Genomic DNA, 72,089 nt, shown 5'->3' on the forward strand with positions numbered 1-72,089 from the left:
ATGAACTCCCATTTTTACCCCGTATACAGATTGCAGCATCACATCAGTTACACATCCATTGATTTACATATTGCCATACTAGTGTCTGTTGTATTCTGCTGCCTTTCCTATCCTCTACTATCCCCCTCAGATTTTTTGATTATCATTAAAGCATCCACAAAAAAATGCCACCATCAGTTGGCAGGGAAGAAAAGTTCTGAAATTCATAACCTCTAAGTTGAAATAGCTCCAGAACTGTGTTTTAAGCTGGTAGTGAGATGCCCTGCAGATGATTATAGAAGCATTCCAAGTGTGGGGGGGAGTTATGAGACCAGAGATCTGACTTAAAAGCCACTATTGAATCATGAGACAGATGCCTGAGTAGCCTCATGTTTATGAGCTTGTTCCTGGAAACAAGCACAAATGCCACTTCCTACTGGGAAAGTGTTCCCAAGCCTCAGTTTCTTCATCTGCAAAACAAGAATGAAATATATTACCAGGGTTGCTTTAAAGGAATCAATGTAAGTAAAAAAAAAAGTCCTATTATATAATAGGTGCATAATAAACGAATATATTATTATTATTATTATTATTGATAAGCTCTATGAATAAGGAACATAAGATTTGTTTGCTTATCAACTTTTATTCAGCAAACTTTAAGACAGTGTTGGGTGATAGTTTTCTAGATGGTAAAGATTAAGACATTTTAACCCAGGTTCATGTTTCCTCCTCGGTTCCTTCTCACATTTCAGTCCAATTTGCAGTTCCACAACAGAAATAGGATACATGAAATAACCAAGTGAATATGTGATCGTATAGAGTAATGTTTCTTGTGCTTGGTACTATTTGCCTTATTTTATCTTACTTTAATGCATACAACAACATCCATGTGAGACAAGTCTCATATTGCCTCTGTTAAAGATGAGGAAATGAAGGCACATTGTGTTAACAACGGATCTAAGTTAGTGAATGTCAGAGCTGAGGTTTGTTTGGCTATGGAGCATACTGCCTTAGCCGATACAGTCAGGAGAAAATGCCCAAGAGCCCCTAAACAGATGATTTGCCATCCTGACACATGAGAATAATAGAAAGGCTAAACCTTTTGTCATTTCTGTGGTCACCAAAATGATCTGATCTTGCATCCAGCATGAAAACTGAAAGCTAATTCTTACATCAAAGTGCCATTGTATCAATTCCCTAGTTCTCTTCCATGAGTATGCATTCATTAACATTTATGTAACTAGTCCCTCTTATTGCTGGTGTGATCAAAATCAAAGGGTTAATGAACTAAGCCACCCTTGCTAAAAATAATCTCTGCAAAGACCACATGTGGTAATTCTAATGAGCCATTTTACAGCAAATGTACTTATAAAGACCATGAAGGAAACAAAGAATCAGAGTTCTCAAAGTCAAATTAAAAATCAGTATTAAAAAATGCCAATCTGAGTCCTTTTGGAATACATTTGAATCTTCTACTGTTTCTCCCCCCAAAATACCAGTGCAATTTATCAATAGATAGCCACTCTTCCACATCCACAATGCATTTAGATGCAAACTTTAGTAAGGGGGAACTGAGTCATCAAAGGACCAGCAATGTCTCTAATCTTCAGATTGTGATTTTCAATTAATAATAAAAGCTAAAAAGCCTGCTTCTTCACCAATTTTGGAAGGTTTCAAATAAGAGTATTCTTTTTCCTACTTGTTGACATGAAATTATCTAAATAGCTTATATTTTGAAATTCCTCAATATTTCACTTACTATCTTCTCAGAATTATAATTGTTTGTTTTATAGCCTAATGGGAATACACAGCATGCAATGCTCAAGGGTGAAACGAAAAGTAGAAGATTCCAAATGAAACAGGTAATCTTTCAGCTCTGGAAAAAATCTGTATTCAGGCCAGCTACAGCCTGGATCTTAGGGTGAGTCCTTCTATGTGGGAGTCACATTTTTGTGAAAGCTTGGGACATAGCATTAATGCTAACATAGAGAAATGCTTGGTCTAGATACTTCTTTATATATTATGCAGAGAAGCAAATGGCAGAGAAGTGATGGGAGATATCCATCTTCAGAGGATTCCTCAAAGGCTGGTATCAGTGGAGTAGCTAACCTAACACCTCTCACAGCACCCTGGAGTCCAGGTTTGATTGAACAGACAAAGCCATTTGCCCTTCTTTCTTCAGCAACTCAGAAGGAATGCAGGAGGCTAAGGGTGTGACTCAAACAGAGAGAAAGGAGAACAGGAGGGAGGGCTGAGGGAAAGGGGAAGAAGTAAATTGAAGAAGGAGAGAAAACAAAATAAAATATATTATCATAAAAATGTGAAATATCAAAGGAAACCACTTAGGAATAAAAACATGAAACAGCTCTCCTTCATCAGTGACACAGTTGGTAGCATCTCTAATTTCGGGACTCAGCCGGTGGGCATTACTGTGTGGAATTACTTTAGAATTCTCAGTATTGTTTAACATTGACCAATAGCTTCTGGGAAGGCTTAGAATACTTCAGGAATCTTCCAAGGAATCAGTATTTAGGAATATTTTAATCTACCCGAAGGTAAAGAAAACCAACAGAGAATGAGCTGAATTTTGGAGATTAGTAAATATACATTAAAATAATATTAAGCGATAGCAGCATAGCTTCAAAGAACATGCTATTTTGAACTGAGAAAAAAAAATTAACTTGATCAGTGTCTGGAAGGGCATATTATCTACCAACATATTACTGTTGGCTTGAATTTCATTGGCAGGCAGAGAAATTTCCTCCTTCCCCTCTGTGAAGTGTGGTTGTGGAGAAAAGAATTTTCAAGATGGTCTTACTAAGGATCATCAGTGAACAATTTGCCATACCCAATCAGTGGTTTCTAGCAATGATACAAAAGAGGATTGTTTCAGGCCACAGTATATAGTTCACCTAACTGAAAGAAAATTGTAATTCTTTTCTGTAGCAGAGGATAGAAATGCTAGTTCTGGAATTTTCAGAGTAACTTAGAGGACATAATATTTTCAAATAAGTTTAAAGGATTTTTAAAAACATTGTCATATCTTTAAAAAGACAAACTTGTAACATGAGTCTGCATGGGACAAACCTGAGTATGAGTCCAAGAGAAAGAAATTTATGATGACAAATTAAAGTCTCAATTGTTTTTACATTTACTTTTGTGTAGCCATGTGGAATTTGTGGGCCACAATTGTTATTTTCTTCCAAAAATAAAAAAGCTCTAAATATATTATATATAATTGCACTTATATGTTTATATATATGCACATATGTATATTTATAAACACTTAAAATAGTGAACTGATTTTGAAGAATATTGTGCTGGTCAATGTTTCATAAATCTTAATGTGTCACAGATAAATTTAGACAACTATTGCCTACAGAGAATAATATTAAGTTATAATAATACCATTTTGAATAGACCTGCAAAAGTTCTTGTTTTGGTAACAAAGAGTCATTTGATTAACCATGCTTTGATATTAATTGACTTCATGGCTTAAAATATGAATTAATTACATTGAAAGTCTTTATATGCCTACTTGGAGTTAGAAGCCCAATATTCAAGACCTAGAAATATCAATAACTTAGCATACGATTTGGACAAATCTCTTAACAGTACTGAGTCTTCATTTCTGACAAATAATTGGGATACTTTACATAAAAGATTAAAAGAGATAATAAATCTTAAAAGCATTTATATGACAGTAGCAACTAAGAAAATAACTACCATGATTACTAATAGTAAGCAATGATTTATTCAAGAAAAGTAGCCAAAAGAATCTTTCTTCTTCTCACACTATTACAAAATACTTAGAGTTGATGTCAAAAATCTTTATTAAAGAGAAGAAGAGATCTAAAGATAATTTCAAGAATTGGTGCTCACTAAAAAAAACCTTCCTCTTTATGGAGATATTAACTTAAATTGGTTAAAATGGTAAAGTATTTATAAGTTGCTTTCTTTCCCCCAAAATATATTTCATGAAAACATATAAACATCTTTTCCTTTAAAGAATTATAAGCTGTGAATGAGGTAGCCTAATTAAATACATAATTATTTTGAAAAACACGGTACAACTTAAACACATGGTTTTTCAGAATTTTAGAGCAACTCAGGTCAAATTTATTTTTTGACGCTTCCTGTTATATTAGGAGAATGTAAAAGTGCCAAAATGAGCTTACAAATTATATATATATTTATATTTATATAATATATATATATATATATATATATATATATATATATATATATATATTCTAGCTTCCTATATTTAGCAAATCAATATTTTAAGAAATCCACAAAATTATACTATGTGTATATGTGTATGCATCCCTTCAGAGCCCCTGGATGACCATGAGGTCTGCCCCCTTCCAAACCTCTCTCCATCTGCACTAGCCCAGCATTAAGCACATTATTTTTATGATATAGCAGCCAGATTTCAGTATAGAATATATATTGGGCAGCAGTAAATCTTTTCCTCAAAATGAATAACAATGTTACTCCAGATAGTCTTATCCAGCAAGAATTATCTAGGCTCACCAGAAGAATTCAGTATATGTGAGCAGCATCCTAGATGTGCCTCTGTTTTTATCAGCCTCTGCAAGGACAAAGCGATTCCTTTTATTTCAAAGACAGCGAACACTGAATCACTTCCCTTGCATATATGTTAAAGAAAAAATAAGGCCGCCTGTATATTTGCCTTCCACACACTCAAGAAACAACCTCACATGGCCATTTTAATTATGTTGCCACCAAACTAAGATCCTTTGGAAAAGGAATTTTTTGTTCACAGAGTTATTCCCATAAGTTGGCAGAGGTGGGGAGAAAAGAACCCCAAAACACTAATATCCACATCCATTCTAACCAACACCAATGCCAAGAAATGCACTGAATCTTTAAACGGACCTCCCACATTCTCGATAGGATGTTTTCTGTGCATGGTGATCCACAAATATTATCATTCCATGACAATGCAGTTTCATCAAGGTACGTCTCAATCCACGGGATACGAGTCCCACACAACAGACGGAGACTTTGGCGGAGCTCGGCGCACGCTGCGTGTGTTACTTACTGGTTATATTGCAGTGGCCACACTGAGTCCCGTATGGCGCCGTATTAACGGATGGCATGCAAGCACCTTCTGTTGAAACATCTGCGACAGGGAAATTTCAGGCATTTTTCCAGAAAATTTTTGTGCTCTGGACCAAATTTTCATTAGGACTATAAAACCTGGCAAACAGTATTGTTGTGTATGATTTTTTAATAAACTGGGACATGCCTTTGTTAAAGGAGTGAGGAAAAGGGCTCTTCAGAGACTCTTTTCTATTATAAAAAGTTCAGAAAACATATGACAGCTCACAAAATAACATCTCCCAACTTTTTTTTCCCCCACTAAGTGCAAGATTCCAGGATCTCATAGACATACAAATAAAATTCACAGTTTGGGATGCAAATGCAAAAATGTAGATTTTCACATCTTGAAGTAAATGATTCCAACGGTGGCTTCCCTTAGACATGTGTTTGTTAAGAATGCATACAACCAACAGAGATGTTTTTTTATGTGTTTAATTTTTGATGCAGGAGGCCAAAATATCTGTGCAAGAGTTTTTGCTCGCTGTGAGAGACACCATGTCTCAGAATTAAGGGGAAAAAAAAATACCAAGTATGGGGACAAGTCTTATAAACAATGTGAACCTGACAACTAGCATTGTTCATTTTTCTCACTCATTGCAATATGCACTTTCCCATTTTCTTTCTTCACTGCCAATAACCACCCTACTATAGTAATGTAGCATAGAAAAACTCCCTTTTGTAATTCTTTAATTCCCGGTGCCCTGCTACAAACACTAATGCAAAACAAACATGCTTGGCAGTTAATATGTGCATTATCATTATGTAAATAGGCATGTTATCATTATAATTCGATGATGTTGTTCTTTGTAAAGCCTTTTTTTTCCTTTCTAAATATATTATCCAATTTAAGTTATAATGCATATTATACCACTGGGGCTGCATAAACACTCTAGATTATGGAAAATTAGTAGACTATATATAACAAAATGTTTACCACCTATGCACATGGTACTTGATACTAAGACTACCACACAAACAAATTAATGCTGCTTCCCATTGTTCAATTCCACCATAACAGTGCAGAGAAACCTTTGAGATTAATATTCATCTTGCTGTTCAAATTGAGTACCACATTATGACATTTTATATTGACAGCATTATAAGCTGAGATGATACATTTTAAACTTGATGAGATGAATGATCTAGGACTAGCAGAAAATAGGCTGCATATCTGAACCTTATAGGAACTAGGGACAACTCATGTCACAGTCTGTTTGGAAATGTTACAATGTTTGCATAAATCCATTGCTTATGCATAAGCACCAGGGAACTGGAATCCTGAGGCAGGCAGTAATCTGTAAAGTTCCTGCAGTGCTTGATAAGCATGCAAGATGCATCTTGCATTCTCCTTGGTGAATTGCAAATATATATGTCAGAAAGAGCATATAGCTAGCTGGATCTTGTATGAAAAGATCAAGGCAGATTTCATTCACAGTGACTGGAATAGAGCACAGAAGGAATGGATATAAGGAAATGAAGAGCCTAGTACATCATTTAATTTACTTAGGCCCCTAAAGCCAGGAAAAACTTCCTGGAACAAGCAAATATTTGGTCTTATTATTTGTCTTCGAATTCTGTAGTTGTCAGAATTATTGGACATATCACCATTTATTTTATTTTACCTATAAAGAAAGAGTGATGCCAATAATCAAAGGAAGGATGATGGTGTTCCATTACTTCACTTGCTTTTTCTTTTATGGAGCAATAAACTATTAACTCTGAAACAACAGACAATTATAATATTTATTCTTTGTTTATTTGTTTAAATAATGCCGTCAGTTTTTTTCAAAGTCTCCTAAAGGAGAATGCTATTTGATAAATCATTAAACTGGTAAGAGCACAAACAGCATAAAGATTTGATTTCTGTAAATTTAAAACTCATTAGCATTAAAATCTGATTTGCAGGGTTCCAAAATAAATAAATTAGATGATTTTTTAAAATTTGCTCACTTCATACTTTACCAAGTACCTTTTCTGTGAAAAATCTTCTTTCTTTTTAAATATACTATACAATTTTAGTTATTGTACATAGTTTACCAATGACTAGAAACAATCCTACTATGGCTTTGAGATATTTCAAATATTTAACATATACATCAGAACTTCTGTTTTGACCACCCCCGCCAAAAACCAATTTCTCTTCTGCCATCAGATTCATGGCAGGTATGATTTCAGAGTTGTAGCTGATGGACAGATAATGCATGGTCACTCCCATAGTGTGCCTACACTGCGTTTTGTCCTTGAAGAGACCCACACTCCTTCACTCCAGACCTATATGCTCATTGTTACCCACTTTCTCCCAGCCCAATCTCTGCCACTTTATCTGGCTTATTTCTAGTTGTATTAGTTGTCTAGCTGCCATGACAAAATGCCATAGACTGGGTGGCTTTAATAACAGAAATGCATGTTCTCACAGTTTTGGAGGATGAAAATCCAAGATCAAAGTTCCAATTGGATGGTTTCTAGTGAGGCCTCTCTTTCTAGCTTATAGATCATGCCTTCCTGTGTCCTTACACGACTCTTCTGTGGGGAAGAGGGTAGGGGTCATTTCCAGTGTTTCTTCCTCTTATAAAACATTAATGCCATCATATCAGAACCATACCTTAGGACCTCATTTAGCCTTAATTATCTCCTTAAAGACCCTACCTTTAAATTCAGTCACACAAGGGGATTCAACCTGTGAATCTAAATAGAATGAAATTAATTCCATTAATAGTAATCATTAAGCAGATCACAGCTAAGATCTTCTCTCCTCTGGGGAGTTCTCCCTAACTTTTATGTCTGGTTATGTGACAGTTTGAAATTATGTCAGAGGTCCGGTACAATTTTGCAAGCTCCTCGTAGTAGTAGGCCTGGTATTCTTTCTGTTCTGAAAATGTGGTATAGTCATGAAATGTAATATTGTTTTGGAGAAGATGCTAGATGAATTAGATGTGTGTCACACAAGGCCCCAACCCAGAGCATGAAAAACTAATGTGAAAACCCCTTTTGGAAAGTGAACCTCATTTTTGCACTTGTGAAAATACCAGATGAGGACAGAAAGACTTGTAATTGGAGAGTTGGAATCCACAGAAAGTGAGGTTAAGAAAGTTGACCGAAAAAAGTAAGCATGGCATCTGGGTATATTACTGGTTGGGTTGAGGGAAAAGAGATTTAGAAGTCTTCTGGGTTAATGTGCCTCAGACCTGGGAGAAGATTGAGAGCACCACTAGAAGTTTCCAGTCACTCATCCATACTCTTTCAAGATCTATGTGGTCTGATGCAGACCTATGTCCTCTTCTCCTTCTGAGCCACGTGTTATTTTAACTCTTCCTTGGAAAAATAAGTGGGAGCCTGGATCCTCTAATGGGTTCATAAACTTGAATCTGTAATGATATAGTCACAGCCATTGGTTTCACTTTCAAAAATCCTACGTGGCTTTTGACAAGTCCTTGGAGAGAAGGATGGTTACTCACACATTGGGACTTCTCAGAGCTCCTCTGAGGATCCATTGCATCTTCTCCCCACTTCTTTTTTTTTAAAGAGAGAGAGAGAGAGAGAGAGAGAGAGAGAGAGAGAGAGAGAGAGAATTTTAATATTTATTTTTTAGTTTTCGGCAGACACAACATCTTTATATGTGGTGCTGAGGATCGAACCGCTTGAGCCACATCCCCAGCCCCCCACTTCTTGGGATTTACTGTGATTTGATGATAACACTGTCAAACAAGCCTTCCTGACCTTAGGGCTTTATGTGTATCAGTTAAGTTACACAGGTAACAGAGAAAAATATCTGTATAGTACTACTCTGTTTTAGAGAAGCAATATCTAGAGAATTTTGGGGTTGACAATACCTGGGGGAGGGTGACAGTAGGATCTGACAAGTGGAAATTTGGGATATTTTTAAACACCTTACAATAGGTACAACAACTTCTATTACAAAGGATTATTCAGTCTCAAATGCCAATAGGACCAAGTATAGAAATCATGGAATAGAAGGTAACAAAATGGGTCTTGGATTAAAACAGATGCCTACATAATTTCCCAAGCCTATCACTTATCTATAAAGCGAAGACAAAAATATACATTTCTTAGCACTAAGGATTATTGAGATAAACAAAATATTTATTCTTTGTTTAGCATAAATCTGATATTATATGAAATTGTATGAAGTGCTTTATGCACTGATATATACTCAATCTGAGCAACTATTTCAATGCATTTCAGAAAACAATAAAACTCATGAACTTAAAGCGTTCAGACTACATTATGGATTCATGGGGAAGGGGTGCGCATTGAGGGTGTGTGTTAGACTGGGAAATTATGTGATTGCCCTATTGTTATGAAAAATGAAACTCTCCTATGATTCATGGAAGAAGGGAATGCAAATCACCAGCCAGGAAATTCCTAGTCTCATCTCTTCAAAGATCAGCAGACTCTGAGAACAAGCGAGACACGTGGAGAGAATCCAAGGGCTCAAGAGTCAAAGAAGATAAGTAGAGGCTGAGGAAATGGAAGGAACTATGTAGGAAGGAGCAGCACCTGAGAAACCCAAGCAAAAGTGAGAGGCCCAAGAAGCCTGGCTGGAAAAAATGAAATGTATGGGTCAGGGACTGGGCTGGAATTCTCAGACCAATTTTTTCTCATGGTTACAATTTTGCTGTCATAAGGATCCTTCTCCAACTAAAAGAGAACTTACTTTCCTTTTATAAAAACACAGAGCTTGGGTTTTTTTTGTTGTTTTTTGTTTTGTTTTGTTTTGTTTTGGTACTGGGGATTGAACTCAGGGGCACTGAAGCACTGAGCCACATCCCCAACCTATTTTGTAACCTATTTTGTATTCCATTTAGAGACGGAGTCTCACTGAGTTACTTTGCACCTTGCTGTTGTTGAAGTTGGCTTTGAACTCGTGATCCTCCTGTCTCAGACTCCTGAGCCACTGGGATTACAGGCATGCACTACTGTGCTTGACTCATGTAGGTTTTTAATCAAAGCTCTACTATAGTTGTTACTTAAGTGAAACTGTTGAAGTGTTTTTCCCTCAGTTTACCAACTGCACTCCACCCTTCTACCTTTTAGCCTGCCCCTGAAGGAGCAGCCTTTGGGCTGTGTGGGAAAGGAAATGATGGTTCCTAGCAGAGTACTGGCTGAATGCCAGCTTGTCCGGGCTGGGACATGGTGTATGTGTGTGTGTGTGTGTGTGTGTGAGCGCAGGCTGGTGTAATTCCATATATATTCAACACCAATTGGATCCTAGAGGGAATTTTAATTGTTTTTAAAATACCAACATCAGAACATGTGAATTTCCTGAAAAAAAATCACTGGGTAACTGAACCTAGTTTTGGGATGATCGAAAAACTGGAAAGATTTTGATGTTAGTTTTCTCATCAGTACAATCATAAAATGACTAGCTTTTTTTTTAAAGAGCCATATTGTACCCATTTATAATATATCCATTTACAAAACTTGAAGTAAGAAAGAAATTATCTTCTCAGAGTGTGTGTGTGGTTGTTTTCTTTTTTTGAACTAAAATTTATTTCTTTAACTGACGAGCTCTCCCAGAAATGGAGATCTTGAAAGGAAACAGAGCTCACTTCCAAACCCACAATGGTCACAGGGCGCTTGTATTTCCCCTAACTCCTTTAAAGTTTGAACACACTTTTCAGGAAAGGGGGAAAAAAATATACATGCTGGAGAAGCCTTTTATAAACAAGCCATTTAAACTTCAGAGACAATTAGCCCCCTGCCCGGTTTTAACTTCTGGGGTTCAAAGCCTCAGCTTTCTTGATAATTTACTTTTGAAATTCTCCATCTTGCTAGGCTGGCCTGGGTTCGTTCTGCCCTCACATGTGTGGCTGCGTGGAGCCATGGAGCTGCCATGGTCAGCTTGACGAAGTATACATAAAGCTTTGGCACAGCATATCTGCAATATCGTGGACGGTCAAGGAGGCGCCTGTTATAAAAATACACAGAGCAACACGACTAAAGGACTGCTCTTTCTCAAAGACGAACGTAATGCATTCCTTCTGTTTAGGCTCATTTTCCAGCCTCTCACATTCTTTGTGAACAAGAGTTATAAAACAACCCTGATGCAGGCCAATTATTTTTACTTTGAAGGCCATTAATCAAGATTGACTAAGAAAATGAAGACAGCTAAGCAAAATTTCATATGTGACTAGAGTGAGATTAAAATAAAACCAGATGGGATGGACAGAGACACTAAGCATTTTTTTTTTAAATTTTGGACTCATGTAATAAATGTCTTTTACAAATTACAGCACTCTTATTTTCTTACAGTAAATCAAATCAGGCCATAATGTACAAGTGGTCTCATTGCTGAAATGTCAAAAATAGAACCTGCCTTGTTCTTGTAGAGTAATTCTTCAAATCTAAAGCAGCAGGACGGGCTAACAGTCTATAAACCATCTACCTGTGCGCAATCAGAACTGTACCTGATGGATGTGTTTCTCATGGCCCAGAGCAAACCACACAGTGAATTCACAGAAATCGCACCATGAAATGATTAAGGTTTTGAAAGGGAGTGTCAAGTAGTGCAGCACCCTATACCTTAAGAGAAGGTGGGTTCAAGACCTGTTAAATATTCCAGATCCTCGATCATGAAAATGACTAAAGGGCCCCCAAAATTCTACCCATGTGGAGACTTTAAAATCCCTCAGATTTTCAGAACCTGATATAGTCCTAGTATAGTCGTTATTTTTGTCATTTAAATACACATGATCAAATGCACATTTATGAACAGAATAGTAAAATATGTGTGTCTGAAATATAAAATAGAATTTTCTTCTTGAATTTTCTGGCACTTTTTTCTTCTAGTTTTATATGGAGAGCCAGGTTCTATCTCCCTTGCCTCATGCAGCAGCAGTATCTTCCCACAGTGAGAAAATGACTGAAAATAACCAGCTGTTTCAGGATCTCTATCAAAACATACACCATAATCCCAAAGAATTCTTCCCCATTTAGCAATGTCAGGTTAAAAAGTCTGCTTAGGAAATGAGACTAAACTTTCTTTTCATAACACTCAATGAACCATTTCCACCATGCATTTAGAGAGGACAGACACATTTCTTAGAGCAGATTCAAAATAATCTGTAAAAAAAATGAAGTAAATTTTCAACAGTGGTAAATTTTCTTAACCCTTCTGGGGCTTCTTTCATCAGAAGAAGGCAATTTTTAGTTTAAAAAGGACTTTTTTTTTCTTTATTATTTTCCTGAAAAAGATAAGTCAACTCATGAGAATGAAAGAGGACATCCACTGTTGTTCCTCTGAACAAAGCAGGAAATGTTTGTCCAAAATTCCTCAGAAAACAATACAACACTCTAGACAGAGTTATACCTTATTTTAATGCAATAGATTGTGATCCTCAAGAGTCTCATTAACATTGTGTTTTCATCAGTGAGCTCATCATTTAATTTTCTTCCTATTTAATGCCTCCTGGTGAATCCTTTGTAAATAAAGTCTCCTGTTGATATATGGGGGCTAACATCAAATACTGCTGAATTAAATTGACATAAATGACATAAGTGCCTAAAAGCTGTCTGTTTTTGAAAGTTCGGGATTATATATAGATCTCATGACCAATGGCTCTAATAGTGAGATTGACTTTCTACAATATTCTTCTTTGTAAATCCAGGAATAAAGAACTTTACATACCAACATGTTTCTAACTCATGAAGAATAATATTATGAACATCTTCTGCCTTCATCTCAAACATATCAACTCCAAACTCAATTATCTTTTTTTTTTTTTTTGGTCAAAACTAGCCACATTTCTTAATGTCTAAATTTCTGTCCATTGAAACTTCATTCTATAACCCTAAGCCTTTAAAAATTCCCAAAGTTAAATATCTTAGTGTTCCTTAAAAGTCTCAAATACCTATACCACTTTCCCTCTCTAGTCCCCCGGCCACCAAATGCTATCTGTCAAGGTCAGATAACACAGTCCAGATTTTGGAAGAGTCCAAAATAGATGAACTGCTTGTTGGGGGGGATTATGCAAGAGGATGGTATATTATAAGTTATCAGCCTTCTGAGCAAATCAGGGAAATTCAGTCTAAAATCCAGGACACTATGGAGCAGAATGGATGAATTTAATACAGACCAAAGAGGATTGTAAAGTCCCCCCACCTTACTCTTGTTATTTGCTATCATCTACTTCCATCATTCATGTTCAAACTAAAGAATCTAGACATTATTCTAGATTCCTTTTTTTTAGTTACCCACATCTAATCTATTAGTAAATGTTACCAGATCTTCCTTTAAAACATATCCCAATTCCCAACACTTCTCTACTATCTACTATTAAAATTCTAGTCAAGTCTCCTGTATGAATGATCTCTTACCTGATCACAGTAAGACTGGCCCCAATAATCAATTCTCAATAGAACAGACTGATTGAAGTTTTATAAAATGGAATTAGATCTTATCTTACATTCCTCTTGAAAACTTTTAATGGTTTCACTTCGTATGGAAGAACACCCTGACTTGTTATAGTGGCCAGTACCATCTTTCCTCAGGGCCTCTGCCTATCTTTCTATAGGCATTTTCCTCCTTCCATTCCTACTATGGCTTACCATATTCCAGCTCTGCCAGCCTTTTGTGTTCATTTCTGTCTTAAGACCACTGTGATAGCTGTGTCCTACATCTGGAGTCTTCTTCCCCCAATAGTTTCTATGGTTATCTGCTTCTTGTCATTCAAATTTCTGCTGAAATGTCAGAGGGGTCACTCTGACACTGCCTAGATTTCCATCAGTCACTCTGTCACATTACCTTATTTTCATTTATTGCTCTTTTCCTCGTGGATATATCCATTACTTTGGTTGCTGTCTAACAACCTTGGAAGGTAAACCTCAGCAGTACAGAGGTCTCTCTTGTCAACTGCAGTATTTTCAGTGTTGGATCTGTGCTTGTCTTTTAACAGGATGAAAAAAAGCCATATATGGCTTATATGCTGCATATATGAAGAAATGAGAAATAGAAAGAAAAAAGAGCAATTAAATCAGAACACATTAAATCAGGGGAAATGAAGACGAAATGCATAGAGATGAGGCATGCTAAGTCGATGCTTTCCTGTAGATTTTGAGTCTATAACCTGTGAGGCTCCTTGGGGGCTTCTCCTCATTATGGGAAGAGCTTGTTTTTACAGGGACAAAAACACCCTTCATATAATCAATTATTCCTTGGGAAGTTCTTTTTTAAACCTTTCTCTTCTCAACATAGCTGTCTCTGTCCACATTACCTTTTCTCCAGGTGCTTTCCTGCCTGGACCACCTTGATCTGAGCTTGTGCTCTGGTGCCAAATTAATCTTACTAAAAGCAGTTTGCATGATGTTACCTTCCAGCTCAAAACTCTTCAAGTGGTTCTCATTATCTAAGGGTAAAGGTCAAACATTTTAGTTAAGCACACAAGACCATGGCATTGCACCCAGACAATTTTCCAGCCTTATCTCCCACAGTTTCTAAATGGGATTCCTCAGCCCATGGAACTCAAGTTTCCTTCCATTTTGTTCATATAATGCCTCCTGATTAAAAATTTTATCCTCTTCCACTCAACTTTTAACCAGTGATTATGGTCCAAATGGAATCCTAAAGGACATTTCTTAAATCGACTGTATCTTTGCCCATTATCACACATTATTTAGAGAGATCATTTACAGGAGCCCTACCATCCCTGAAGTTTAAAAAAATACTTACATTTTTCCTGCATTCAGCTTCAAACTTTGTGAACATGTTATAGGAAATCTTGTAGAGACTGCATTATCTCATCAGGAAGATGGGAACAGTAATTGTATATTTGTAGACTTGCTAGAAGAATTAAATGAGATAATACATTTGTTAAGTTTATAAAGTGTTATTATATTTGTCCATTGCAAAGATGCAGGTTAAGAATCTCATTAACTGATCAAATGATTTTTAGGAATCACAAAAAGTACAACTAGTTATGACATGGATTTATTTATACTGCAAGTACGTGTCACAAAAAAACACACATGTAGTAAACATTTATAAATTAATCTTTTTAAAGAAGTTATAATTTTTGTTTTCTAGTACTACTATCATATTTTGTGATTCTTAGCCTATGTCAAAACTGAAACTCTCAAATAGAAAATCTGATTGAAACTCTCAACACTCTCACCAGAAAAAATATGCATACTTATAAAATTTGGTATATAATTTAGATTATCATTGCCCCTTCTAACCCACACGTTAATTTCTGGAGATCAGTTAGAATTTTATCAGACTATGAGATTCAGTGTCATGAATTCCACTGTCAATATTCTGGTCACTCTCTTTAGACTGTGCTGGTCCACTCTCTTTGATAATGCCCATTGATCACCACATCCCAATCTACAGCAGAATGCATGAATTCATCTTTTTTAATTTAAGGAAAAATTTAATGAAGTAAAATAAAACCCAAACAATGAAGGAATATATTTCTCTGAACACCTTTTGCAACAAGCACACTTTGATGTCTTCACATTATTTCAAAAAATGAACCATGCACTGTAGGCTATTTCTTTTCTACACAGGAGACAGAAGCTAAGACGGAAAGGAGAACCAAGGTTCACATTTAGTCTTGAGATTTTAGTTTTCATGAATGGATTCTTCCTTCCTCCCTTGTTTGTTTTTTCTTTCTTCCTTCCTTTCTTCTTCAAACTTATTGAATACCATCGAACAATTGGAAAGACATCATAAAGCAACACAGTTTCTAGGCTAGCAGATAAACTCTTAAAAATACCTTATTAAATATTTATATGAATGAGTACATGCTCTCAATAGAATATGTGTCAAGAACAACTACTGGATACTATAAGAGTATATAACTGGGGAGATAATCTAGAGATGAGAGATAGTATCTTAGAGAAAGACACATCTTTACTTAGACTTTAAGTCTGAATATGAATCAAGTAGATGATGTGTAGGAGAGTAAACAATCTAAAGAAGAACATTCTAGAAACTCATAGAACACCAGTGATGCTGAAATATTGGAGAATTCCAGAAGCCATTGCAAAACATGTATTTGTGTTAAGAATGCTTCTGATTCCAAATCATAGAAGAACAGGAAGAGTGATTTTAAAATGTGTGTTTAGGCTTTCTTACGTAAAAGGACCTTTAAAGATATATAAGTACTTGCACTGGTTCAATTATCCATTGATAGCACTAAAGATGAGGTTTATTCTGTTTTTTTCTTTCTTCAATAATAATTACATTGTCTTTCATCCTCATACTTGCCATCTTATGGTCCTAAAGAGGCTCCTGAAGCCCCAGATGTCATAGCCATACTAAAGGTAAAAAGAAGTGAAGAAAAAGTGGCAGCACCAGTTACATCTGACTATTTCCTACAAAACCTCAAAAATTTTTTTAGTCCCTAGTGGATTTCCGATTATACCTCATTGACCAGAAATCTACTGTATTCTCCCTTCTATTGCAAGTGGAGGGACAGCTAGGGAGGTGAATATTTACATTTCCAGCCTCTCTGGAGGAGGTAGGTGAGGGAAAAAAAAAAGAGGGGAGCTGCTATAGAGCTAGGCTGACAATAATGCCTGCCTTTCATAAAAGGGGTTTTGTTCTTTGTCTTAAAAAATGAAAAAAATGAATGACACCATGAAGTACTCCAACTTGAGAAGTAACATTATCATTTAAAAACACATTTCCATCAGGCTGTCATATAAAAAACTGATGGCAGGATAAGAGACAAAATGAGGTGATAGTCTGAAAGGTATTGACCAGGTAAGAAGCGGCTGAAACTTGCACTGGGTGGTGGGAGGGAGGGCAGAGCAGTTTAGGAGATGGTCCAGAAGCTGGGGTTGGCTCCAATTTCTGCTAGGGTGGCTGTGTGTAGCCAATGCAATCATGTGTTTGAATTGTCATGGAAACTACACAGTTTTATACCAAGTTAGTGTGTTTCAAGGCCAGAATTTGACTAACTTGTTATTAACATGCACATTGTCCTTGAACTTAATCTTCTAGTAGTAAACTCCTGAGAGAAAATACAGTGGCTTCATTTGACCAGAAAAATTATGTTCTGATCCTTTTTCCTTACAGAATCCAAACCTGCACTTTTATTTAGTGATGTAAAAAAAAAAGAAGAAGAAGAAAGAAAAAGAAATCTTAGGCCAACTACGTTTGCCTCCTCCCACTGAACAAAATAACTGCTTCTGTGCTCATAACAAGGAAAACCCAAATGCAGCTGATAAAGGACATCCTTAAAGACGTGGGGAACAAGTTCAGGCTCCCTTAGGTCAGGCAATCGTTCTACAAAAAGAAAAAAAAAAAAGAGGGGGAGGGAATAAATTAAACCCACATCCTAACATAAATCTCATATAAAAATATGAGAATTTCTCAGGGTTTTCTATAACCGCTTCTATTAGAATTCATTCCTGGGCTGAGATTTTTTTTTTATTTCAACTTTCACATTAACAGCCCAATAATAAACCCTTGATTAAAGAAAAAGGATTACAGTGAAAGGGTTGAAATAAGCTTAATTGTAGAGGTGTGATTAGTGCCACAGTGATAGATTCCCAGGTAATGATTTTTAAAATTTTATAGGAAATGTTTAACAAGATGATTGCCTGACTATAAAATGTCTCTGTATAAGAAAATAGTCTTTGAAAGCAGCATTGGGCCCTGTTGCACTAATACATCCATGAATGCTAACATTTCTTTTATAGTTTTGATGAATGCTGAAGTAGAAATTTTATTATAATGATTTTGGACTCAGAACTGTGAAAATAGCGGGCAGAATATGAACACTTTACCAGATCAATCAATTTTCATTTAAAATTCTACTTATTGTGTATGGTATCAAACTATGAAAATGTAACATTTCAAACTAGTGATTTCTGTCCTACCAAAATTGCAGTACTTATTTGGGTTTTGAAGTAGATAGGATCAGCATTAGAGACAGCATGGTATATAACCTCCCCCCCCAAAAAAAATTAAATACCTATATTTTGGTCTCTTTTACACAGTCATTTCACCTGGCAAACATGTACATAGGGCCTAATGAAGGCAAGACACTGAAATAGAAACCCCAGATATTTCCAGGTATTCTTTTCGAAAATTCTCAAGCTCCACAGAGAAGGGAGGTGAGGACAGACACATACTTGAAATATCATCAGGAGTGTGAGCTATTTCTCATCTGCAATGAAAACCTATAAGTTTATGACACTTAGAAGAGAGGAACCCATCTCAGGAGGATATGGATATAAGAAGGGGTTGAGGGAAAGCTGTCAGAAAAAGTTGGCATATGAATTAAGGTTTGAAGAACTAATTCAAGAGTGGGAAAGACATTAGGAAGCAGTGCCCCTTTTAAGACACTTAAGCAGCTGGTATCATCAGAATGCAAAATGTGGCAAGAGAGGATACAAGACAACACAGATCAAGGTTGCCTAACTTGAATACAGAAGAAAGTGCTGGGGTTTAGAATGGATTTTATCCTAAAGACAACAAAGAACCCTCTGGGTTATATTTAGATACAAAATAATTCACTTGGGTAACTCTAGGAAGGATGAATTGCTCTTAGGAATCTTGTGGCAATGGGTAGAGACAAAGAAGATGGAGAAAAGAAATATTTGGGAGTAATATCTGTGAAAATATGCAAAAGAGGGATCAAGGGTATGAAAATTAAGATGGATTGAGGTTGGGGCCAGAAATGAGGGAAGCAGAACTGGTGTGGTGGAGAAGGTGACAAGCATGCTGATGGCGAGTCCCAGGGACCTATGCATGTCCGGGTAGATGGTAGCATATGACTGAACATGAGTTAGAAAGCCAGGGGAAGTTCTGGGCTGAGGAGAGTCATTATGAAGCTCTCAGCAGGCAGCATAGCTGCACACGGAGGTCACCAGACATGAACTTAGATAGTTAATCACCCACTCAGGGAGCGTGAGTGACATGGAAGGAGCAGGAGGCCCCATCTGTATTGTGCAATTCCTCAAGAACAAACTAGAAACTCCGTGGGAAAGAGGGCTGTTTTTGTGAAATTCTCATAAAGACCAATTTTTTTCCCTCATCTTTTATCTGGAAGTCTGTGTTATGCTTCATTTCATAATTTCATTATCATGGACAAAAAAGATTCACATTTATGTCCAGGAAATACAGAGGACCACTATGAGATATCGACCCTCACTTCATTATAATGTAGTCCTATCTTCATATACATTTCATGGGTTTGGTTTTCAAATGCCTCTATTGCTGCACGAATGAATGGTCTCACTCAGGCACACAGTAGCCATACAGGACTGACCAGACCTAAAAGTAAATTGATGTTAGTACTCTGAGCAGGAGATAAAACACATTTTGAGTTTCAGAAAGCATTGAGGCATAGCATTCCTATGTTCATATATGGTCCAGTGTTAATGTCATATCATGTACAACTCCCAAAATAGAAATTTAAACTTCATGTATGTATCATATGTCAAAATATATTCTGCTTGTCCTGGATAAATAAAAAGAACAAATAAAATTTTTTTTAAAAAGAAAGCATTGAGGAGAACTACTAGAGATGGCAGGTTTATCAGTGTGTCATCGTTCTACTCCCATAGAAACATGAAGGGAAAATAAAAAGTTTGCTATAAAGTCAACAATCCAATCCCTCCACCTATGGAATGTACCACCTCCATCTAGAAATGAGATTATAATGTGAAAATAATGCCCACAGCTCCCTCCCAACACCATGATGGCCTGTCCTAATCCCTAGAAGCTGTGAATACATTATATTACATGGCAAAGGGGATTAAGGTATTAAAGTTGCAGATGGAATTCAGGTTGCTAATCAGCTGACCTTATAATAGGGAGATTATCCTGGATTCTCTGAGTGGGACCAATTAATCACAAGAATCCTTATAAGTGGAAGAGGGAAACAGGAGACAGTCAGAAAGAGAGAGATGGTGGCAGAAGCATGGTCTGAGAGATGCAGTGTTGACAAATTCGAAGATGGAGAAAGAGGGCCATGAGCCAAGGAATGTGAGCAATCTTCATAAGCTGGGAGAGGAGAGGGAATGAATTGTCTTCCAGAGCCTCCAAAAGGAATGCAAATCTGCTGACATCTTGAGCTTGATGTGGAGATACCTATGTTGGACTGCTTGCCTACGTAAGTATAACACAATATATTTGTGTGATTTTTAAGATGCTAAATTTGTGGTAATTTGGCGTGGCAGCAATAGAGAGTAGCATATAGTGATTATTTCCATGTAAGTTTCTAAACTAAAGATACTGAGTGAAATAACTAAAAATTGGAAATTGAGAAAGCTGTCTAGACCAGATAATTTCTGAAGCCACTTTCCACTTTGAAATTGCAGTTTGCACCTATTAAAATGCATGAAATTACAATGAGCTGGGTGCCCACACCAAGGCTCTAACAGAGGTGCTTAAGAGCTTCTTCTCTTTATTTTCCTTTCAGACAATTTTCCTGTCTCACTTTCTCCATTCATTCAACTTCCTCAAACTTACATACCTAGAGAAGGTATTGTTTGAAGAAAAAAAAGAACTCTCTCTCTCTCTCTCTCTCTCACACACACACACACACACACACACACACACACACACTTACTTCACATTAATATTTTTATTATCAACTTTAACTCTTCAGCAAATACACTTCTTTCTTGGCTACCTAGTCTTGGGTCCATCTGATAGGGGATAAACCCTCAATCAAGATTAATGAGACCATTACTTATAAGACCAGGTAATCAGATATTAAATAAAAATCTGAAAAGCCAACATTATCCTGGGAAGGAAGTTTTCTTTAGGAAACAAGTGCTTGACATGGCTATTCCCACCCACCTTGTTGGTTACATTACTAAAAGAAAAGACCTTAGTTGAAAATCACAGGAAGATGAAGGCCATGGGCAAAAGGCTGACTTCTAGGTTATCAAAACATAATTTGGGTGGAACCTGGGTGGCTGGAAACTTAGGAATGGATTCATCACATTCTCCTCTAAAGTCTTTCACAGAGGTAACTTGTTTTTCATTTGAAAAATTATATGCTAAAAGAGCTTCTTCTATATTAAGTTATTGATTTTTTTCTTACCAAGTTTACTGACTTACCAGCATTCAGCTGGTAAGAATTATTTTTGCTTGAATTAAATGTGGATGGATAACTCAGGCCCATTTCAGGTTCAACAAACATCTTGAACTATTTTTAAAACATTTGGGATTTGGCAAAAAAATATTTTACTCAAGTAATTTTCTGCTTAATTTTTATACCCTCGTGTGCTTCAAGGGGAATTTAATCCGTCTGTTTCTGATTTCTTTACCATTAACTGATCAGGTTGTTTTTTTGTTGTTCTTTTTCTGGTCGGGGAGATGTTTTAGGGAAATTTTCTGGAACTTTACCAATTTTTTGGAAAGATTAAAAAAGGAAGGAAAAAAGAGAGAAAAGAAACAAGAAGAGATAGAGATACAGATATATATAGAGAGAAAGAGAGAGAGAAAGAGGGAGAGGGAGAAAGATAGACAGACAGACAGGAAGGCTTTGTTTTGCCAAAGGAACTAAATGCTAAATCAAGGAGAATGAAAGAGCTCTGGATTCATATCAATAATGTAGCCCAGTAATAAAAGAGAATTTTTTTTCTTTCTTTCTCCCAATTTTAGGGTTAAAACATGAAAGAGGTTTGGATTTGGAATTGCAGGCATGAATAGGTGCTCAGAAAACAGCTCACATTCTGTGCACTGGTCTTCAACAAGCCTAGGGGGAAAAAAGGCACCTCTGTACGTCAGGGGTAGAACAGGAGCCAGAATGGAGAATTTTCTAGCAGCTTAGGAAAGGATTACTTTTTATTATATACACAGGAAGAAAACCAAAAAAAAAAAAAAAAATGAAGGAGTAGAAGAGAAAAACAGAAGGAGAAGAAAAGGATGAATATTTTTGGAAAAGTTAAGGAGTGTATAATTTCCTTTTTGCTCCTAGAGGATACATAACTCAAAATAGCTAATCCCTGAGGGAGCCCTCTGACCTGGATAAATTTGGAATTGACAACCAACACTATAAGGATTTGTAATAATCTAAGTAATTTTTTAAATAATGTGATCAATTTTATTGTATTTCCATCTATTTATCAATATATAGTCTTACAGAAACATTTTTAAAGCTCTCATTATCACACTTCTTCAAAATGACTTTTTCTTCTCTCCAAATCTTCTGCATTACTTATTCTACTTCAGAAGCAAGAAATAATAGTTTAAAAAAAACATTTCAATGCTTGATGCTTTCATAGGTCTTAATTTGTCAAGTTTTTTTTTTTTTTTTTTTTTGAGGGGAGAGGTACTGGAGATTGAACTTAGGGGAACTCAACCACTGAGCCACATCCCAGTCCAATTTTGTATTTCATTTAGAGATGGGGTCTCACTGAGTTGCTTTGCTCCTTGCTTTTGCTGAGGTTGACTTTGAACTCAAGATGCTCATGTCTCAGTCTCCTGAGCTACTGGGATTATAGGTGTATGCCACTGTGTCTGGCTTAATTTATAAAGTTTATGAAATTCTTGGCATTCAAATAATTTACTTTTGAAATTTTTTCTTTCTATTATTAACATTGTAGCTCTGTTAAATGAGTTCAACATAAAATATCACTCCAAGTCATAGAAAGTTTTGTTGAATTGTGTAACTAAATTCTGTTATCCATTCAACAAATGTTCATTGAGCATCTTCTATGTACACAACACTGTGATGAAGAAAAATGATTATACTGCAGCATAGGCTTATTCTAGAGCTTCAGTGTTTTAACAGAATAAAATTTTAGAATATGCAAATTAAGATGACATTAAGTTTCCAGTTCACAATTCTTAATTGTAATAAATTACATGTCTTTTGTAAGAGAAACCTGCTCTGGAAGCAATTTTATATTTAGAAAAATTTAAATTAGGATTTTGTTTAAATTTTCAAGCTCTCCAGCTCCAGATCCTAGTCTCTTAGGAATATTCTCTCAGTTTACATCAAATTATTTTAAATCATACCTTCTAGTGAGATGCCAACCATGTCAGTCAATCTGTGAGCTGTCCTGGCATTTCATAAAAATGACAAGTAGACCGTGAAAATGACAGAGAAGAATCACGAAGAATTGTTTCAATGCCCCAAAGCAGTTCATCGTTCTCTATATCTCTCAAGTATTTTTGTCTTCTTTTTTGGTCCCAATTAATAATTTTGAAATGAAATATTTGATACATGGAAAATACTTGGGTTTCGTAAGTCAAACATGGATAAGAGGATGGCCTTATTTTTCTACATCTCAAGGGAAGCTTGATTGACTCTAACACATATCAAGCTGCCAGCAATAGACAGGGCTATTTCTATCAAGCAGCTGTATTCACAACCTACCACCCCCCTGCCAAAAAAAAAAAAAAAAAATCATGGGACTGCCATTCCTTCTAAAAAGAACATTTGATTTAAGTGCTAACAAATGACAGTGGTCAGAATGAAAATAAATAGACATGCTACTTTTTAATTTAAAATTTGTGTGGATTTTCAGGATGGAGCAACACTGCTAGCATTCCATAATGTGGTAAGAGGGGTAGAGCAATAAAGTGAATTCCTTTATTAGTGGACACAGTAACATGTCCTGGTTCCAAGAGTTAAGGGAAGAGACAGAGATAGAGAATGCATTGCTTTATAATGATCCATTCTTCTCTCTGGAACTAACCCACTTCTATAAGACCTGACACACTCTTGGTAGGTAGCATTAGTTGATTAATGAGGGTGGATCCTCCATGACCTAACTATCTCCCATTAGATTTCCACTCCTAAAGCACCACAGCCTCTCAAAACATTGGGGACCAAGTTTCTATTACATTAACCTTTTAGGAACAAACTATAAGCAAATTAAAATCATTTCCATTCTTCTCCAGCTACAAATTATTCTGTGATAGATATCCTTATACTGTGGTGTTTTATTTCAACAGAATCAATTTCTACATGAGGTGATTACAGAATTATAAAGTATTTTGAGAAATACTGTGAGAAAATTCCTCGCCATCTTGTATTCTTCCTCCTGTTCAATTTCTCTACACATTAAAAAAATTGTGCTTCATAAGTTAAGGGAGAAACATTCTTTTATAAACAGAATTTGTTGGGGGAGATGTGTTCCTTCAGAAATCTTTTTCTTGAAAATTTAACTCATGGCTGTTATATGTATTAATAAAGTGTTAAATTGGTGAAGTCAATTTGTAAACATTTCCCACAACCTGAGATGGAGTCTAACTGGATATACCTTTGACATTATAGTTCTTCCCCCTGAAACAACAATATTTGTGTAAGTCCTGGCAGGGAGAAAGAGGAGGGGTTTTCCAGGGCCAAGGAAACTAATACTGAGCTAGTGTCAGAGCATAAGGGCCAGTCTCAGCAGAGAAACAGAGGGTGAATCAGTCACCTGGGCCAAAGGCATCCTTGCAGACTTGGCCTCCATAGAAAAGGACCTCAAAGGGAAAAACCACCAGAGTTTCGTGGGAAGAGAGGCATCTGAAGCTTATGGAAATGACTTGACTTAATCTAACCACAACACTAGAAAAATCTCATTCCAGCCCTTAGGGGGTGGAAATCCAGCCTTATTTCAGCCTTAGTGAGCAATGATTGCCTCATGAACAAGATGTGCTTAAGTATAAATTAATGTCTGTTAGTCCCTTAATCAGGATGGCAAAGGAGAGAGGTGAAAGCGAAGAATGCCCTGGCCAGTACACATTTTCTGCCTGTTTCCAGGCCGATGCCTGAAGTTGTGGGGTGTAGTTTTAGGGGGAAATTTTCTTTGGGATGAAAAAGGTTTACCATATTTGCTCTCAACCTTTGGGGTAAAACCAGGACAAGTGATAATCCTCTTTTCCTGTTTATGAACTATCTCACTTCCTCAGATTCTATTTGAGTTTTATGGCTATCTATAGAAGTGGAAATTGAGCTGAAGCCAAACAAATCTGGTCCTGTTTCCCGTGGGCCCCTGCATCACTGACTGGGATCTGGGAACAGGCATAAGCTGAAAGCCAAGCACTCAGTGGCGCTGTCATAGAGCTGTCCAAACACCCAGAAGCCCTGGGGTCAGGAAGGAGCTGCTTTGTGGCTTTTCATGTGGGTACATAATGTCCCTAGAGTACTGCTTCAGTTCTTGTTGTAATTATTTCTAATTGTCAGTTCTTCACTGGTAGTGATAATGCTACTAAAGAGCTACCTGTTTCTATGTGTATCATATATAAAGCTCCTTTATCAGCATTGACATCAACTCATGAATGTACATTAATTGACCCTTCCCATGAGCCAAACATCATGTTGGGTATTGTGGAATATTCAGAGGGCAGAAAAATCATACTTGTTTTCCTAAGTTTGAAAGTTTCCTTTCTCACTTCCTTCTCTTTTGTTTATAGGGAAAATCATAAAAAATTGAAAGCCTCTAGAATCACTCAGTTCTCTTTTGAGTCAAGCCTGAAACAAATAGTGATTCTTAATGTTTTATTTCTATTATTAATTTTTAAAATTTTACTTTAACTTTTTAAAATTAATTAATTAATTTATTTTATAGTTGTAGCGGCATGGGCGGCATGCCTTTATTTGTTTCATTTATATGTGGTGCTAAGGATTGAACCCAGGGCTTCACACATGCTAGGCAGGTGCTCTGCCACTGAGCTACAGCCACAGCCCCTACTTTTACTTTTAATTTTAAAATTTTGTATATTGTTCTGTGATATTCTGGAGTGCTGGAATTTGTTCCTGAATCTACCTGCAATCTTTAGCCATACAGCAAACCCATTTTGTGCATATACATTGGCCAATATTCACCAATAACCTCTGTAAGATGGTAAATAAGTTGGTTAAAGCTCTGTGGGTAAGTATGCAAAAATATCATTTCTAAGAAATCATTGAGAAAACAGGAGTATAAATTGATAAAGAGAACTCCTTGGAACTACTTTTAGGGAAAGTATCCTACTTTGAAGATAGAAGTGAGCTCATTATATATACTCCTTTTTCAACTCTGCCTTCTTTATCTACAAGCTTACTTACATGGAGAATTTATCTTTCATCTTTCTTTTTAGAGAATAAAGTGTTCGTCCATTGGTGCATTCGATACAATTCCTTTTACCTACATTTTTGTTTTTCCCCATTAATTATCTTTACTCTAGAACTTTCTATTGGAGAAACATACTAGTTTAAAAATATAAATAAATAACTATCCCACATACTGAATGACAATGGCGCCATACCTTTCATCCACCAGCATCTGTCTCATTTGTAGTCATCCTATATTTTGGATGTAGGATCAAGCTTTCTCTATTTGGCTCTACTCCATTTCCATAGACTAAAGTCTGGCTTTTATCGTCCACACTCCGTGCACTCCATGGAAATGGCTCTTGAAAAATCCTAGCTGTAACATCCAGGGAATTTTTTTTTTTTTTTTTTTTTTTTTTGTACCAGGAATTGAACCCAGAGGCATTTAACCACTGAGCCACATGCCCAGACCTTTTTAATATTTTATTTAGAGACAGGGTCTCACTGCATTGCTTAGGGGCTCATTTAGTTGCTGTGGCTGGCTTTAAACTCTCTATCCTCCTGCCTCAGTCTCCCAAGTAACTGGGACTACAGGCGTGCATCACTGTGTCTGGCTTCCAGTGGGTATTATTAAACAGATGTTTCTGTTGCATTTGACAATGCTCCTTGCAACCTTCATCTTGAAACTTTCACTTCTGGGTTTATTCCATCATTTTGCCACTGTCTTTAATCAGCTTACACATACCTTGACATTTCTTCTTGGCCTTTCCAATGAATTTTGCTCTTATATTTTACTTCTTTAATGTTGGTATTCCTGTCTGTGTCATTTTCTGCCATTTCCTGAGCTTCTTGTGCTAATCCACTTTCAGAATCTTGACTGCCACCAGAGGCGGTACAATTCTGTAGTCCTTGTGGTACCGTGTCAATAATGTTCCAATCTCTTTCTCCAGCTCTGAAATTTCCCCAGAACTTGTGGTCATCTCCACCCAGTTGTTTTAAATAAGGACTTTTACTCCCATAGTCTGTACTAAATCATTTGGAACATGCCAGGGTATTAACAAAATACTAAAAGGGACAGGTTCAACATGGATTTTATTACTTTCTTACCTACTTGCTCCTTGTCTCTGTGATCACTGATTCATTTGAGAGTATACCATTTATCCAGTCAAGAGAGAAATTGGGACTTGAAGGCCATTCTTGAATAATTTTTCTCCCCTTGGCTTTAAAACCAAATAGATGAGAAGGAATAGTTGTGTACTTTACCTTCTAAATAATCTTCAGTCAGTTTTTTCATCCCCAAACTACACACATTAATTTATTATAATTATTATATTATATTTATTATTTATTATATACACTGATTTATTATAAGCCCTGTTAAAATACTCTTCCAGGCTCTAGGACTGTGTGCCTAAACTCATCCTCTCACAGTGAACACAAAATGCATTCAAATTCATTTCTTTCCTAACAAAATTTGTCACGAGTTCCATGTTATTAGTTCTATGTATTTGCCATTATCACCTGGATTGCCTACTTCATGCTTTGTTCCTCTGCTACATGGAATTCTTCTGTAATTCTCCTTGTATATTATGCTATTCATCCTACCTACATCTTTGCTCAGTCTAACCCCTCTGCTTAGAATGTTCCTATCCCCTTTGGCATGCCAATTTGTCCTAATCCTTGAAGACTTCTTAAGAATAAACTCTTCAAGGGAGACTTCTTTGGTCCATGGGAATACCTCAGATTACACACCACAACCTTCTCTTTACTTCCACAGTAGCCTTTGTATGACTCCAGATTTGTCATTTTATGTTATCATCGTCCATTTATGTCTTTCGTTGGGTAAAAAGACTACTCTTTGCATACATTTTAACCTCAGCACTTAAGTGTCCATCATACAATAGGAGTGGGAAGTTTGTGTGCGTGAATCTCCATACAAGTACATGGTCAGCAGGTTGGACAGATAGATTGGAGGTAAATATGGAAGATCCTCAGTACTAGAATGTATACATCTTGGACGTTGTAGACAACACAAAAACATATTGTGGGGAAATAATTGTAAGAAAACATTTTTTTAGAAATAATGGGTTGATAGAGAAGGGCTGGGAACAGTTTGAAAAATGATAAAAATACTAATTCAGGAATGAAATGGTAATGATCTGAGCTAGAACAATGGCAGTGGAAATAGTGTAGAAGAAGTATATAGCATTGTATTCAAAAAAAGAAAAGAAAGAAAAAAAGAAGAAAGAGAGGGAAAAATCACAAAATTCTCTGATACTGGTTAAATGTTCTAAGGAGAACACTATGAGCTCAAAGATAATATCCATCATTTCACTCAAAGCTGCATAATCACTGCTTAACCCAGAATTTGGCATTGGAGTTGGTGAATGAATGCCTTTCAAGTGAAAGAATTAATGGACAAATGTCCATAGAACCCTTTAATGTAGTGCCTATCCTCCTTGTGAGAGTGGAATGGGATATTCTTTGTTGGTTATTTTTTTGTTTGGGTTTATTTTATTTCACCTCTGCTAGCACCAATGTGGTGTTCTGGGTAATAGATTAGAATAATGATGGAATGATGTGACTTTGATGTAGTTGGGGTCACTTTCATTCTCTCCCAGCTGCTTCCCCAGAGTCTCAGGCCTCAACACAATTAATGTTACTGTTCTGAAATCAACTTTAGAACTTTGATCTCAGCCTCTAAAAATGCCCTTGTTGTAAACAAGCAACACATCTAATAATAACTATATCACCTGCTCATCTAAAGGGTTTCATGTATGTTTAATTAATAATTGAGAACAAATGTCACTATAGTTGTCTCAGTCTAGACAGGGCACAATTATACCATCCACTTATTTTTTTTTCTGCTTGAGAGATATATAAAGCTTTCAGAGAAGGTTATTAAGGATTCAGATAATTAAACTTGTATTTTTTTGCACATTAACGACAATTTATATTTGAAAACAATTAGCATGAGTTACTTGTATGTTCAAAGAGTCAATTTCACAGAAAACCTTTATAATGTGCTAAGATAAATGTTCAGGGATATTAACTGCAACATTGTTAAAAATAGCAAAAGTCTAGAAATTACTTAAGTATCTATCATAAATTATGGTACACATTCTAAGCAGAATTCTAAACAACGATTTTTTAAAAGGAAGTAAATCTATATGTACTGAGGCAGAAAAATGTGCAAGATACATTATAAGTAGAAAAATTGCAGAATTACCGAACAGAATATTTAGTAGGAAATAATCATGTGAACAACAAAACATCATGTGATTGTATATAAACAGACACACACACACACAATTTATCACTAGTAATATTAAGTTACCTGGAAGAATTCCTAAAAATATGCTAATGCTATTTAATTCTGGGATTATTTTAAGAATTTAAAAGATTTTTATAATGAGTGTATATTGATTGATAGAAAAAAAAATTGATATGTTACATCTGTGTTTTCCAAATTTGGTTGTGTCTTCTTTCATTTTTTCTCCTAGAAGTTAATAGTCAAGAAAACCTGAAAGAATCACCTTTCCCCTAGGTTTAAAAGTAGCTCTCAAATAGAGTTTGTTTAGAAATAAAACTAGCTTCACATCACTTACTGTCAATTAAAACGTCAATTAATTAGAAGTAGGAAAGTAAAATCACAGGCTCAAATTCCCTATGGACAAGGGAAGTATTAAAAATATTCACCAACCATAGGATACTGGCCAGTCAGAAGAGATATCACTATTGGTCATGGAGATCCAACCATTTAGTTGCTTAATCACGGAAAAGTCTGAGGTATCTGGAAGATTCTAGGGTAGTCCATGGTACAGAACTCAGGCAGCCCATTGGAAGTGAAGGAAGGCAATTATTTACCAACCAGTGTATTCTTTTTGTTGTATTTTACAAATTATCACATTGCTGTCATTTTGCTTATTCTTGAACCATATTGGCCTCGGGGAATTTCTCTGAACAAACCAAATACTGTCATCGCACCCATTCTTATCTTTACAAATGCTTTTTCTTTTCCTTCCAGTTCCATGGCCATGCTTCATTCTCTTTTCGCTAGTCTATGCTTAGCAATTCTCTTCTGCAAGGTCTCTCTTTTAAAGTCTAGTTCAAATGTCATCCTCTCTGTGAAGTCTTTGGTGGCCTTGATCTTTGCCTTAGTCTGTTTAGGCCACAATAACAGAACACCATAGACTGGATGTCTTATCAATAGCAGAAATGTAGTTTTCAAAATTCTGGTGGTTTAGAAGTTCAAGATCAAGGGAATAGCAGATTCAGTGTCTGGGGAAAGTCCAATTCCAGATTAATCAATGTTATTGTCTTGCTATGTTCTCACGAGGCAGCAGGGGCGAGGAGCTCTGGGGGGCTTCTTACATAAGAACATAAATCCCATACATGATGTCAGAACCCTGATGACTTAATCACCTCCCAAGGTCCCTATCTCCAAATATCATTACCTTGGGGGATAGGTTTCAACATATGAATTTTAGGGGCTCGTAAATATTTGATCTCTAATACATTTCTTCCCTCCCCAGAAATGACTAGTGAGGTAACCACTCCCTCTGGCTGTGAGTTCCTAAAAAAATCCATTTATTCCAAAGTTGTGTCTCTGCCACTCTGTTGTATACTATTATAATTGGGCTCTGTGAGGTTATGGATGCATCTTACTAATATATTCTTGTCATCTAGTCTGTTGTCAAGAACATACGAGGTACATTTATTACATGAACAGATGAAGAGCAGTAGAATAGGGGTCATGGAAGTAATTGCTGCCTTCATACTAGGTTCTAGAATATAATATAGATCAACTTATTAATCTTCATAACAGTGGGATGCAGTTTTCACCATTAGCAGTAAAAACCCTGAGGCACAGAGTCAAAGATTTGCTTAAGGTTGGCATCCAAGCAGAGAAAAGATTAGACCTAAGCAGTATGACAGAGATTGTGAATGATAGAGCCTGTGACTAAACAGAAACCTATCCAGTTACTCAGCTGCATGAGAATAGGATAGGCAAGCAGCTCTCAGGTCCAGAAAATCTTATCACCTGATGGATTTCTGTGGTCACAAGGTGATCTGCCAGTCCTTGATGGATAGTTCTATGCTGGATGTGAAATGGGCCCAGTTTTGGCAAGGGCTAGTATACTAATAATATATCCAGAAGACTGCAGAGTAGAAAGCAAAAATAATAACCTGATGAAAACCTAAGCTACTCATAAAGATTATATATTGATAGAATACATAGACCAGAGTAAAATGAAAGTCTACATTCTGTTAAGTTGCTAAGAAGAGGGGCTGGGGATGTGGCTCAAGCGGTAGCGCACTCACCTGGCATGCATGCAGCCCAGGTTCGATCCTCAGCACCACATACAAACAAAGATGTTGTGTCTGCCGAAAAACTAAAAAATAAATATTAAAAAAAATTCTCTCTCTCTCTCTCTCTCTCTCTCTCTCTCTTTTAAAAAAAAGTTGCTAAGAAGAGACTCTGAGAATAATGTGTGTATGTGTATGTATCTGTATGTAGATACATGAATATGTATGGACGTGAGTGTGTGTTAAATAATAAGAAATTGGATAGCTTTATAATGAGGTGTTACATACATTAATGAATCTAATAATCACCACAACAACTTTAGGAAGTAGAAGCTATCACTATCTCCCTTTTATAGATATGTGAATTTAGAACTGCTGGCAAAGGGGCCCCAGCAAACTTCCAGCTGCCAGCATAGAACCCAGAGAGGTATGTAATTTTTCCAAGGTTGCAGAGTTAGACTTGACAGATCCAAGACATCAACATAGCAATCTAAATTTACAGCCTACCTGCTTAACTACCATGCTATTCTCTATTTCTTAAATCACAGCTAACAATTATTGAGCTGTTATTATGTGCCAGGCACAGTTCTAACCTGTATTAATAATTAAAATACATTAAGTGGTACCAAACATAAAGAAGCACTCAATAGATGTTAGAACCCTGTGGAATAGGTCCTACTTTACCTACATTTTCAGAGAAGAGAGCTAAAGTCCAGTGAGGTTAAGTAACTTAATCCATTTTATAATAAATTATGCAGCTAGGAAGTGATAGAGCTATGATTTGAATCCCAGAATCTGACTACTCTTTATATTTAAACATTACTCTAATTTCCGACATCTCAAGAGTAGAGGAAACTTTGAGTGTCCCCTTGGCTAATTCAAACCTCAGCTTCATCTATTATTGGCTGTCTGATCTCGGGCAAGCCACTAACCTCTATGTCTCAGAAGGGGGAGGGAAGAGAAGGGGAAATACTGGGGAATGCTATTGGTGAAATTCTATCGTTATATTGTATGCATCTATGAATATGGAACAACAGACCCCAACATCATGTACAACTATAATGCACCAATTAAATGCAGCAAAAAAGAAATGCTAAGTTTTGTTAGGCATTCTAATGATAATTATTATTATTTTGCATGACCATTAATGTGTCTTATTTTTTAAAGCATAGACAGAACTTGATTTGGTTGCTTGGAATTGAACAAACTTTGATGGTGTTTGAATACAGTCTAAAAATAAAATAGCAGAAGGTATCTCTGACCATTCTAATGAGTCTTGATGCTCTACAAAAGAAATAAGAAGTTACATTATGTATATTACAGTATGTGTTGTGAAGTCAAAATGCACTTGCTTCACCACTTATTTTTATAACATCCCCATTAGATTCTCATTTAGAAGAGAAAGCTGAAGTTTACATGTGTGAAGAACCCATGGTTACCTCACAGCTTGAATTCAATTGGGCATGCGAGATAGGCATCATCTCATCGTCCCACAAATTCTGATTCATCAAGTTTTCATCAAATAAATACTATGTGCCTGGTATAGTGAGATTTGAGTCTATGGTAGGTTATTTAGCCAGGCTCTCTTTTGAAATCAGAAACTGTAAAATGAATCATAACCAGAAAATTAATTCACAAATGTAGGCTTCTCATAACGTGCATGGCTATTTGGAGCTAGCTGATGTACAATAGTTTACAAATTCCTAAGGTTCTCCCAAACTAAAATTTAAAGCAGAGTATTTTTAAAAGAAAAAAAATTACTTAATGCCATTAAATAATCAAACTTCTGTGTCCTCCATTACATTTCACCCTCACCTCTGTTCATAATGCCCATGGAGGTGCTTTGTAAATAAGCTCCAGGGATTCTTTGGCCACAGTCACTTAAAAGGCCCTCTCTCACCTTGACCTCTAAAATCCCAAAACTAAACTTGTTTCCCCCTGAAATTTGTCATATTCTTGTGTTCCTTATCTCAGTTATTGGCACCAATACATTCGAGTTGCTATTTAGGCAATTTCATCACTCATTTTAGAACCTTTAAGCACAGGAAGATACAGGTGCAGCCCCCACTCCCAAAAAAATACATACTACAAAATATTTTTTAAAAACTTCAATGAAATTATCATTTTTCGTATAAAGACAACTTCGGATCTTCTTTGAACTCTAAAATGTGAAATTATTTAAAAAGTCTAGGGAGTAATCTACATTGCTGAGCCAACTCTCCTCTCTCTCTCTTCATTCATATTCTCTTCAGCCACCTTTCACAACAGCTGCCTGACCCTCCTTACTGGTTTCTCTATCTTTCTCACCTAAATCCATCCTTCACAGTGTTGACAGAATAGTGTTTGGCCAACATAGACCTGTTCATATCAGGTCTCTTCATAAAACTCTTAATTGGTTAGCAGGACACTCTAGGTACTTCCTACACTGGTAATAACGCAAACTTCTTGGATCATTTCTGGGTCCTTCCCTCCTCCCAGTAGCCTGTTCCCCTGGATCTCTAGCCATAGCCCTCTGTGGATGCCAGGGTATGTCTGCCTCCTGACCTTCACTTGGGCTGCCTTTTCTGCCCTCCCCCTTTACTTTTACTGATATTAAGTTTTGTTATTTCAGTAATTTTCTAAAATTATTTTCTTTCTTTCAAGCCCTTACTCCAATGTCTCTGTTTTAACCATTTCTATCCACTAGCACATTCAGAGCAGAAGTAATTTGCTTTTAGTATTTTTGATGAAATTTGGCTTCTGTACACATAAAGCACATATTACATTGTATTAAGGGTACCGTCCATTTTCTTTCTTGACCTGTGTCCTTTTGAGGACAAGAACCCCATCTTGCTCCCTACCATCCCCTTTGCAGTTCTCAGATTACAACTGCCCATGGAATTTATTTTGGCATATTTTCCACACAGAGTTGTCAGCTTCAGGACACGAGGAGAGCTCAAAGCACCATCCCTTTCCACTGGAGCCTCTTTTTTTAAATATTTACTTTTTTAGTTATAGGTGGACACAATATCTTTATTTTTTTTATTTTTATTTGGTGCCGAGGATTGAACCCAGTGCCTCACACATGCTAAGGAAACACTCCAGCTCTGAGCAACAACCCCAGCCCCCTGGACCTTCTTTTCTTCCCCACTCTTTTTCTCACCTCCCTCTACTCGCATCCTCTGTTCAGGGGGAAGGTGCAGCTAATTTGATTGACCAGAAGGAATCACTGCTGGAATCAAACTAACCAGCTCCCAAGTTCAGGGAGGTGCTACAGCAGTCCTGTCCCCCACCCAACCCTTCTTTACTCTGAGTGCCTGCTTCTTCTGATGGGCAGCTGCAGATAAGGGGGAGACATGTGACTCCAGGGACTCCTCTTGAGCCAGGAGCCTGTTCCATGTGCGCAACCCAGCTGTCCAGAAAGCTCTGTGTCAGAACACTGGGGGCCAGCCGATGGGAATTTAGGCAATCGTATTTTGTGTATTGAGAACAGCACATTAAAAAATTTCTGTCTTGTCTCATTTAACTTGACAAGTGCAATTGTTCAGAAAGGAATTATTGGCTCTAATACCAATTGGGATGGGGTCCATAACAATAATATGTTCTTTAATAAATTTTCTTATTTGTTTTCCTGGAAATTTGGTAATTTCACAGGAATTGCATGCTTAATTTTGAAAATTTTGGATTATGGAGGTGATTTTGGAGCAGGATTTCAAATCTATCATCTGTAAACTCTCATTAAGTTCATGAGGGAGAGAGGCTGGTTCTTAAGTCAACACTAACAAGGACTAATATTCTTTTCCATATGCATTATATAAAAAGGGTAAGGCTACAATCTCTGTTCAACTTTGCATGCTATGCTTAAATTGACCTTCAAGGTCATCAACATTTTGAGCAAGGTGTTCCCTAATTTTAGTGGGTATACATGAAGGAAAAGTGGGTCATTTACTTCAAAGCTGAAGCTATAGGCTATTAATGTGCTGTGCTGTGCAAATCACAGTCTCTTTTCATGTTTCAAGTCAAAATTTTTAAGCAGCCACATGTTTGTCATTGTAATTGATACTACAATGCTGTTATCCCTCAGCTCTTTCATCCTCAAATATCTACAGTATAAATATTCCCTTAGCTCACAGTTTCTATTTCTTTCATTGACACCCAGTGCTCAGGAACTAGGAGTGCCGTCTTTAGTAATGAAAACTACACACTGCAATGCATAGTACCTGGGTTTCTTTTCTTTTTTTTTTCTTTTTTTCTTTTTTTTTACAATGTAGAACAAGAGCATTTGTTGTTAGTGCATTATTTTATTTCTGAATAAAAGTCCCTATTCCCACTATAGCCAAATCAAATGAGCTTGTGTCAGATTTTATTCATCAGAATTGTGGTTAATGCAGTTCTCAGCTATGGCATTAGTTATAGCCTGCTCAGGACTGCTGAAGAGCCAGCTTTGTGATTTACCTGACTCAGTATGTGATCAAGCATCTCCATTATTGGAATAAAATGAAAAGTTTCAAGATCATGGTCATGCAATAGAGGAAACAATTTTACCTCAGCACTAATGCTCAAACGCTACACTAATCTACAGTAATTCTGTTATTGCATTTGGAAGCAATTCCTTCTATTCACTCAGAGATAACTGTTAGAATACAATAGGCTGCCTCCTGCCTTTTCCCCCCAGTGAGCAAAATATGCTGTTCATTGCAAAGAAACCAAGCAGTAGTAGGCTGTAGTGTTTGTTTCTATGTGAATTAACATGTACATGAAGACCATCAGGAGGCTTGGTTGTATTATGAGGTTATAGTGAAATGTATACATGGAATATGAGACACTCAAGCCAAATATGCATGGGGAAGAGATTATTGCCTTCCGCAGATTTTAGTGAGAAATCTAATAAAAAAATTTCTTGACTCCAGTAGTCCCACCAGCACATTCTGGCTCAAGAACTGTGCTGCCTCAATATCATTATATAGAGGCAATCATTTCTTACATAGATACTACACATTCGCCCTCCATGTGCCCCTATGGAGTTGACTCACTGCTTCTTGACTTCATGACTTGTTTTTAATATATTTTATTTTTAATTGACACATAGTCATTGTTCATATTTATGCAGAACCATGTGACATTTCAGTACATATCACTTTGTGTCTTAAGTTTAACCCCTACATACAGATTTAAATCAATCACTCAAGGTAGAAGAAAATTTTATTTGAGAAAATGACCAAAAATCTAAAGCTACTTACCTTTCTTGACTTAAAATTTTATTCTTAACATTTTTACATAAAAAAATTCTTCTATGACTTTGTATAAACTGCCTTCTAGATGAGAAAGGGACAGAAATTTAAGAGATGGCCATAAATCTGAGATGCATATTTTTCTTCTAATAGCAAATTTTTCCAATTTTTTGTTTTATAATCTCTGCCAATTGCTTCATGAAATGACTTATCTTTACACATGATTTTGGCCAATCTGACCTTTACTCTGGTAAAACAAAGCAGTTGATCTAAAAGTGACAGATTATTTTACAGTTGGCATCATTGGGTCTCATAGTTAAAATCCCTGTTACATGTTAAACATTTGAGCTCGGAATGTGATTCTTGTCACTATACGGAGTCAACTTTCACACAAACAAGCTAAAATAAACATGAATGATATACAGCTTATAACTGGAAAAATCAACAGTATCTGGGGAATGTAAAAAAAGGAGGAGTTGAATATCTATGGCTAAGAGAATTCAAGGAATGAAAATCCCAGGCCAATCACTCCAGACATTTTTGCCTGATTTGATTAAAACATGTGCTTTAAATGATGCAATGTGTAGATTTAAAAATAGTAGCAAGTCAAAGTACAGCTCAATCCTTCCCTAAATTGAGCAAATGAGATCACAATGATTACTCAAAGAAGAGGACTGGTGGAAGATAAAAGTATTTAAACTTACTTTTTTTCCATCTCAACCTCTGCCTTGCCTAATAGTCTCATGGCATATGAAGCAGTTTCAGAATTGAGATGAGGTCATCATATCTACTGCAGCAAAAGGGGCGGAGACTTTGCATACATTTGGAATACGAAGGATTGTGCATTTATGTTGTATGCAAGGTGAAATCAAAGGCCATAACTGACTTTTAGAGTCTTTGTTTTGTAGGATAAAAACCATTTGATTTCTTTCCCGTCTGCATGATTATTTCAAATTCTTAAATTTTGCTGCAAAATTTCACATGATGTGCCAAGTGACATCTATGTGCCCAAAACTGTGCTATATTCATAATCCAAGAAAGTGATGAGACTTGAAGTGTAAATATTAAATGTTTTCTTTCCATGCATCACTTTTTTTATGTTGCACATAAGCAAAATATATTCCCCTATCTTCTTTAGTAGTAATGGTTGTTTCTTTGCATGTTTCTTTATGTACAATTATTCCCTTTGGTTTTCAGTGAAGATTCTATACATAGCCATTCAGGAGAGACACTGGAGATTCAGGGTCCAAAGTCAGGAGCCCAGAAGTGGATGCACAGAGGCTTAATGTTGCACCATAAGACAGTGAATAGTGTACCATGCCGCTCAGGCATCTACATCTCTAAACTCCTGGCATTCATCCTTTTGAACTTCTCTAGTACAAATACAAGCAAATAAGAGAAACAGAATCTTCTCTTTAGGAGCAGTATTACAACACTGAGCTTGATTTTCTGCCTCCCCCACTCCACCAGGTCCTAACTTTTTAGTTAGGAAAGTTGAGGCTTTTAAGTGAGGCTTGAATACTCAGGGAGAACAAGTTCAGAGGATTCCTCTTTGACTTTGTAGCTTCTCAGCTTGAGCTGATATTAGGAATCCCTGACTGCTGTCAGCCTTAGAAGATCTGTCGTCCAATTCTCACCTCCTGGATGAAACACCACTGAGTATACCTTTGAAAGTCTCATTGCTTTATATTCTCAACATTGGACTTGATTCTCACACATGGTTATCAGCATTGAATTCATGCTCTGAAAACCATATATTTTAAAGGATGTCTCATCAACACAGAGGCCCAAAGTAATGAACAGTATTAAAAAATGTTGCTTTTCCTACCTTTACAAATATCACTTTAATAGGTCTCTTGCATGTAATTATAACTTCCCTAGCAAAACTTTTTTTGAGGAACCATCTGGAATAATATGGAAATGTTCATATGGGATCATATGTTGATCCCCCTTTCCTTTCCTCTGATATCTTTGGCATCCATATCCAAAGTAAACCTGGGAGGTGTTTGCCTCCTACGTTCATCTGTACTTTCTTAATTCAGGTTATTAAATACATGACAACTATAAAGATTTTGACAACTACAAAGACACGGATGTATTGGGAGAGTTATTTTAGATTGTGCTGAAAATATTTGTGATGACAATATTATTTTAGACACCAAGCGTATTCTAGGGGAGAGGTTCTAAATTCAAAATTCTTCTTGAAATGTCCAGGGTATGTGCAAAATAAGAATAATTCCATATGGGTTTCTTTTCTCCATTTTTTGAGTGAGAATGGCAGAGGTATCAGATCTTTAAATCTCAGAGAACAGACATCTTGTCATTTGCTGATTTTATGGTACTCTTCTGTTATTTAAATTAGGTTCTGAGACATAGATGTGCCCCCTATCTACTTACATACCTTAGCCATCAATAGGCCCAAGTGACCTGACCTATTCAGCGTGAGCTTATCTGTGACACCATCCTGGTAAAGATTATTCTCACCTGAGAGAGCAAAGAGAGGAAAGGCTAAAACCTTCCCAATCATTTCCAGAAGGAGTGTGTTTTTCTCCTTTTCTGCTAATTGCCACACAGAGCAGATTTAGGTTTTGTGAGGTCTAAAGCTCTGTCATTTGGGGTAATCTGTTTTTAAGAAAAAATCTACAGGATTAATAACTAATGCTAATTCTTATTTTCCATGAGAAACAAATCTTAACAAATTTTAAAATTTAAAAAGCTAACAAATATCGCGAACACCACAAGATTAAGAAACATGGTATAACATTTTTATGAAATAACTACCTGGCTTACTTTTAATAATTCACTGTAAACTTGGCTGCATTCTTTGAAGGCCCCTTTACAGAGCAATGTGATATATTCTGTAGACTAATAAAAAGTTGATTCTGTTTTCTATTTTCTTCTAGTATGGTTGATTAAAAGTTATTATTGTTTTTATGTTGCTGATGGTTTAAATATTTTTCTTTTAGGTCCAAAACCATGATAGTAACATAATATAAATTTCTATGGGGAAAATTTTACCAATCCTTTTTCACATGAGTTACTTAAGATTTGTAAGAATTTTCCACAGAGCAGGGAAGAAGAGCAGGAGGAAAAGATTAACATTAAACAGAGACATGAGGTGGGAGGGAAAGGGAGAGAAAAGGGAAATTGCATGGAAATGGAAGGAGACCCTCACTGTTATACAAAATTACATATAAGAGGTTGTGAGGGGAATGGGAAAAAAAACAAGGAGAGAAATGAATTACAGTAGATGGGGTAGAGAGAGAAGATGGGAGGGGAGGGGAGGGGGGATAGTAGAGAATAGGAAAGGTAGCAGAATACAACAGTTACTAATAGGGCATTATGTAAAAATGTGGATGTGTAACCAATGTGATTCTGCAATCTGTATTTGGGGTAAAAATGGGAGTTCATAACCCACTTGAATCTAATGTATGAAATATGATATGTCAAGAGCTTTGTAATGTTTTGAACAACCAATAAAAAAAATATTCCACAGATAACCTTCTATCTCTGCTCCTCTTATTTCTCCTCTGTTACCCACTTCCTCCTTGATGACAAAACACATGGGGCAGGTCCAGTTTGCAATCAATCTCTGGCACTGCACCATTAGGTCATGACACAGGGTGGACAGTCTGTTCATAAAGTGTGTTCCTGGAAACCTTTCATACGCTGGGACAACTGGAAGCATCTTACCTAGAATTTAGCATGAATTTAGATTCTTCACCAGATCTCCAGCCAATTGTGGCCTCTAGATAAAGCAATTAAATGTATTAATGTAAACTCCTCTTAGTCATATCTCCAAAATTCATGTAGCTGCGCCAATGCCACCCAACACAAGGAAAAGGAACTGAGGGGGAAATTGGAGTGGAAAGGGACAGAAATCTTAAGTATTGCACTTAAAATATCTTAATTTTGCAAATGTTGTAAGACACTCAGCAACAGGAACAGACTTTCCCCTTAAGGACTTAAACGGGCCCATGTAAATGAAGCATCTTGAAGTTTAAGATTTATTTTTATTTACTTTAAATCCATATAGGGCACCAAATACACATTAAGATATTTGCACGCAATATTTTTCTATTTATTGAGATAAAACTCAAATGTTATAAAATTCATCCTTTTAAATACAAGATTCAGTAGATTTTAGTGTATTTATAAGATTGTACTATCATTACCATGATCTAATTCCCAACATTTAAGTCATCCCTAAAATAATCTCTGTACCAATTATTCCTTACCCTGTTCCCCACCTTATCACCTCCACGTCCCCCATCAGGGTCACTATCATTATTTATCTACTTGCTATTCGTATGGATTTGCTTATTCTGAACATTTCATGTGGATTGAATCACATGTGCCCTTTTTGTGTCTTTTTTTTTTTTTCACTTAGACTGTTTTCTAGATTTATCCTTGTGTCTACATGTATCAGCATTTTATTCCTTTTTGAGGCTGAATGTGTTCTGGCTATTATTCATATAATGCTGTTGTGAACATTTGTCCAGGTTTTCACATGGACATACATTTTCAGTTCTTTTGACTATATACATAGAAAAGGAATTTCTGGGTCATGTAGCAGCTCTATCTTTAGTTCTCGAAGGAACTGCCAACCTGTTTTCCTAAGCAGCTGTGCCATTTCACATTCCTACCAGCAGTGCATGAAAGTTCCAACTTCTCACCACCCTCCTTATTTTGTGTCATTTTGATTATAATTCAGTTCCTAAGGGTAAGATGTGGCATTTCACTATGGTTTTAATTTGCATTTCTCTAATGATTAATGATGTTGAACCTCTTGTGGAGTTACACAGGTAAGACTATTGTCCTTTTATACTACAAATTCCCTTTCAGATCCTTGTGGTGGATGGCATTGGAGTAGCTGTATAAATTTTGGAGATGTGGCTAAGAGGAAGTTAAATTGAAACATTTAACTGTAATTATATATCTTCTTTGGAGAAATATATCTTCAAATATTTTGGGCGCTTTTTAATTGGGCTATCTGTCCTTTTATAATTGATTTGCAAGAATTCTTTATATATTCTGGATTCTAGTTTCTTATCAGATACACTGTCTGCAAATATTATTTCCCACCTCTGGGTTTCTTTTTCAGTTTATTGAAAATGTACAAGTTTTGAACTATTTTGTTAAATGTATACCTAATTGCTTTATTCTTTTTGATTCTAAATATTATTTTCAGTTTGTTTTTTTACTGGTATACAAATTGAACTGATATTTGCATCTCACCTTGTACTTTTTCTAATAAAACTGCTTTATTAGTTCTAATAGTTTTTGATGTGTGTGTGTGCGTGTATGTGTGTGTGTGTAGAAATTACTTGGGATTCTCTAACACAAAATCATGCCATCTGCAAATAAATCTTCTTTCTTTATAATATGGTTACTTTTAATTTCTTTCATTTGCTTAATTTCCCAAACCTTGAATTTCTGAAATAAATCTGATTCAGTGATGGTGTATAATCCCTTATATATGTCACTGGATTCAGTGTGCTAGTATTGTGTTGAGGATTTTTGCATCTAAGTGTATAGGAGGTATTAATTAGCCTGTAGCTTTCTTTTCTTATGATGTCTTTGCATGGTTTTGATACCAGATTGGTCTCATAAAATGAGCGGGGAAGAGTTCCTTCATGTATTTTTTTACCAAAAGGTTTGTGAAGAGTTCATATTAATTCCCCTTTAAATGTTTGGTAGAATTTACCAGTGAAGATGTGGTTTGGGGCTTTTCCCTGTGGACAGCTTTTAATTTAATTCCTCTTATTGTTGTAGATATATTAGGATTGTTTGTTTCTTTTGAGTCATTTTTTGGTAATATCTAAGAATTTTTTTTATTTCTTCTCAATCTAGATTATTATTCTTTTTTTCTAAGAAAAAATATTGTTAAATAGATAAGGTAACTTTCCAGAAGTCAGATCTTTGTATTTGAGCCCAGGTCTATTTGAGGCTTTGCTGCCAAGATTTTTACCATAAAGTTCTGGCTTCTGTCACAGTCAGTAGAAAAAACAACATCCCTGGAACTTCCTCAGAGGTCCCCATAGGTCTAACACCAAGGAAAGACTCTATGTCACACTCTATTTCCCAGCTCTCTGCTAGGAGAAGTTTTTTTTTTTTTTTTTTTTTTTTTTAAACTACAAACTGGAGAACTACTGTTTTTATCATTTATATTTATTAAAATTTTATTCCTTAAACTTGTACATTATTTTCATATATTTTAAATTCAAACTTTAATTTTATTTTCTTAATCTGTTAGATTTAACATCACAATTTTTAAAAAGTTTTTACTTAAATTTCATTCCATTAATTTTCACTCTTCAGATTTCTAAGCTACTTTTTGGCCAGGCATGGTAGCACATGTTTGTAATTCCAGGGACAACTTGGGAGGCTGAGGCAGGAGGATCACAAGTTCAAGGTCAGTGTCAGCAGTTTAGGGAGGCCCTAAGCGACTCAGAAGACTAAAAATTAAAAATAAAAAATGCAAGGGATGTTGCTCAGTGGTCAAATGCCTCTAGGTTCAATCCCTAGTACAAAAAGAAAGAAAGAAAGAGAGAAAAAAAAGATTTCTTAGCTACATTTACATTTTTATATTCATCATATTTTATTTTTAAATCTTGGGACATTTTATTAAGTAGAATTAATGGCAAACATAATATTTTATACTTTCATATTATTTAAATTTTTCTTAAATAATAACTGACATTTTTATCTTTTCTTAGGAATTTTATTTGTTCAGATAATGCAGAAACAAAAACTATAAGTCACAATCCCTGACTCTAAGAGGTTTACCTGTAATACTGAAAATATTTCAATTGCCTTTCACATGTTTCCATTTTAACTGACCATCAGGAAGTTAGACACTATTATCACCTTCATTTTGCAGATGATGGGGTTGTAGGAATATAAGTAAATCAACAAAAGTTATGTAGAAACTAATAATCAGATGCAAAGTTTCTCTTAAACACCACACATTTCTGATTTATGTTCCATCTTAAGGATACATATGGTTAACTTATTAAAACTTAACTGCAAAGGCATCTGTACAGACTGAACCAGGCAGGTCAATACTAGAATTCTTAAGAATAAGTGTGTATTGGTCTATAGACCTATAGTAATGTCATGTCAAGTGAGATGGAACATAAATACTTTTGGTTCAAATAATTTATATCATATTAGAAGTAATTTCCCTTTAAATACTATGTTTTCAAATTTGATACATATGAAATTCTTGGTGTTCAAGAAAAACAATGAGTCCTAGTATAGTTAGTCTTTCATGATTCATTTTTCCCATGAACATCATCTCTTACAAACTCAGCTACTTGGCCAATAATCTAAAAATGGTATAATTAATAGTATTGCCATTTATGCAAAATATCTCCATGCAAAACACAAGAGGACAAAGATAGTGAGTTCATATTTTCAACCCCAACTTACAGCCTGGAGCCCAAACCATCATTTATAAAATCATCTACATCTGAAACACAAGACTTAATGGATCTCATCTTCTTTATCCAAATGTTTTCTTTTTTCTGTAATCTTTGTTTTGGTGACTGGCATTGCCACCCACGTGGTACCCAAGGTAGAAAGCTAGAAACCATGTACACATCTTTTCATATTTCCTCCTTCCCAAACCCTCACAGCCAAGTCTTTTCAGTTCATGCTCCCAAACAGTTCTTATTTCATCCTTTCTTTTTATTGCCTTAGCTACTGTTCTAATTTGAGCCTAGTCCTCTCTCCTACAGGATATTTCTTCTATTCCTGTGTCTTTTCAGAGTTGAATCCGTAAATTTACCTTCCCCCTCTGTCTCGTTCATTCTCTGCTTGCCACCATGATGATCTTTGGAAAGTTCAAAACTGTTCAGACAAATTTCTTAAATCTGATAGACAACATTAAGAATTATTAGCATGGCATAAACAGTTGACTATAATTTGGTCCCCAACACACCATCCACCTTCACTACTTCTTGCTCTCACTTTTGGTGTGGATCTTAGATTGTTAAGGTCTTCTTTTGGGCTATAACAGTGAGTAAGAAAGGATGGAGTCACACTTAGTAATCAATTGTGTTTTATCAACCTATGTCTGCACCTGCTGACTTCTATCTTGTCTAAAAACCTCACCTGGTACTTTTTTGTGTATCCTTGGAACTGTTCCATATGAGATCATAAACTTCTTGGCTCTGTGTATCATGCAAAAGCACTTGTAGTGTTCTTACTTTTCCTATTGGAAAGATTTCTTGTCCATATTTTCTAATGCTTCCCAGTCTGGCACACAGACCAAGTGGAGGCCTAAAACTGTGTTGACCTGGGGTTGGTCTTCATATCTGGGGACCTCCCACAAAGTCTTATGTTGGAATCCTGGCCTACTAGTTTTATTAGACAATTATCTGGTTTTTTTTTCTTCCCTTCTATAAAATCTCTAGAAAGACAACTTGCACTCTTGTTTGGAGACCTCTTTGTGCAGTATAATGAAAGCCTGTAACTTAGTATGCGTCTTACTTCACAGTCTTCATTATTCTACACTTGCTTTCTTTGATTTCACCAGGAAGTCCTGCAATTAGGGACTCTCTTTGTATGCCCAGCATCTACCACAGTGCCTGGAACATAGGAAGCACCCAATTAACATTTGTTAAATATACAAAGAATGTCCTTTCTGATGTACACATAGAGAAGCATGATTTTTGGAAACAACTTACAAATGATAAAAAATGCTGTTTATTTTTCCTACTTGAGTTTCTTTCAGGAAAAGTCACACTTTGAATAAATTCAAATATTTCTTCCATTTTTTTTTCAAATACCCTTGCAGTATTTTCAACTACAAGCTACAGAAAAGTTAATTCAGATGACTCAGATCATGAAGAGACTCCTTCCACTCAGTGATGGAGGTCATTTATTAGACATGACTTTTATCACAAGAAAGACCCAACTAGAGAAAACAAAGAACAAATACAAACCCAGAATTCTGGTTTTGTTAGAAAAAAGTTAAAGGAATCTGCACTTAATCAAAACACACAAAACAATCTCCAGATACTGTCTGGCAACAAATTTAGGATTTGCAGAGCTGAAATGTTGATTTGTGTAGCTATAAATATTACCTTGATGAAAGACAGTCCTAACTCTGTCTTCTACCACTTTGTGTCTGATAAGAAAGTTGCCTTTGCATGTGTTTTCTTAGAAACCCATTAGGCATAACCTTTCTAGAAACATCCACAGAGATATAGTTATTTAATATGGAAAGAGAAATCTACATTTTATAAAGTACCTCTGAACAAAGGTGCAAAAAAAATGGGAAAGAGCAAGAACAAGAGTGAAAATTTTATTCAAATCTAAGAACTAATCCAACAGCTTTATGAAGAAAAAAAAAAAAAGAAAACTCCTTTTCATGTCAATGAGAATTCTGAGTTCTCAAGTTTGGGCACAGAGCCCATCCTGTGATATGCTAACTAAAAGAAAAATTTTCTTTTTCAGGCATCTGCCTTCTTTTTCTCCATTTCCATGGCAAGCTGTTTCAAGGTGCTTCATGAAAAGCTTCTCAAATCCAATGTGTTCTAAAAGTCACAAGTTTGATGACTGATGAAAGAGTCACAAGAGAGAGTTTTTGCATCTCTTCTTTAGCAGAGATCTTGAAAAGCCAAATGGCTGGGAGTGTGATTCATCCTCTGCAAATGCTGAAGAGTGTGTTTAACTGTCACCTACTGCATTTCGCAGTGGTGCCTATTCACAAGCTCCCCAAAAGATGAGCGCACTATTTGGAGGAGGAAGAAAAACCTGAGTCATGATAAATCTCAGACTGAACTTTCTTTCATTTATGGAAATTGTGAGTTTAAATGTTACAAATAGTCACATTTCTATTCACATTATGTAAAAAAAAAAAAAAAAAACACATACAGTAAGTCCTCAACTATACAGAACTCCCTGGAAATGAGTTATTCTGAACAGCTGAATGTTCAGCTTGGGATTGGTTAACCCATAAAATTCCAGCCACGATGTAGTGGACATCTCCAAAACAGATTTGGAATTTGTCCTTCTGAAAACTTTTAGGCATAAACCATGTTTACAGATTAGTCAGGTTTTCAAAAGTTTCTCCTGTAAGTGCACATGATATTCAAACTACTCAGTAAAGATCCATATACACAGTAAATACCTCTTATATTTCTTTGACTACAACCACTACTCCTGAAGGTTCTTGATATTTTGGGCAAACACTGTTTAGAAATAGGGCAAACTTGGATCATTTGATGAAGAGTTACTTAGAACAGAAAAGAATTAAGTGGTCTCATTTGGATAGCCAGCCTGTAAGGTGTCATACAACAGCTTTATTGTAATTCAGCATCTGAAAAAGAATTGAACAGAAATACTCAGTGACTGATATTCCACAGGGCAAGTTAGTCACTGTCACTTTGATCCATTAGGGCACTACAAAATTCTTCCTAGGCTTCAGTGTCAATTTATTCCTATAAAGATTATGACAATTTTCCAGGTTTCTCTCCTTTGTTATTTGAGAGAACCATGTCTGTGACCTACCAGGATGATTGACATATAGCAGGTATAAAATAGCTGGTTAGTAAGGTACTCTGGTACACCCTCCACTGCTATGGGTATGTTTGGTATTGCATAGATCTCTGTACCTAGCTTGTCTTATTTTCTAATTTCACTGGAAGGACGAATCTCCCAAGTTGTGAGATTATAGTTATTTTAAATCTTTGAGGGCTAAATCCTAAGTTCATTGTAATTGGGGACCACTTAGTATTTAACTTTATCCAGCAGAGCCACTGTGGTTTCTAACACACAGTACCCCTTCAGGGCTCATAGGCAGAATGAGCTGGTGGTATTTTATTATTACGTCCTGCTTCACTCACCCTCCATCACTGTGATGAGACTACCACTGTGAAGTTCAGGTAGATTTATATTTTGACCCAGCAGAGGTATTTTCTCTTCTATGACATAGCTAATAAATTTTAAAAATAGTCTATTTCCTCAACAAATAGTTACAACCTGGTGGTTGAAAGCAAATCTTTGGAGTGAAAGAGATGTGGGGTTAAAGCCCAGCTCCATCATCAACTGCTTTAGTGATCTTAAAAAAGTGACATAACATTTCTTATCCCCATAGAGAAACTCTAAAAAGACCTCTTGGCTGTCAAGAGGATAGAGCTAATTTCCATATAGCCTTTAAGATAGTGCTTGGTACTTAGCAAAGTGCTAAGTACCTCAATGCATCTTCAAATATATCTTATATGTTATTCCCTATTTGAATTCTGCTGTGAAAAAGATCAGGAAACACTATTTTCTGCAAAACATTATAGTAACCTTCTTCTGACACCACCACTTCAATTGATAAAGGACAGTTTTGCCCTCTTTGGTGAAGTTTGTTCATTGAACGTGGATGTTTCTTTATTAGTAAGGGGGTTTCGGTACTTACAGATAGGAAATCACTCCAGGAACCTGGGAATTCTGGAAAGCTAATCTCTGAACTGTCATCATTTTCACTAATATGTTCCAAACTATTTTGAGCACTATAATTATAGTATTTTATAAATTAATGCTTCTGATTTTTTAATATTACGAATTTGAGCTAAAGGGAGAAAAATGGAAAACATTTTTTTATCAGTTATAATCCTTACCTTTAGTTAAATATTATTATAGGTTGACAGTTGTAGAAATTCTTATATCTTAATTTACATATTCAATATAGGTGTAGTATTTCTGAGGGTAGAACCACAGTTTATCATGGATGAGTCAAGATAGCTAGATTATCATAGAAATCCATAATTGTTCTACTAAGCATCAAGGATCACAAAGCAAACATTATATGCATTGGAGGTCACTTGTATTAGGTTTATATAGAATTGATGCAAAACAGAAAAGAAATATAATAAAAATCCTTCATGCCCATTTTTTGGGGGGTAAGGGGTACCAGGGATTTAACCCAGGGGCTCTCGACCACTGAGCCACATCTCCAGCCCTTAGAGCCTCACTTTTGCTGAGGTCGGCTTTGAACTCACAATCTTCTTGACTCAGCCACTGGAACCACTGGAATTACAGGCAAGTGCCACAGCACCCAGCCTTTATATATTTTTTCAGACTGTGAAAACATCTAAAATTGTAAATGAAAATGTAGATTCATCTAGATGTTAATACTGGGCATTTCCAGAGCTCTCTGCTGGGACCTCTTCTTCCTCATTCATAGGTCACAAATCCATAGATGATTTCATTGATTTTGAGGATCTAAGAAGATACTTTACAAAAATTAATAAGAACAGGAAAAGCTATGTTTTAATCATTAGGAAAATGAAAATTAAAAATCAAAGTGAGATACCACTATCCACCTCTTTAAAATGGCTAAAATCAAAAAGATTGACAGCATAACGTTTTGGAGAAGATACTCTCATAATTTTCTGGAAGGCAATTTGGCAGCATCTCACAAAACTAAATATGAACTCCATATTACAGCAATCCCACTACTAAGTATTTATCCAAGACAAATTAAGGTGCATGTGCACAAAAATACTGACGTGCTCACTTGTGACAGCCCAAGCTGGGGACAAGCCAAATGTCCATCAGTTTTGAACACAGAAATAAGCAGATATCCACACAAAGGTATGATACACAGGAAACAAAATACATCAAACTGCTGTAGATCAAACAGCATGGATGAATATCTGAGATATAACGTTAAGTGGAAAATGTCTGCGACATAACCAAAGTACATGTATGAAGACTTGAATTGGGTGTCAACATACTTTATATAAATAGATATGAAAAATTATGGTATATACGTGTAATGAGAATTGCAGTGTAAAAAAAAACCCAAAGTACATATATAAAAGCATGAATTGGTGTGAACATACTCTACATACAAAGATATGAAAAACTGTACTCTATATGTGTAATAAGAACTGTAATGCATTCTGCTGTTGAATATTTTAAAAAAATAAAATCAATAAAACTAAAAAAATGACTGTGACAAAAGATATAAATTATAATTATACTTGCATGAATTTCTAAACAGGAAAAACTGAATGATGGGGAAACAGATCTGATAAGTATTATTAGGATGAGGAAAATTAGATAAGAACATGAAGGAACTGGTTGGGATGATTGGAATGATCTGATCTTGAGTGGGGTGGGGAACACTTGGCTGTCTATTTGTCAGAGCTAAAACTTGACTATAATATTGAGAGAGTACACAAACAAAATTTGTATCAGAATTTGTCCCAAGAAGACCAATTAAACTTAATTGATTCATTCTCCATTTACTCACTCATAGATCCATTCAAAATTTGTTTCACATTAGAGGGACAAACAATAACCAAAATAGGCAATACCTGACTTCTGCCTGAAGAAGCTTACAAAAAATTAACAGAAAAAGGAGATGTTAGGAGTATCCTTAATGACCTCCCCACCATGCACAAATGTAAATTTTGTGTAGTGATGGATGCATTTATTTGACTACCATAATGGGAGAAAATTATGTGGTACACATCGAATATAAATTGTTTTCTTTGTTAATTATGTTAAAATAATATTTTAAAAAACAGAGAAATACCCCACTTTTCAGACTATCAAAAACAAGGCATATCATTTTGTTTTGTTATTATTAGAATGAGTAAAGCTTATAAAAGAGAAATATTGCAAATTTGATGGTACACACCTATAATTCCAGCTTCTCAGGAGGCTGAGGCAGAAGGATTACAAGTATCAAAGTAAAAAATTAAAAAGGGTTGGGGATGAATCTTAGTGGTAGACTGTGCCTAGGTTCAATCCCCCCAGTACTGAAAAAAAAATTAAAAAATAGAAAACAGAAATATAATTTATAAATAAAATCTATCTTGCTATATTGATATTTTACTTTAAAAGAGGATAGTACAATATTGACAGGTATTTGTGGATGTTTTTCCCTAGAATTTTTCCAGATTGCATATCAGCCAAATGAATAAAAGAATGTTTTAGTACTATACAGAACTGGAATATCATCAACTCGACACGATTTATTAATCTAGATCTACTATTTTTTATAAATCAAAAATTCTGTTTAGATGAGGAGATCAAATTCACATTATATTCCATTTGCAGAGAGGTTTTATTAATTGAAATTATCTTTGCTCGCCCTTCTGCATTAATGAAAAATGCCTGACAGTCATCACAGTCTTACAGGCCACAGTTGTTATGAAAATATGGTTGCTAGGATACCTTCATTATTTCATCGTCATGTTACACTGGTCTATCAATTAATAAAGAAACACTCAAGTTAATTCTCAGTCACATTCATACACATTTTTAGCATATGATTCCCCTTATCTCCAAGTGACATTTCCCCCTGTAGCATTCACCTTCTACTACATAAAATATTAAACACAAGGTTATCACATCAGTTTACAAATTACAACCATGATGCACATCTTCTACTTAACCTTTCTATTCACTTTGCATCATGGTGAAAGTTCTTACAGCAAATATCATGCCTTGACTAAATTATTTCTTATACTTCTAGATTTATTTCCAAGGAAATTGATGCCTGGGTGGGGGGAAATGCCTGAGTTGAATTGGTATCCATTTTAGCTATTTCCAGGGGAAACAGGAAGGGGAAGCGAAAAACCTTCCGAAAGTCACTCCTACATCTTTAGCTATTCATAACTTTGCCTAGGTGACTGCTTTACACTTTAGGGTTAGAGTCACCAAAAACGATTGTCATGGGGTCTTATGAATACATTTCTTAGGACTATTACATAGCAGTCAGATTCACCATGTGTTGTCTTGAATTGCTACTGTTAGTAGATTATAAAAATAATAATAAATAAAAATTTTCAATACATTAAGTTTATTTCATTACCCCTGTTCACAAAAATTTAGTGCTTACTCATTCCAGTTTATGCTGCCAAAATAAAATAGATTACATTAATTTCTCAAAAACAGAGAAGGCAACACATTCTGAAAATTGGCAAGAGAAAACATTGACTCTAATTATAAAACAGTATAAAAACCTTTTCAAGACTCCATATATTTTTTGATAATCTCTCAAAAATCCTCAGTAAATAAAGAGTATTCTTAAGGGTTGGAGATTGAGCTCAGTGCCTATCTATCATGTATGAGGTCCTGGGTTCAGTCCCTGGTACCACAAAAAGAAGTAAATAGTATTGTTTACCTCACTCCACAAGAAAACTGAGCATTATCTGATTAAGCTGTTTGCAAAGTATCATGTACAGTGAAGGACAGAATTAAGGTTTTTATGTTTAGAACTCTTCTAAATGTAGTATCATCCTTTCAATTTGATCATCAATACTTACACTTGAGATTTTGTATAATTGTATAATCAGTAAAATGCAAGGAAAAAAAAGAGGACACAATTCAAGAGGTAGATATCTCAACTATTAAAAATGTTTTCAAACAGTCCAACATATCTCTGTATTTATGTGTAAATACATTAAAGGTGTTTTTTATCAAAACCCAAACTGACCATACAGATGTAATCTTTCAAAAAAGTTTGCCTGTGCCAAAGACTGTACACAGCTGTTTTCAATTCACTAAAGTATATGTGTGGTCCTCATTTCAGGTCAAAGGAAAATCTCTCTCTCTTTTAAAATTTCCATATGTGGCTTGGCAAATCACACAGTTGAAGTAAGAACACACTTATGTGAGAAAATCTTTCTTTATCAATCTTGGTGTTTTCTTAAGTGGGTTAAAACTCACTTCAAATGAAATATAGATTTACTAGTGTATTTAATGTTTTTCAAATGTCTCCCAAGTGTTACTTATGTGTTTTGAACATAATGCACCAAAATTTTTTAAAATTTGAAAATCCGAAATTAAAATAGTGGAACAATAAACTCAGGATTATGACATTTTTTTTAAGAGAGAGAGAGAGAGAGAGAGAGAGAGAGAGAGAGAGAATTTTTTAATATTTATTTTTCAGTTTTCAGTGGACACAACATCTTTAATTTTTAATTTTTTTTTAATGTGGTGCTGAGGATCGAACTCAGTGCCCCACGCGTGCCAGGCGAGTGTGTTACCACTTGAGCCACATCCCCAGCCCAAGATTATGGCATTTTTGATAGAAAAAAGAGAATCTGATAACTTTTGAGTGTCATGTTGATATCTGTCTTTTTTTCATCACAGATCACTTCTTTTATATATATATATATATTTCAGTTGTAGTTGGGCACAATATCTTTATTCCATTCATTCATTTTTATGTGGTGCTGAAAATCGAGTCCAGTGCTCCCACACATGCTAGGCCAGCTCTACCGCTGAGGCACAACCCCAGCTCCTACAAATCACTTCTTTTTTTTTCCTTAGAAAATGTTGTCACACTTTACTTCTCAGATACTGTTGCCTCTGGTTCTTCTTACCTACACTTCCATCAGGTTTAACATATTTTCAATATTTTAAGTATAAAATATTTTCCCATAAAATGGGGTGGGGGAAGGCATTGGATGGTGACTACACTTTCCTGATTTTGACAGGCTTAATAAAATCTAAACATATTTTTTATTTTCTTTTAAGTCCCATTTTTTAATTTTAAATTCATCATGAAACATGTGTCCAAAAATATCACAATGGGGTGATATTTAACATGACAAATTACTTTCCTTTTTTAATATTAAAAAGTTGAATTAGGGTCTAACAAATGATTATGTGTAAGATTATAACATGAACATATCTTTTCTTAGCTTTTCAAATGGCTTCACCCATGATTTCCTTTAGCTGCCACAAGTGTAACTTTATCATTTGAGTTGAACAGTATGCTCTCACTAATTTAAATATTAGCCCCTTTTTGCCTGTTAATTTTCACAAAATCATTTAAATCATAATTTCTAGCCTTGAAGCAGAATTGATTCTTTTTTATTTATTGTCATTATGCAAGAATTTCTAGTTAATATGATACATTCCATGAAGATATTTCTCTGGTAAACCTATCAAATATTTATAAATGTGTCATAGACAGTGATGGTAAGCTTCTCTGCCTGTCTCACTTAATCTCTGTACCAAGGTTAAAATGGCACAATTGGCTCTAACTATCAATTCAGACTCAACCGGATGGGATCAACACTGCAGAGGTGAAATAGGATGTAATTATTTAATCTTTCTTCTTCTTTAATCATGAATACCTTCCTCGAGTTCCCCCCATCTCATTTGTTAGGTATCAGAGAGAATGGACTTAAAGCAAAAATAATAATAATAATAATAATAATAATAATACAATGAAGTAATGGACAAAAGCATCCTGATAACTGACCCCATAAATGAGAATGAATATTTATGGTGTGTGAGAAGAGGGAATTATTATTACATGTAAGAGTATGAAAAAAGATGGATGAGAATGAAAAAAAAATGAAGACCAAAAGGAGAGAAGAAAAAGTAGGCTCCCACAAATATGTTTTCTTTAGCTGTATGTTGTTTATTTGGTTTACAACTTTGACTTCCACACTACCTGTAAAATATTTTAGAAATTTTAGAATTCACATACAGTGTCAATGCAAAGACTCAATATTTTTTTGAAGCAAGAATTATGTTCCTTTTTCCTGTAGATTCTCTACTAAAATACACATGCTACAATGAGTAACAACCTTGCCATGGTTGAACTGTTCTTTTTAAACATGGAGCACAGAAGTTCTATCTGAATGTTCTGTTTGGAGATCTAATTTTCAAAATCACATTTTATCTGCAATGTTTCACCCACACTCTGTTGAATACTAATACCTGAGCTCTAATGGGAAGCTGTCTCCACGTGGTCTCAGGATTCCTCTTGCTATCTCAGTCCACATGTTCATCAAGAGGCAGTTCCTGAGCTTTAAGTCTCTATTTCACAGACTACTTCAAAGGGATGACATTCTTATTAAAACTCCAGGCTTAAAAGATGCTAGAAATCACCCAGACTTTGGGTCAAAAGAACTGGGACTTTATTTCTAATGCTCTCTGGAGAAGCATAACCTTTTACAAGCAATAATTTACTCAGCAAACAGAAAGGGAATAAATAAACTTCCCCAAACACCTTTATTAGGAACACTGTATTATAAGCATGGCAGGATGTCGGTGGTCTCTCCTTTATACAGATGAAGAAAATGCTATGTTCCTGGTGAAGGTGAAACATACCTGGCACCACAAATCCATTAATCAAAACCCAAGCCACGCACAGTGGTGCATACCTATAATCCCAGTGACTCAGGAGGCTGAGGCAAGAGAATCACGGGTTCAAAGCCAGCCTCAGCTACTGCGAGGCACTAAGCAACTCAGTGAAACCCTGTCTCTAAATAAAATACAAAATAGGGTTGGGGATGTGGCTCAGTGGTCAAGTGCCCCTGAGTTCAATCCCTAGTACCAAAGAAAAAAGAAAAGAAAAGAAAAAAAAAAAAAAAAACAGATCAAGGCCCTATAGATCATGCTCAGTCCCATACCAAAGCCTGCACAATTATTTTAGGACAGTCATGGAGCAGTGTAAAAGCCAAGAACTATGGTATAAAAATCTAAATTAAAAACTATAATCATATAATTTTCTACATATTCAAATAATTTTAAAAAAATCCTTTCTTTGATTCCTATCATTATGTGAAATCTATAAAAAGTGTAGATAGATAGATAGATAAGGATTCTGCTTCTTGGGAGCTCAATGTGTGACTAAACTTATGAAAAAAATAAATAGAATAGAACTGTAAGTTTGAAATATTTCATGCTAGAAAAAATGCTAATAATCATAAATTCCCCAATTTTTCCCTGCTTAAATTTTGTATAGCCTACACAAAAGCCCTTCAAATACTCTCAGGGTTTCTGCTGAAGCCTCCTTCTCAAGAAAGAAATACTCATTAATAACTTCAAAAATTTCAGAAGTATTTTGACCTTAGATTAAGTCTTCCATTAAGATGAAGAAAATAAAGCATGATCTTATATTAAAAGTCTATGTTCGTATACTTATTCAGCTATAGAGTCAGAACTCTGAAAATACCTTGGGTTACCTGCCATTGCACATTTATGAATTCTGTAACCCACACTAGACCCAACAGAATTTTAAAAGTGTAATTATTTTTTTTCCTTATCCTTTCCTGCCAAAACTTGCAATGAATTCAACTGCAGTGGTGTTAGCAGCATGGACCTGGTGATAGCACATGGAAGTATGAAATTCAGAGAAAGCTAAGAAGAACATTATGAAATCCTAGGACATTTCTTCTAGTAACTTCTTTCCTGCTATATTAGACCAAAAAGAAATGTTATTTACTTCTTTGCAGCATTTGACCACCTCAGAAGACATACCTATGATAATGATTTCTGTTGCCTCAAAAAAGTATTTCTCAAATCATGCATAAGCATGGTTAAAAAAAAAAAGTTCTACCTATCAATCACTCGAAAATAAATATGAATATTCACTTGTCACTCATTTGAAACCCTGAACTTTTGTACTTAGTCTAGCTCAGTGTTCATTGTTTCACAACATGTTTTTGAGAACATAATGGAAAGAAAATTATTCATCTAATTTGGGAGAAGTGGCTGCTACATTTTGGTGTGGCATGTGGCCTTTCTGTGTACACAATGATACCCTGCCATGTACCAGCTTTTCAGCACTGGCATGTCACCTGGCCTGTGGCATCTCACATTCTCATGTTCTCACACTTGTGCTGTGGCCCAACCAACTTATTAAGCCAAAGCCAAAAAGCAGGTGGGGCTCATGCTTGTTAGAGACTGGAATGGCAGGCCACATGCCTCTCCAAGTGCTGTAAACACCAGGGTTTGTTTGGAAATTTCATCTCCTGGTTACAGTAAACATGACTTGATGGAGCATCCAGCAGAGAAGTGGCATGCCCTTTTTCTGCAAAAGAGAATTTTCAGAAACTAATATAAGCTATTAATGAACTGCAGAATAATTTTTCAAATTGTCTATTTACTTTTGAACTCTACTTAAGCAAAAAACAGTTTAGTATAATGCAATCTAACATGACATAATATATAAAATAATATGAGTATGATACAAACACTTATATTTGCAAAGTTTAGATAACAAACCTTGTAGGCAACTTACTATAAATTGCATAATAAAAGGATGTAGCTCTTGGATATTGTTCAATACCTTCTTCAAAGTTAATGTATAAATTTTTCAGGAAAAGGAAAAAAAGTGGCAGCATAGTATAATGATTACCTTTTATCATACCCTTTTAGCTCCCCCAAAACCAACTTTTTATTTTATACTAAATTCAGAGAAAACAGTCCCACAAAAATCACTCTCTAGTCTTAAAATGGAAATCTAATCAGCTGATAAAAGGGTAATTTCAATTCTACCATTATCAAGTTTAAGCATTGTATAAAAACTGTAGTAACTTGAAAACATTATAATCATGACTCAGCAACTAGATTTCTAGCCCATTATCCAGAATTTAAAGATTGACATAAAACAATGGGCAACTTAGCTCCATGATTTGATGATTGATGTTTTGTTCTTCTAAATTGATTATAGGGTCTTTAAATATCTTTGTTTTTTGATCTTCTTATACTCAAAAACTCCAGCCATATATTTAAACTCACTTAATTTGGACCTAATTGTGATTTTATTTTTCACGTATAAATGCTAAGAAACTGGGTATAGTGACTTATGCCTATAATCCCAGCAACTCTGAAGTAGGAGGATCACAAATTCAAGGCCAGTCTCAACAACTTAGTGAGTCCCTCAGCAACTTAGGGAGACCCTATCTCAAAATAACAAATAAAAAAAGGGCTGAGGATATGGGTCACTTGAAGAGTAACCCTGGATTCAACGAAAGAAAGAAAGAGACATAGAGGGAGGAAGGCACTAAAAATGCATATGTAACTTGGAAGATATGAATAGATTTATTTTTAATATACATACATACACAAAAAAACTTACATGCTCAAATATATCAAGAGTTTTACTAGATTCTGCTCAGTTCTACCACCTTATTGGTTACTTTTAACTAAACTTCAGATTGTGCAGTAGTGACTAGTTAGAAATATCTTTATGAGGATTTACTTTACAAAGAATAGCCCTCAAAAATTATGGTTCTAAACCAAATTCTAAATCAACCAGTGACATCGATTTGGCGGTGCCAGTTATCCAGGGTACTAGATGCTTTGCAATTGTCTTGAGGATACTTTAGGAGTTTTCATTTACCAGATAGAAAACCTGCTCTGATTTTTATTAATGAGGCTTCCATCTTTACTGCTGACAGCATAGGTTAGATGACAAAGATAAATGAAACTTTCATCGAGGGCAACAGAAAAAAAAAAAAAAAAACAGAAATGATGTCATTCCCTTCTGTTTTCTTTAAAATTGAAACACATTTCCAGTGAATTTCAATTATAATGTTAAAAGGAGTCTTGAAGGGAGAGTGAGAAGTGCTTTGAAGCTTTTCTGAGGTGAATAGCTAAAGGTGGAAAGCTTTCTTTTCTTCTGATTGTTTTCTCCCAGATTAGCCACTCTGTCTTTTGTGTATCCATCTCCAAACAAATTTACTGTGCACCTTATATGTGCAAAGCATGGTATGGGTAAGGTTATGCATTTTAGCTAGTCTCTGCCCTCAAAACAGAACAAAGACTTGAATAGCTATAGTGCCTAGCAGACAGTAGTAATTTTTCCAGTTACAAAGTATTAAAGGTGACACAGAAAGAACACAGGTTGAAGAAAATTTTTAAAAAAGTTTTCTGGAAGAGGAGACATTTGAATATCAGTAGGGATTTGATAGAGAGGGAATGTGGAGAATATTTTTGGCAAATGGAGCAAGCAGCTTGAGGGAAGATATAAATGCCCAATATGTGCTTGGGAGTTAGCCAGGAGGACAGTTTGTCACTCAAAAAAAGGCAGAAGGAGAATAAGGGGGAAACACCAATAAAAGACCTGTGGTTCAGATCAGAGGTGGTCCAGGGTGCCAGGCTGAGGATTGTGAATGTAACAGACAATGGAGAAATCCAGAGGGCTGCCATTGGTTGGCAGGTAATGCTCTGTAGTGGTTCTTTAAGTGGTCAACTCTGCCCTGTAGAGGGAGGTTGAATTTGAAAGTGGAGAACAATTATATGAGATTATTACTTCAGGGAAGGGTAAGAGGCCACTGATCTGAGGTCAAACTTTGTACCAAACAGTCATGTAACTTGGATCAATTGACCTTCTCGGCCTTTGTTCCCTGATCTAGATTATCTTGTTTTTCTTTCTAACAGTAGCATTCCATGACTCAAGGTAATACAGAGCCTGGCCTGTCGCAATGAAACAAGCATGAAAGTAAACGATGAGCACAAAGCCTTTAAAGAGGTGCACTATTCACATTGCTCCATGGAACCTCCCATGACATTTGAGGGTCCCAAAATTCCTCATTGTGAAGGACTGTTCCAAGAACTGCAGATATTTTATCCTCTCTGGTCCTTATCCGCTCAATTTGAATAGTGGTAGTCCTGCCTGCCTGAAAATCCAAAAGTCTTGTATATTTCTAAATTTTTCCTAAAAGTTTAATTATGACCATTGGGCCGTGCATCACCACACATGTAATAACTGTTGTGAGTCTATAGTAACTAACGTTTTGATATGGTAGAGAACTGAAAGACTTTTGGAGCCATTAATGATTGTGGAGAATGAATGAGGAAAAACTGGTTTGCTGACAAACAATATATTATATGTTGAACTTGAAGTGCCAGATAACCTAGTTATAAGCAAGTAGTCAGAAAGCAAGAGAGGAAAAAATAGCAACAAAAGTTCTATAATTTAGGGGCTGGGGATGTGGCTCAAGCAGTAACGCGCTCGTCTGGCATACGCAGGGCGCTGGGTTCGATCCTCAGCACCACATAAAAATAAAATAAAGATGTTGGGTCCACCGAAAACTGAAAAATAAATATTAAAAAAATCTCTCCTCTCTCTCTCTCTCTCTCTCTCTCTCTCTCTAAAAAAAAAAAAAGTTCTGTAATTTATCTAACCAACCTTAAGACCGAAAACTTTTCTTTTTCCTAATACAGGTATTTTATTAAAACAAAGGAAGTGTTTTGGACTTTGTATCATCCCTAAAGCAAAGAGGACAATAAAATACCTTGCCCCTGAATTTCCCCTTTCTGTTCCCAAAGACCTAGCCAAATTAAGGGAACAATAAGAGCAATCTTGGCCTGGAAAGCTCAGATACATATTCTCCTGAAGGACACTGGGAACCAGGACAAGTAAGTGTTATCTTCAAAAAGATCCTTTCTCATATGTAGTTGCTCCTTAGGATGCTGGATATAAAAGCTAACTAAGCTAATGCTGATGATATCATTGCTTCTGCAGCCCAAGATATAAAACTCCTCTCTGAGTGAGGACTGGTTTGAAATGGAAGGTGCTGTGGAAGGGACACATGTCACTTGTCCAGGTGCTGGCACTGGACAAAACACCCTAAGGGAGAAGAGGCACTGTTGGCAAAGCATCATGAGTGATGAAGTTGCTCTCTATGAGCCTATCGCCACTGAACACTTCTTGGAGCAGTGACTAATTTCTTGTAAGCTCTCCCCTATAAACTGTGTGTCTCCCTTCCTGACTCTGGATACCTTCTTTGTACTATCTGCAAGTTATCCTGATGCCCTGGCACAACTGGGCTGTGACTGAGATAGTCTTGCTACGATCTGCCTGTCTGATTCACTTCTATTGAAACTTTCTTTTGAATTTCTAAGTAAGCAAACAAAAATGACCAGATCTTGGGCATCTACATGAATCATATGTTTGCCAGGTATTTTCCATGTATGTGTATTTCACATTCACAGCCAGGTTGAATATCCGAACCAAGATTACACAGTTAGTAGCAGAGAAGGAAGATTTAAGTCAGTCTGTTCAGCTCCAAAATCTGGGTTCTTTTCACTACCATAGCGTGACAGTTGCCTGACTTGAATTTCAGCAACTCCTGTTGACATGCAAATTGGTATTATATATTCATGTATTATTCCCTCAAGGCCTCCATACTGAACAGTGCTTAAGGCAGAGCGACTCTGGTAGAAATTCTGGGTGCCATACAAAATTGGTTGAGATGCGAACTATTCCATGTATAAATCTCATCAGGGAGTGCTAACTCCAGTTTGACCAGGGTATTACTATGTAGACCACTTTGTTTCATTTATATCATCGTTTCAATGATGGAAACAGATTTCTTCTGTATATTCTAATAAAAATCTCCAATCAGGGTATAAAGCTTGATGTTGTGTTATACCGTTTCCTCTAAGTGCAGCACCCAATTATTTGACTCCTGATGTTCCCAGATTTGACTTTATTCTGGCTTTTACTTGACTTTGTTGATATGATTCCTGCATGTGTGTGAGATGTTTTGGAAGTGGCCAGCACTTCTTACCTTCTGCAATTATTGCCTTAGAGCCTTAATTACATCTGGTGTTTGGAGATACCCTCAATTCACCTCTACTTGCTCCTTTGTATTGAATTCTCTTTCTGGCTTCCTCTCTTAGTATCCACTTCTCCCATCCCCCACATTTTTGTGGGTTTTTTTTCCCCTCTTTAATCATGATGTCACGCTGCCCTCAGAAGCCTGGGTTTCAAGGCTCTTAGTTCTTATATTGTCTCTGATGCTTTCCTGTCACCTGCAGCAATGAATGCATTTGTTTCTCTAACTGTAAAATTAGCAGTCTTCATTTGTTCTTTTTTTTAATGTTTCAGTTAAGTCCTGTTATTGACTCCGAAATATCCTGGCAAGCCACAGGTCATAATCTCTGGATTGTACTTCAGTGAGAGACAAGGAGGGATATCTGACACAAATAAATAAATGTGAAAGGTTTAAATCACCCTTGTATACACCCATCAGTGGTTAAGACTAAAATTTACTTTCAATGTTTAGGTAATAGTACATCGGGTATATATATTTTACAAAAAATTTATATATTTCAATATATGAACATCAAGAGGTTGTGAGTTGGCCAGGTTTTGTTCAATTTGAATAATTGAATAATAGAATAATTGAATAACAGAATAATTTGAATTCTGTTCTGTATATAGTTTGCTGAGAAAATATATATTAAAACTGTCTGTCTTGTTAAGTAAGCTCCAGGAAAAAAAATATCTGTCTTGGGAGCTCTATCTCCTCTCTCTCTCTCTCTCTCTCTCTCTCTCTCTCTCTCTCTCTCTCTCTCGGTACTGAGGATTGGACTCAGGGATGCTTAACCACTGAGCCATGTCCCCAGCCTTATTATTATTATTATTATTATTATTATTATTATTATTATTGAGAAAGGGTCTTGCCAAGTTACTTAGAGCCTCGCTAAGTTGCTGAGGCTGGCATTGAACTTGTGATCCTCCTATCTCAGCTACCGGAGCCATCAGGTCTCTTGTATATTACCTATGATGCCATAAATCATTCAATGAATGCTTGATTTCTCAAGGATATGATTGAGGCTTAAAAGCATTTATGTGATCCAGGTTAAAGGATGGAAAAGAAATAGCTGCTTTTTTTTTGCACAGATTAGTCCAAAGGAAAATTTGAAGAAGAGAGAAAGAAAACTAAATATTTTTTCTCATTTTGAGAACTTATAATAAAATACGTGATTATATCTTACTTGTTAGCTAAAGCAAGAGCAATCAGGCCCTAGAAAATTCAGTGAGCTATATTTGGCCATTTTTAAGCAACCCCACTTTCAAAAAAAGTGAGTAGAATTCTAAATCAGAGCCCAAACAGAGGTATCCTATGCTTAAAGAGAAGGAACCCCAAATGACTTTTGATTGAAAGAACTTCCACAGAGTTGCTCTGTGGAAGTTGCTCATTTATCCTATGAGGTAAAAATTCCTCAGTCTTGGATGATATCTATGGTGGATATATCTATTACTTAAATCTGCATATGTCAGCATATACTTTATGTATATATACCTTTAATCATTTGGATTTTGACTTATTTCCGGTTCAAGAATGATGCATTTTTTATGTCTCATTACAAGTAACAGTTGTAACTTCTCATTGACTGTTAATGCAAAATTTATTTAATTAAAATTTCTCTCTAATGAGTTTAGCAGTACATTTTCAATAAATTACTTCTGGCTATCTTTACATATGGTCACAAGATCCAGGAAAAATCAACATTCTGTTTCACAGATGTATTTTTCTAGGAAAGGTGTAATCTAGCAAATGATGTTAAATGTGTAAGATCAGAGTTAACTCTGGATGTCAACACCTTACGGCTACAATATTACACAGCAGTTAATATTCAACAAATAATAGATATGTTATTATTACTATCATTGACAAATTGTATTTTATGTCTTCATGCCAAGTATATATCCCAGATGTAAAGCCCTGGTTATTGGCAAGTTATCGACTCTTTAGAGTTGTCCTGTTCTTCAGGATTTAAGTAAAACTGTTTCAAAAGCCCCATCACAATATCTCTGGGGATTCAGGGTATGGTGATTAGTCAGACTGACATTTTGCCTAGACAACCAACCATGTTATGCATTTCTCCAAAATCTTGGATTTTATCTTCATGTCTCATGGCTTACCCTTATTCTGGTTTCTCTACCCTGTGAACCCAGTTATAAAACAAAATCACTTTTTGTGATTACTTTAACATATGAGACAGAGTTGTGAACTTGTGTTTTAAGAAAACTTAAAGGGTTTATTAAGTGTTGCCTGCATTTCAAATATTTTCCTGGTGAATTATAGACATTTCTATTGCCATTATCATCAATGGAAATGTCCCACTCAATGATTCTTCTGCCCACTTTACAGCTGTTACCTCAAGGGATAGGCTCAAACTCATTCCTGGAGTTCAGCATCTTTTCATTTCTGGGCCTTCTCCCCTCTTACTCTTCTTGGCTACATCCAGAAATGCAAAATTATTATATAGAGCAGCATAGCTTTGTGTGTGTGTGTGTGTGTGTGCGCGCGCACGCGCGCGTACAAGTGCATGTGTATAACTCTTTACCACATCCTAGCAGTGTTCTCAGGGATATCAAGCAAAACCAATATAGATCCAAATGTTGTCTTGAAAAACAAGGTAATTCAAATGCCATCTTGGAACTCACAGTTTTTTTTCCCCCAGCTAGTGTGCATTTCTCAAGGTTATATAAGCATGTGCAGGAAATATATATACTTGTGTATTTTATTTTGATCCCATTTTTATTCCATCCTCTAGCATTTCATCCCCATATAGTTAACTCCTGCTAAAAAAGCAAATGTTCCAAACTTACTAAGCTTTACTTTACTTTCTAATTCGGTGATGCTGATGGCTGTTACTGCTATCAGTCTGGTTTCTTTCTGCATTTAACAACTGAGGATTCTGCTGCCACTTCTCCTCACCCTCCATTCTTCCTTAATCCTCTTTGCTTGACCTCCATTACAGCCTCTGCCAAAAGGATTCATCAATACTGTGCTTCTAGGAAAAAACTTTCTTCCTTTTCCTCTTTATGGAAGCACATTTCTTCTTGAAGCTGTCATCTGTTGAGGTTTACCTGGCAATTAGTACTGGTGGTGGCCCTCTACTCAATTTCAAGTTCTTATTTTTTACCATCCCACCACCATGTCCTGTGGATTTCATTCACTAACATTCCACATCTCTTTTTACTCTTGAAGGACTCCTGCATTTTCTTTGCTCCAACTACTAGCACCAACCAATTCTCAAATCTATAATGTCAGTCATGATTGTTTGGCATCTTTTTAATGTTGCATAGCTACTCCCTATAGGAGCTACTTAATGCAGGAAATGCTGTACTCATTACTTGCTCACATAAATTGATATTTTGTAGTTCTTTCTTTATTGTCACTATTCTTGCCTAATCAACTTATGCTGATGCCTTTATTCTTTCAAACTGATCAAGTTTTAGGCACTGAACCTTTGACTATTCAACACATTCTCTTAAATTGAATCTTCTCTCCTCTCCATTTCCTCAACCATTTCTACTAAGACCTAATTACTATACACTTTAGTCTTTGTATCTTCTTCATTTATAATATAGTTTCTCATACTGATCAGCATTCAAAATCGCTGTTTAAATTTGCCTTTTCATACATGTACATCTAGTACCTTCTCATTGCAATACAGTCAGTATGCGTATGGACCCAGATATTTTTCCTCAAATGCAATTTGAATTGCATCACTTCATGTGACCCATTGCAATTTGGGTCTACTTTAAACATATTAAGTTCCTTTGTCAATGGTCCTTTCCCTTCAGTGGGGAATCTTGTCTCAACAGTTCTCAAACATGTGTGCTGCTTTCTACCTCCCATCATGGTCCTCCCTCCTCTCTGTGTCCCTCACTCAGGCTGATCATTTCACTGAAGCTTTCCTTAACATTTACTCATTCCAAACATGTATACTTCAGTATGATCCTTATCTTTCCTCTGCACATGTCAAATGATTACAACATATCAGTGTTATAATAACACTTCTAAGTGGTCAAATTCAAGTTGTGCATTTTCTCCATATTTTCTCAACCTCATTACATTAAGCACAATGATGCACATCTAACAGGTGTTACATTGTAGGTGAACTATAGAACTAGGCAACAATATATTCTGTATAGTGAGTCATTAAGAAAGTCACACAATCTTTCCACCTTTAACCTGCCCACCTACCCTACGTACTCCCTTTAAAAAACAAAATAAAAAAGCTCTATTATTCTCATAAAGTAAATGAACAGAGTGAGGGGAGAGGAAATACTAAAAACCCCTATTCATTCTGAAGCCCACCCAAGCTGAGCAATGGAGAGGTGACACTCTGCATCAGCCAGCATATCTTTAATTTCTCCCAGCTCCAGCTCCTATTATCTCTCCACTGCCACAGCTGCATACTGCTATTGTCAGTGGTAAAGATGAGACATCTCTAATTAGAGGGCAGGGTAAATTGCTTTTATCTACTTTTAACATGCTTTTACATGGCACCTGGTACACAAGCCTTAGCTAGGCAGCCATAATTTGAAAAGCAAATGAATGTTCAGAGAAATACGATACATTTTTAAAAGAAAATTAAATATATAGAGTAGCAAAATCAACATGCTGGAGAATGCAGTTTTAAAGCTGTCAGAGCTTAGAGCATGTATATGCATTATAGTGAATCGAAATAAGTAACCAGAGCCCATGAAACCTGCAGTGTCCAGTGGTCCTGTCTTTATTTTTCTGTCGGAAACAAATGGTGACATTTGAAAGTCTAGAAAAATCATCAGGGCCAGAAACAGACTGATGCTATTTCCTTGACAGTCTAGAATAATAGATTTTTAGGCGAAAGGAAAAAAATCAACAGAATCTTTTCTGATTTCCATACATCAAATCATATTTATAATAAATAAATTCATTGTGTGAGAATTTCTGTTGCTGGTTTTGTATTCAATTTTTATTTCCTTAGCAGTCCATAATGTTTTTTAACAATCAAGCAGTTTATCTGTTTTGGAAAAAGAAAACAAAGAGAAATCAACCACACTTAGATCTGTAGTGGGTCAGACAGCAATGCCATTCTATAAAAATATCTGACATTTATTATTGCTTGGAATACAGATTCCACAGTTCAGAGAACCTGAGTCACATACAAACTCCACAGGCTCCTTTCTCTTAGATTGTTATCAGCAAAAATGCATCCAGTGTTTTTCTCCAACAGCATCCATCACAGGAGGACAGAGTGCTACCCACTCTGTGCCATTGTTACAACCCTTCTTCCTGCATAATTCCTATTACTGCTGTAGAGACTATGGTGTTGCTCTCCAAACTTTGTTTGCTTCTTTCTGTGGAGATTGCCTGATTACTGACTACAACTTCCAGGCTGGAAGACCTCGCAGCTCTAAATAATAACTGGGCTGCACTGTTTATTTATTACTGCTGTGGAACAGAAAACCAACCAGAATCCTTCAGTGAAGTGGGTAAAAAGGACTTTCAACAAAGAGAAGAGGGTCTCGTAAACACCCTCTTATGGTTATGGCAAGGAAACTGCCTGGTTCTCATTTTGATACACCATAAACAGAACATATAATTTAGAGGGCTAAAGCAAGAGGTATATTTTAGAAGTATCTCTAATTTAAATATTTGAGCCATATGCAAGATTTGGGAACAAGTGCTCCCTGTGTTAAACACCATTTAGAATATGTGTTGGTTCTGAGTTTGTTCTTGCTGTCTGTCTTATACTTGGCTAAACATTCTGCTTTCCATGCACATGATAGGATTGCACTTTCTGGACCTCATGTGCTGAGGTACACCCATATTACTATTCTAGTCAATGATTAGTGAGTGAAAATAACACTTAATGACAAGTGTGAGAACTTCCAGATATGTTCTTCTCTTTCTGCATAAGCAAACAGGTTCAGAATGATGGCCAATCCATTAGTTTAGATCTTGGAGTACAACTATATAAAGAAGCCAGAATTGACTCATGTTGGTCAAGCAAGCAATAAATAGTTTGTTGGTTGAAGCCACTGAGATTTTAGTGCTTTTTCTTATCGCAGCATATCTAACCCACCTTGATTGCTACAACATCACTATACCTTTCACATTCTCAGCTTTGATCTACCTACTTTACTTGTTGATTTAGCTTCCTATGCACACTTCCATTATAGTATTTGATCACCTAAATTGTGTTTACATTCTCTCTCCCTTTTTTAGAATAGAGTGTTCTTAAGGACAAAAATATTTCACTCATCTTCATACTTTCAGTCCTTAGTACCTGGTCCTTCAATTGTAGATATTCAATGCTATTGATTTAAACTGAATTAAATTTACCCAAAGTTGACAGTTCAGCTCTGTGCTCAGATGGTGGTGAGTGAGGAGAGTGATGAACAATCTTAAGTCACATTATTTGGATATGTGCCTCTCTTGAAGTTAAAAGACACAAAAATAATGAAGTCTGCCTGATGTAATAGACAGATGTACTAGAGTTAACAGGTTTTGGTTAGACTTCCAATCCTGTGTGACATCTGCTAATTCATTTTGGCAAATATTTATTATTTATCCACTTGCTATATGCCTGTTTTCAATCCTCAAAATATGAAGAGTATTAAGTTTTGTTAAGGAATTAATAGGATTGTGGCAGATCATGTAATGAGTTATATTTTTATCCTTCTTGATAAGTTAAATAATGTCTATTTAGTGTATTTATTGTAAGGTTAGATGAAAAAAATATATGTTCATTTTACGAATTTCAAAATATTTCATAAGTGGGAATGTAAGTTATTTTTTAAAAACAATTTTGAATAATATATTTTTGCCAATAATCATCTGTATAAATGCTTCCTAATTCAATATTCTAGATATCTGATGGTTCATTTCTTATGACAAACTGGGACTCCAAAATAAATAATTTTCAAATCTTTTGGTAACCATTGTGAAATTTTAGATGAATGAGTATTTTTGGTTTAGAGGATGTCTATGAAAAAAAATAATAATAATAGTAGCAAACACAATTTAGTTTGTCCGAATACAAGTTACAATATCTAACTAAAAAAAAAAAATGACAATCCTTCCTGCAGGTGTAGGGAGGACACTGCCTTAACTTTATAATCAATACCTGCCAATAATTAAAACTGGGTAATATGTAGTTAGAGCAAAGACAATAGCCAGTCTTGTCATGTGACTGAAATTATTGCAACCCCCATTCATAAAATGATTTATCCAAATATATCCAATTCAGTTAAAGAAGAAATGCTCTATAATTTTCTGTACATATAAAATACCTATATATAAATTATATATTCAAAGATAAAAATTTATGCTAAATGAGCCAGTATGTAAATATCTACCAAAATCCTCCCTTAAGTGTAATTATTTTTTTCTGTTCTCTGATTCTCCCTCCTCTACAAGTCCAAGGAAAATTGGTTTTTACCTTTATTTTTGTCTTCTCTCTGTGCCACAGAAAAAAATAGAAGTAGTTATAAAAGAATATTTTCCCCCAAATCCATGGCTTATCCAATAAATTTGGCTTTGTGTCCTTAAAAGGCAAGAATTAACTTCAGTCCTTTTCCTTTGCTTTTGGCTGCATCTCATACAGTGCTGAAGTCCAAGGTTTAGTTTGGGAGAGAGAGAGAGAAAAAGGGAGAGTGTGTGTGTGAGTGCACATGGGGTAAACAAAAGCGTGGCAGGGATTAATAAACATCCTTGGTAAATATTATATCATGGCAGCCTGTGTGGCGGCAGTACAATATTTACACAATGCACACCAGTGCTAAGATGTGTGACACAGAAATAAATATTCCAGAATGCCACAGAGAAGGAGGAATTCAGTGAAAACCAGGGGATTAGGAAATTTTCTACAGGACATAGGAGTTCAATGAAATTGCAGTCAGCAAATCTAAGGCCAGGAATTCTACATTAGGAGAGCAACAGAAACAGATTAGGGAATAAGTAACAGATTAGGGAATAAGTAAGTGTGTCTTTGGAAAAATGAGAAACTTCACATGAGTCACCTGGTGATATTCCACAGAGGAGAGAGGGAATTAAGAGGACAAATCTGCATTTAGAATGAATTAGGAAGGATGGTAAAGATGAGGCACATTGTCTAGGTTTGGTTGTATCATGATGTAACCATACCTGTGTTTTCAGGAATGAGCACCTTTCTCACCAATACCTACCCTCCAGGAGCACATCAGTTTTTAAAAGATCTTTAAACAAAGGGTTACAGAAATGGAAAGAATGTAGAAAAATTACCCAAGCTTTTTACAACAAAAGTATTATCAGTTACTGTCCAATAGGGACCAGAGTAACTTTAATGTCATGTGTTCAGAAGTCAGTCATATTATGTTTATTTCAATTAGACTCAATTAGACCCTGCCTTCTCATTCGCTCTGTTCTACAATGGCAATGGCAAATCACATTAGCTGTACCCAAGATCTTTCTTTAGTGGACTCAGCCAGTTCCTCTAATAAGACCACTCTCTGCAGGCACACCTGTGCCACCAAAAATGGCTGTTCTTTCAGAAACTGGAGGTGTGGTGTTCTTAACAAGTGGCTTTTACTCTTGAAGTCATTATTTACTAATTACTTCAGTTTTCAAGTTAGCATTTCATTTTTTTTTTTTTTTTTGAGTGAGAGAGATAGAGGTAGAGAGAGAGAGAATTTTTTAATATTTATTTTTTAGTATTTGGCGGACACAACATCTTTGTTTGTATGTGGTGCTGAGGATCGAACCCGGGCCGCACGCATGCCAGGCGAGCGCGCCACCGCTTGAGCCACATCCCAGCCCCGAGAAATGGAAAGAATGTAGAAAAATTACCCAAGCTTTTTACAACAAAAGTATTATCAGTTACTGTCCAATAGGGACCAGAGTAACTTTAATGTCATGTGTTCAGAAGTCAGTCATATTATGTTTATTTCAATTAGACTCAATTAGACCCTGCCTTCTCATTCGCTCTGTTCTACAATGGCAATGGCAAATCACATTAGCTGTACCCAAGATCTTTCTTTAGTGGACTCAGCCAGTTCCTCTAATAAGACCACTCTCTGCAGGCACACCTGTGCCACCAAAAATGGCTGTTCTTTCAGAAACTGGAGGTGTGGTGTTCTTAACAAGTGGCTTTTACTCTTGAAGTCATTATTTACTAATTACTTCAGTTTTCAAGTTAGCATTTCATTTTTAAGGTACAAGCTCATAAACCTAGTTTTTCTTAATCTCTTAAATTCCACTTACATATTATAATATTTAAATAATCACTATTAGCAAGGGTTGTATAACGTGAGTGATTGTCTCCTCATTTAGCTGGGCTTATTTATCAATCAGATATTGAGATCAGTATGAGAGATGGAGCTGCAGATATCTGGGAATCTTGTCTATAAGATCAGGAAGAACAAAGAGAGCTGAAAATGAAGTCCTCTATGGTTTTGAGCACACTGAAAAGCTATACTTTACCAAATTTTCCATTTCACTTAAAGAAGTTAGAAACCCACTTTGGAATTTTAGCTAACTTCCTTCACATTGCAATTGGATTTTTTTCTTAAATTTTCTTGGCTCTTTGAAGATATAAAGTGCCATCAGAGTGGGTTTAGCATTTTCCTGTTAGTTTTCTGGCTCTGCATCATGCTTTCTAAGATCCTTTCAGCATCCAAATGATAATACCGAATGACAAAATGTTACCTATCAAATGGAATAGAAAAATTTGTGCTAATTTTATATTCCTATGGACCCATCATAGATCATGCTCTGTTGAAATTCAACACATCTTGAGAAAACTACAGTGGAAAAAAATAACATAGTTTTTGTCCTCAAGGAAGTAAAGGAAATAGATAAGCAAAGAGAAACTTGCAAAGCCATGTTTAAGTGCTGGCTCTCAAATTAATGGGAAAGGCCAACAGATCCTCTCTTGGAATGATCAAAGATTCTTTCTAGAGGAAACACTTTTGATTATTACATTAACCATTCAAACTACTTTAGTGCTTTTTACTAGAGTGATGCTGAACAATTGCTCTCAGACTGCATACCTGGACCGGTAGCTTCAGCACCAGCACCTGGGAACTTGTTAGAACTACCAACTCACCACTTCCGACCTACTGAAGCAGAAACTCTGGGGGCAAGTTCTGCAATCTGGGTTTAATAAGTCCTCTTGGTGATTCAGATGCACAGTAAGTTTAAGAATCACTGCCTTAATATAACACTAAGCAAAGTAAGGTTGGTGTCAAGTTATGTGCATCTTAAAAAAATGACTGAGTTCCAAAGTGAAGTTACATAGGGATGTGGAGTTTGTAAATGACTGTTGATGGCTCAGTAAAGGCCACATATTCTGCTCTGGGATACCAAAATTCACTGTATACGGTTTGAGAAAAAAAGTGGTTCTATATCTCTCTCAAATGTTCCCTGATCGAATATGGCATTTAAGTGTCCTCAACGATTCTGAATGTGGATGACCCTAGATGACCTGTTGTAAGACTATCAGAAAAAAGATGAAAAACTAATGAACAAAGGACTTTGAATGATGTCCTTATGGCAAGTTTAGTTCTTAAAAGCACAGTGAAAAGTAAAACAGAAAAGCTACTCATTTACTGGGTGTTTTTCTATTGGGAAAATAATAAATAGAGGAAGGATGAGCAGGCTTTCGACAAGACAGTAACTCTTTTAGTGCAAAATCACTCCAGGCTAATCCCACTTTAAATCACTAAAGTGTACTGCATGAATGGAGGCAGCAAAGGAACTCAAAAGAAATCCAAACACATGCAAAATTATGACCCTTGGCACCTTCTGACATATTCAATAAGTTCCGAATTCATCAAGATGAAAAGGCTTTGATAGAGAGTGCTTCTTACTTCTCATTCATATCTGGTGAACTAAGAAAACAATAGTTCTAAGATTTAGCACAAAAAAAACTGGGTCAGATAAAAGAAATAATTTGCCCCCTCTCCAAATCCAAGATGATTACGTAAAGCCCAAATGATTTACCCCAATAATGCCCAGCCTTAAGAATAGGACCCAAATTTGGCAATTGGCTATGACTACTTAATTTCTCATTAATCAGTGATGTGAGGAAAGCTCTTCAGAAGTTTGGAGCAAAATGTAAGAATCCTGCTTTGGCATAATTGATTAAGTGATTAAAATTTCAAAATCCATTTATGATTAGTGCTAATCCTAAAGGAATGAGTTTTGTTTTTAAGGTCATATCCCCCTACTCCCTCTACCCCTGC

The sequence above is a fragment of the Marmota monax genome, unplaced genomic scaffold, assembly GCF_021218885.2.
Source record: "Marmota monax isolate L192 unplaced genomic scaffold, Marmota_monax_Labrador192_F-V1.1 WCK01_AAM20220418_F8-fsc00003, whole genome shotgun sequence".
NCBI lineage: Eukaryota > Metazoa > Chordata > Mammalia > Rodentia > Sciuridae > Marmota > Marmota monax.